The 64,244-nt window shown below is 37.5% G+C and overlaps 1 protein-coding gene, 1 long non-coding RNA gene and 2 pseudogenes across 7 annotated transcripts in view; 3 read left to right on the top strand and 1 right to left on the bottom strand.

Annotated features, from left to right (window-relative positions):
- The window catches only part of LOC141374115 (uncharacterized), a 98,884-nt gene extending 98,282 nt beyond the window's left edge, over positions 1-602 (bottom strand). For all 3 annotated transcript variants that reach the window (XR_012380714.1, XR_012380715.1, XR_012380717.1), the window contains exon 1: positions 210-602. This is a non-coding gene — a long non-coding RNA (uncharacterized lncRNA). The remainder of the gene's footprint in view (positions 1-209) is intronic.
- Positions 603-6,039: 5,437 nt separating this feature from the next.
- Positions 6,040-6,448, top strand: LOC112832186 (mitochondrial import inner membrane translocase subunit TIM14 pseudogene; annotated as a pseudogene).
- A 10,890-nt stretch (positions 6,449-17,338) lies between these two features.
- On the top strand, positions 17,339-18,282 carry LOC112832185 (microtubule-associated protein RP/EB family member 1 pseudogene; annotated as a pseudogene).
- Positions 18,283-21,389: 3,107 nt separating this feature from the next.
- On the top strand, positions 21,390-56,216 carry CPSF6 (cleavage and polyadenylation specific factor 6). 4 transcript variants are annotated; one of them, XM_025882716.2, is made up of 11 exons: positions 21,390-21,514; positions 29,044-29,253; positions 30,826-30,929; positions 34,681-34,826; positions 35,724-35,897; positions 36,028-36,138; positions 36,588-37,092; positions 39,836-39,951; positions 40,433-40,586; positions 44,440-44,632; positions 51,378-56,216. In XM_025882716.2, the coding sequence occupies exons 1-10, from the start codon at positions 21,455-21,457 to the stop codon at positions 44,624-44,626; spliced, it is 1,767 nt and encodes a 588-aa protein (XP_025738501.1). In that variant the 5' UTR covers positions 21,390-21,454; the 3' UTR covers positions 44,627-44,632; positions 51,378-56,216. The 4 variants fall into 4 exon arrangements, with proteins under 4 accessions (XP_025738501.1, XP_025738498.1, XP_025738503.1 ...); XM_025882713.2 differs by having other exon boundaries at positions 44,437-44,632; XM_025882718.2 differs by lacking the exon at positions 36,028-36,138.
- The last annotated feature ends 8,028 nt before the right edge of the window (positions 56,217-64,244 follow it).

Genomic DNA, 64,244 nt, shown 5'->3' with positions numbered 1-64,244 from the left:
GGGCGCCTGGGTGGCTCAGTCCATTAAGCGGCTGCCTTCGGCTCAGGTCATGATCCTGGGGTCTTGGGATCGAGCCCCACATTCAGCTCCCCGCTCAGCGGAGAGCCTGTTTCTCCCTCTCCATCTGCCTGCCACTCTGCCTACTTGTGCTCTCTCTCTTTCTGTCAAATAAATAAATAAAATCTTAAAAAAAAAAAATGAATACCCACCTTCAGGTTCCTGGCCAGGAACTTCAACGCACTACCATCTCAAAAACTCCTTCCGGTTTTGGAGAAATGGTTGGCCACATTTGCCCCTCAGACCCCGATCGCCACTTGTACACTAACCGATTCATTTCTCCCCTGTGACACCAACACTTGTAACTCCGGTTTGCGACTCGGCTGCTGGTTCCACTTCTTTAATCAGGTCATCTATCTTTGTTTGTACCAGTTGGGTAAACTTTTACACCCGTCTCTCAGGACACACCAAGGTCCTCCAGCTCCGCAAATTCTCGGCTTCTCCTGCCAAGGATGGCAATAAATCTGATCTGCCTTGTCAGCCTTAAACTTAACTTCACTTTTTGACCCCTCATTATTTCTGACAGCACTACCTGAACGCCTTCATTTTGGTCTCTGTCCTTTCTTGCCAGTAGGGGGCTCTGTACTCTTGTGTCCGGCAGTCTTCCTACCACTTGGGATATTTTGCGGTCATTTTCTAAGAGAGCTGCCCCTCCCTATCCCAACGTTGGCAAATGCGGCTGCTAATTCCATTACCCTAGAATCTAGATTCTAAAGAATATGCTTGATTTATAATGCAAATATTTATAAATATTTTATAATTAAATAATAAATCCCTTCTGCCTTCATGAAACTCCCAGTTCCGGGTACTTTACAATGAAAATAGGCCTATTTTTCTACAGGCCCTTCTCTATGGAGTTTGAACAAACTGTAGTACTCTGAGCTAAATTTAAATAGGTTAAAAATTGCTTTTTTGAAATATTCATATGCTGTCTTCCATTTATCTAATAAGAGATATGTGACCCCAGCTAATTTCCCAGGCAAATTGTCAAAAAGTGTGTGTGGAGTGCCTGGGTGGTTCAGTCAGTTAAGTGTCTGCCTTCGGCTCAGGTCATGATCCGGGAGTCCTGGGATCAAGTCCTGCATTGGGCTCCCTGCTCAGTGGGGAGTCTGCTCCCCTTGCTTGTACTCTCTCTCTGTCAAATCAATCAATTAATTAATTAATTAAAAAGTGTGAGTGCTCTTCCTGGCAGAGTCTTCATGGCTGCCATTTTTTTTCTCAGTGGAATGGAGGAAATCAGATTCCCCCTTCCACATATAAAAAAATCGTTTAGGGGTGACTTTAGTAATTGTCCACATCGTTGGCCACTGAGCACTCTTTGCTTAATGATTACTTGAAGAGTCAGCTGCAGAATGAAGCCATATTTAGGTGATGATAGCCCCATGACTTCAACACAAAACCTGAAGGTTGAAGTCATCCCTCATCAATATGGTACATTTCATCCTGCTCTAGGCCTCCATTAATACCATCTACCCTCCCTCCCTCTAAAATCTTGTCAAAGAAATATCTACCTGTAAGTCATTCACACCAGTTTGGCCACTGTTTTGAAGGATACGGTTTGAAAAGACATTATTTTACATCCTCCTGTCAATGTGGTTGTGTGTATTAAGTCTTAGAGCCAGACCTCCATGCTGTGCTTCTTCAGAGAGTAACTAGGTCTATCTCAGAACCAGAGAGTTTTTTTATCCACAACTCATTGCATTTCTCTACCTAGAACACATTCCTTCACAGCAGCTGGTTCCACATTTGCTATTTACCCATTCCTTTAAGCACCACCATTACCACCACCCCACCTCAACACCACCGCTCCCCCCACTGTCCCCCACCCTGTGGCCAGTACCTGTAGAAGCTGTAAGAGAAGCTTGCAGGAAATCTACCTATCTGCCAAAACCAACACTTTACTGCTAGTGAATATATATTAAGGGGAAGGTATATATTAAGGGGAGAACAGCATCTAGCTACTTTTCTTACACAAGTATATCACCTGCTCAGCTAAAACTGAGATGACCAGCACTAGGGTTCCTCCAGGTCTTGAAAACCACTGACCACATGGCTTACTCTTATCAGTCAGAATGCTTTGTATTGCAAGTGATGGAAAATGATTTAAATGATTTAAAATGATTTAAATAACAAAAGCAAATTAGCTCATAACTCATGCAACTCCGAGGTCCAGAGTGAGGCTGGCTTGAAGAGGCTTGAAACTACAATGCAAACCATGTCACTAAGGACTGGGTTTCTCTCCATGTCTCCACTCAGTGTTCACTTCATTCTCTGTCTCTACATCAGGGCCCTAGGGTAGTTCTAGAATCCTCTTGTGATAGATAACGAAATGACTGCAGCAGTTCTAGCACATTCCATCACACTACACAGTCTGGGCAGATGCAAGTAGTTCCTAAAGAATTGAGAGGATTTCCTAGAAGTCCTAGCTGTGACTAAAATACGTGACCAACCATGAACAAATAACGTATTGAGAAAATGAGATTAGAGCTGAGGAAAGAAAATAAGACAAGTACTGGATTTCAGGGTAATGGAAACAATGTCCATAAAAGCTTCCTACACATATGCATGTACCCTGTCTTCCATAACTCCCCATACTACTTGACACCGGTGAGAGAAAACTTTGCTCATCTTAAACTGATGTAATTTTTCAGTTTTCAACTCAGGTAACCACTCTCCCTAGGTTATCTCATCTACTGCCAAGGCCTTAAATATCTTCCACTAAAGCAATACATTCAGGCCAGGAACTTTCTCCTGAATGTTAAAGAGATTATGTCCAATCAACCAGATATCTACATTTGTTTTGCTCAAGAACATTTCAAACTCTTATTTTTTAAAAAACAATCCTTATCTCTTAGAGATACATACTGAAATAGTTACAGAAGAAATGATAGGATTTTGGGATTTGCTTCCAAGTCCTCCAGTGGAGACAGGTTGAGCTGAAATAAAATGAAAATGGTAGTTGTTGAAGCCAAAGGTGGGTATGCATGAAATTTTTATACTATTCTTTCTGCTTTTGTGTATGTTTGACTGTTTTCATAAGAAACTTTCTAGAGGTACCTCAAACTCAACCTGTTTGTGAAAGTTAAGATATAGATTCAGCCACACAAATAGAGATTGAAAATAATACTGGCTCTACAGGAGAAAGGATATTTCTCTTTCATGTAAAAGTCTGGTATATCACTCCATAGTGTCTGGGGCCCAAGTTCCTTCCATCCTATTGCTCCACTATCTATCTGCATGGTGTTCTTTTGGTGTCCATGGTCCCAGGTGGCTCAATGTCATCACATTTTGAGAAGCAAAAAGGAAAAGAGGAAGAAAGTATAGCAATCCTTTAAGAGTGCAACCCAGATGGGGCACCTGGGTGGCTCAGTCAGTTAAGCCTCCGACTCTTGATTTTGGCTCAGATCATGATCTCAGGGTCATGAGATGGAGCCCCGCCTCAGGCCGTGTCAGTCTCCATGCTCAGCGGGGAGTCTACCGCTCTCCCTCTCCCTCTGCCCCTCCCCATGCTCTCTCTCTGTTTGCTCTCTCTCTCCCATAAATAACTAAATAAATCTTAAAAAAAAAAAAAGAGTGCAACCCAGAAGTCACAAACATTACTCCCACTCAGATCCCATTGCTCAGGACTTAATCATATGAATAATTGAGCTGCAAGCAAGGCTGGGAAATATATTGTCTTTCGGAGTAGCCATGTGCCAAGCTAAAGACTTCTTTTTTTTTTTTAAGATTTATTTATTATTTATTTTGAGAGAGTGAGAATGAGAGAGAGAGAGAGTACATGAGAGGGGGGAGGGTCAGAGGGAGAAGCAGACTCCCTGCTGAGCAGGGAACCCGATGTGGGACTCGATCCCAGGACTCCAGGATCATGACCTGAGCCAAAGGCAGTCGCTTAACCAACTGAGCCACCCAGGCGTCCCAAGCTAAAGACTTCTAATACTAAGAAAGAAGAGAAAAGATATTGAGGGGCAACTAAGTCTCTGGCCCGCTTTTCCCACTCAGTCATCCAAATATTCATGTGCACCCTTCTTCCCAAGCATTTATTTTCTGGGGAGAGAAACCACCGAAGTCCCATCCAGCTTCTGCATCCAGTTCAAAGTTCACAGTCTCTAGGTAATTCTCAGTCCTATTATAACGTCCATATATAAATCATCATGGTCTGGTAGCCTATAAACTAAAAGACAAGAGATCTGCCCTCCAACCTTCCTGTTATAAATTGTAGAGCAGGAATGGGGTAGCCAATATGCACATATAATTTAAATCTATTTGAAGAAAGGAAGAATGGGAAGAAAACAACAGCCTCTGGTTCATAGCAATCATCAAATCCCTCAGAGCAGTAATTAAAAGACTTCCTGTCCTGCTGGTGGAGTTAAGTTCCTAGGTTATCCCATCTGGCAGTTGGTATTCTTGTTGCCTGGGGGAGTCGGGGGGGGGGCAGTGGAGACCTCTCTCCTGAATCCTTGTCCCTTCCTCTCCATGACCCCAGTTTTTGTCCTATGGGAGGTTCTTCTTGTCCATTTGTCTCCACGGCCACACCTGAAGTAGGCTTTGCAGAATGTGTCCTACTTAAGGCCGCTTAGTTTTCAAAAGGGACTTCTGTGTACAGGCGTGGGGGCCTTTGTGCAGTAATCAAAGAGCCCATGGTTTCCTCTAGACATTTGTTTAAGTCTGAAGACTGATTTTTTTATGGAAAAGGCATGGAAATAGACTCTTCCCTAAAGCCTCCAGAAAGGAACCTTGCCCTGCCAACACCCTGATTTTAGGCCAGGCAGACCCATTTCAGACTTCTGAGTTCCAGAACTGTAAGATAATAAATCTGGGTTGTTTTAAGCCACTAGGTTTGTGGTCTTTTGTTACAGCAGCCATAGGAATAACACATGAACTTTCTACTTGTTAACACAGGGAAGCTAAAGAAGGATGTGAGCTAGAGGGGCAAGGAGGGGCATGTTGGTGACACCTCTGCTCCCGACTCTTTGAACACACCCTCGTGGGCCACATGGAGGTACGTGCCATAAAGCCAGCAGTAACAGCTTCCCAGCAGGTATATTAGACAAGCCCAGACTGCAGACTCTTCATCAGATCGGTCTTTTTTCTCCACTCTTCTGTCTCTGGCTTTTCAATTCCTGGCATAATTCTCTGATTTCTAATATCTGTCTCTGACCCTCACCCTCAGTCTGGAGATCCAGAATACTCTTCTGCAGCTCACTCAGCTCAGCAATCCATATGCCTCTGTGTTTGGCATGCTCCCTTGATTCCTGTGACATTCACAATTTCAGGCAATAGACCTCCCCCACCACCAGCCTGGCTGGTCCTTATGACTTAGGCAAGCAGGGATTCAGGGAAGAACAATGTTGTGTTCATACAAATGGGGTATTATGTTATGAAAGACTTTGCATCAAATAAATCACAAATTTGACCCATTAAATATAAAAATATATATATAAACAACTAGAAAAGCCTGTAACACCTAGGAATTGTAATAAGCTGCTCAAGTCTTATAAAAGAGAAATGAATGTCCTATCTGCATAGATTTCCTAAGAAGACCAACTACACTATGAAGAATATAATCAGCATATTAAATTCAACATTATTAAATCATACATTTCACTTACCCGGGGCAAATATGTTAATTACATACATATTAATAACTAATTAGACATTCAATTAATGCCTTGCTGATGCCTTCCTTGTATATTATAATAACTTTGACGGAAAAATTTTTTTTTTTAAGATTTTACTTATTTATTTGACAGAGAGAGTGAGAGAGCACAAGCAGGGGGAAAGGTAGAGGGAGAGGGAGAAGCAGGCTCCCCGCCAAGCAGGGAGCCCGACGCAGGGCTCGATCCCAGGACCCTGAGATCATGACCCTAGCCGAAGGCAGACGCCCAACCATCTGAGCCACCCAGGTGCCCCTGACGGAAAAATCTAAGGGATCCCAGTGCCATTAAAAATGATTCTGGAGAGGCATGGAATTGGCGGCTGTGGGCTGGGATGAACGGTGCCCTCAGTGGAGACTGGGGAGCCGAGCTGGACCCGTGACCAGTACAATGGGAGCAGTTGGACTGGCCATTGCTGCTGCAGGATTTGCAGGCCCTTATATTTTGCAAGCCATGAAACACATGGAGCCTCAAGTAAAACAAGTTTTTCAAAGTCTACCAAAATCTGTCTTCAGCGGTGGCTATTAGAAAGGTGGGTTTGAACCCAAAATGATGAAACAGAAGCAGTGTTAATAGTAGGCATAAACCATAAACCTTATTGCCAATGAAGAGGAAATAAGAGATGCTCACCAACTAATTATGCTTTTAAATCCAACCCAGACAGGGTTGGATCTCCTTATTGAGCAGCCAAAATCAATGAAGCTAAAGATTTACTAGACGGTCAAGCTAAAAAATGAAGTAATTGTGTGGTGAATTTTAAGTTCTGGTTTGTTTCTGTATATAAGTGTCAGCTTTTATAATAAAATTGCCTCAAAGCTACATGCTTTAAAAAAAATATTCTGGGGTGCCTGGGTGGCTCAGTTGGTTGGGCGACTGCCTTCGGCTCAGGTCATGATCCTGGAATCCCTGGATCTAGTCCCGCATCGGGGTCCCTTTCTCGGCAGGGAGTCTGCTTCTCCCTCTGACCCTAACCCCTCTCATGTGCTCTTTCTCTCATTCTCTCTCTCAAATAAATAAATAAAATCTTTAAAAAAATATTCTGAAATATGATTACTGTCACAGCATCTCTAAGTGAGACAACTTAATATCACGAACAACTTAAATATTCAACAAGAGAACAATAGCTAAGTTAGTTATGCACAGCCATAAAATATCATTTGATCATTCAAATTTATCTTTAGAAAAAATCTTAGTAATATGAGAAATTGCTTATTTTATAGTAAATGAATAACGAAAGATGGGGAATGATACACGGTATCATTTCAACTTTGTAAAAATAGGCAGTGAGAAATAGGGTAAAGTCACACAAAGATAATATATACCCATTAAAGTGATACAAAGGATATTTATTGATATAAAAAGACATTTACATTATATCCTTGGGTGAAAAGGAGGCACACATCATGACACCATTTTTTAAAACAAATGTATATTTCTTCATCACAATAGAGGAAAGATATACATGAAATGGTAATAGGATTATCTCTAGTTATAATGCTAATTTTTACTTTCCCCTTTTTACTTTTCAGCGTTGTCTACATTTTTCTATAATTATCATATATCAGTTTCCTATGGCATATAAAAAAAATACGCAGTTACTTCCAGTCAGGGAAAGAAGCAAAGGAAAATACTCAAATACTCAAAAAATACTCAAAGAAAATACCCAATATGTTAGTAGTAATTGCCTCTACACAGTGATTTTCCTTTTACCTTTTTATTTTTTATGCATTCCAACATTACTTGAAAGAAGATACATCACTAGGTACAAATTTCCAGTTATAAGATAAGTAAGGACTGAAGATGTAATGTACACAATGACTGTGGTTAACACTGCTGCATGGTATATTTGAAGGTTGTTACGAGAGTAGATTCTAAGGGTTTTTAATCACAAGAAACGAATACTGCTTTTCTTTTTTAGTATCTATATGAGATGGTGGATGTTAACTAAATTTATTGTAGTTATTATTTCACAATATATATAAATCAAAGTATGATGCTGTACACCTTAAACTTATACACTGTCATATGTCAATTATATCTTAATAAAACTGGGAAAAATAAAAAAGAAGATACATTGCTGTCTTTATTTTTATTAATGGTTAAATTCTCTTAAATTTTCTTATCTGATATTAACATCACTATACCAGCTTTTTTTCAGCTACATTTGCTTGACACATCGTTTTGTATCCGTTTATTTTTATTTTTTATTTTTTTTAAAGATTTTTATTTATTTATTGAGAGAGAGAGAGAATGGTAGAGAGAGAGCATGAGAAGGAGGAAGGTCAGAGGGAGAAGGGAGCCTGATGCGGGACTCGATCCCAGGACTCCAGGATCATGACCTGAGCCGAAGGCAGTCGCTTAACCAACTGAACCACCCAGGCACCCATGTATCCGTTTATTTTTAAATTGTCTGTGCATCTTTGTTTAGGTGCGTCTCCTATGTGATGTCAAGATCATTTTGACTCTGATAATCTAGGTCTTTTAATTGATGAGTTTTTTTGATGTACAGTGTTTGTGTCCTGTTTTATTTGGACATAAACTACTATCTTATTTTGTTTTTTCTGTTTATACTTCTGTTTTTCTTTCTTTTCTCCTTCCCTGGCTCCTGTTCGATGAGCAAAAAATTTCCATCTCCCCACCACCTTTTTGCTCCCTGATGTGAAGGCTATATATTATGTTTCTCTGATTTGGGAGGCCACCTTTAATTTTTTTAATAACATTTAACACACATAACAATTCAATATATATTTTTTCTGACAATGTCAGATGTTATTCAATAGTTCTTTTTTTAAATTTAAAAAAAAATTTTACTTATTTATTTGTCAGAGAGAGAGAGCACAAGCAGGGGGAGTGGCAGACAGAGGGAGAAGCAGACCCCTGCTGAGCAAGGAGCCCACTGGGGGACTCGATCCCGGGACATCGGGACCACGACCTGACGTGAAGGCAGGTGATTAACCGACTGAAGCCACCTAGGCACCCCAATAGTTCTTTTTTTTTAATTTAAAGATTTTATTTATTTATTTGAGAGAGAGAGAGAGCACGTGGGAGAGAACATGAGCAGGGTGAGGGGCAAAGGGAGAAGCAGACTCCTTGCTGAGCAGGGCTCGATCCTGGGACTCCAGGATCATGACCTGAGCCAAAGGCAGATGCTTAACCAACTGAGCCACCCAGGCGCCCCTTCAATAGTTCTATCATACTCCAGAACAGAATCTTAGCACAGGCTATTTCCAGCTTTCCATCTTTACCATTCTGGCTTTTGCCCACATTTATTGTCTCATGGTTGCAATACAATTGCCCTAACTCCATTAGGTACCAAGTTTACATTCAAAACAGAAAAAAGACGGGAAGAAAGGTTATATCTATCCTATTTATTAAGAAAGCAAAACTTTTCCCATATTCTACTGTGGAAATTTCAACTAAGTTGTCTTGGCCAGAACCAAGTCACGATGCTATCCTAGCTGCAAAGAAGTTAGAAAAACTAAGGCAACAAAGTGTTTGCTAATAGATCAGGATTCTAGTCTCACTTTACGCAAAACTTGAATATGGCTCTTAAAGAGGGAAGAAAATGCATCCCTTCCACCATGTTCTGGAACAAATCACTTTCATCCGCTGTAAAATTAGCACATTGGATTAGATTATGTATATTGAATATTTGTAGTGATCAAAGTCTGCATCAGGGTAATAATAGCAGAGGGACACCTGGGTGGCTCAGATGGTTAAGCGTCTGCCTTCAGCTCAGGTCATGATCCCAGGGTCCTGAGATTGAGTCCCCCATGGAGCTCCTTGCTCAGCAAGGAGCCTGCTTCTCCCTCTTCCTGAACTGCTTGCTGCCCCCGCTGCTTGTGCTCTCTCTCTCTCTCTCTGACAAATAAATAAAGAAAATAAAAAAAAGGATAATAACAAAATAGAAGGTATTTGAGAAATATTGAAAGGAAGCAGAGCCTGGGTGACTCAGTCAGTTGGGCGTCTGGCTCTTGATTTAGGCTCAGGTAGTGATCTCAGGGTTATGAAATCAAGTCCCCTGTCAGCTTGTGCTCAGCTCGGAGTCTGCTTGTTTCTCTCTCTCCTTCTCCCTCTGCCGGCGCTTCTCAATAAATAAATAAATAAATAAATAAATAAATAAATAAATAAATAAAATCCTTTTTTTAAAAAGAAATATTTAAAGGAAAATTCAACAAGTCTGAGATTTAATGAACCTAGGCTTTTCAACAATTTGCATTTTTTCCCTTTCGCTTTTTTTCACCACCACCTAGTAACGCTTATATCTCAGTTCCAATTTCTTTCACTTGTTTACTCAAAGATTTGTGTGGTGGGACCAGCACTGTTTTACCACCAACCTGTTTAGGATTAGGTTTCCTCTTCTGCGAAAAAGAAAGAAAGAAAGAAAAAAAAACGTGGCGGGGGGGACTTGGATTCATAGGTCCTTCTTAGTTCTGAAATTTGTTGACTCTTTTTAACAATTCAATTCAGCCAACATTCATTAAATACCTTATTCAACTAAGGCATCCTTCCAGATGCTATGGGAATATAAAGATAAGAAAAATGTGTCCCTTGACCTCAAGGAATTCAGAGTATAAGAGGTGTGATATAAGGGTTTATCATCATTATTATCACTACTACCATCATCAGCACCTTATGTTCATTTTATTCAAGCCTGCTTTTTCCAAGGCCAATCTTAACATTGTTGGAGCCTAATGCAGAGACAATTTGTAACTTCACCCCAGGTATTTCTCTTCCTGGATCCATGTAATTGGGGTTGTTTCTTGATGAAGGGAGACAGCATACAGAAAAAGGAGTGAGTAGCAGAATTAGCTTCATTTTAGGGGGGTCTATGAAGATGAAATGGAGCTGGGGATACAATAGCTTGCTAGTCAGAACCGAAGCTCCATAATAGCTTACCTAGCTCGTGAGATGAAACATTTCTTCTTGACTCTGAGTGAGGAGGAGACATTTTTTAAAAACTAGTTATGCTCACTATTGAACAATTTAATCACTGAATTGGCCATGTGGAAAGCTTAACCAGAGTTGACTAATACATTTTAAATCTCATCACTTCTGAGCTTCGAATTTAGAACAAAACTGGTTCTGAAGTAAGCCTGGCCTAGAAAGATGCCTTCTCTGAAGTCGCTGCTCTCCACAAAGGTGGATGACAGCTTTTTGATCCCACAGGTGAACATACATGGGAGGCAACATTCGCTCATTTCTATACTTTCTGTGCTAGATATTTTCTTTGCTTCTCCAGACCTACTTCCCACCCTTTCCATCCTGCTCTCTGCTCCAGTGGGTGACCTTTATTGGCCATACCAATGGTACCTCCTCCCCTCCGACTTCCAATTGGGTTCAATCAGTGGGAGGCCCCACCAGGAGATCTAAGGTCAAGGAAGACGTAATGCCAGGATTAATTTTCCAGGATCTCTCCACTGTATGCCTGAAGGCTACAGCTGATTCAGGCAGCCTTCTCCAACAACTACAGATCTCTCTCTCTCTCTCTCTCTCTCTGAGTTTTAGTAATTGATTGCTCCCTTTATCCCTTCAGGCTTGCCCTGCAGTGCTTTGTCATCCTCTATTAGTTTCTCTTAACCCTGTCTGGACCCCCATAAATGGTTACTCCATTACATTCTTCTCCATTTCCCCATTGAGTGTACCAACTCTCTCCTGCCAGGTTCTGACTGACACATATTCCCAGAGATTCCAATGTAATATCTGTTCCTCTAAGGATTACGAGCTCCCCCATCTCTCACACTTTATATATACTTTCTAATTTGAGTTGTTGCTTATAAAGCAAGTATCTCAGGGGCTGGTGCATAATACTATGTGCTCAATAATTGTTGGTTTCTTTCTATTCCTCTATTTGAGGTAGATATTATGATCTTTATTTTTTTCAACAGGTCCCATTGAAGTTCAGTAACTCTTGCCCAAAGCACAGTTGAGTCTCAAATGACAGAGTTGGGTCTCAAACCAAGATCTGTTACATTACACGTTACCATGCCGCTTCTCACTACAGGATAATGAAATCTTACCTTTGTATTATTCATTCCTACCTACTACAGTGGCCCCCATGCAGTAGTTGCATTAAAAACATTTGTTGGATAGTAGAATGAATAAATTCTGTCATCATTTATACATTTATTTAGTTGCTGTATAAGTTGTATGAAAAAAAAGGTAAGATTACTAGTTTTGAGTCCCATTAACTCCATAAAAAGCAATTTTTGAGGTGCCCATTGGCTAAGAATCTGACTCTTGATCTCAGCTCAGGTCTTGATCTCAGGGTCCTGAGTTCCAGCCCGAGGTGGGGCTTCACACTGGGCATGAGCCTACTTAAAAAAAAAAAAGCAGTTTTTGATAGAAAAATATTTTCACTCATACTAATGTTATTGTATTTTGCTGAAGTCCACCTCTTCACATGGATTTTATCTTCATCTTCAGTAATTTCCAGAAATAAATCATTCAAAACACAAAGATGAATGCATTTTACATAGCACAAAAAAAGACCACTTGTATCAAACAATACATTTTAAAACCATGGTGAGAAATGTCTGTTTTTTATTTTTTTATTTTATTTTTTTAAAGATTTTATTTATTTATTTGAGAGAGAGAGAATGAGAGATAGAGAGCACGAGAGGGAAGAGGGTCAGAGGGAGAAGCAGACTCCCTGCTGAGCAGGGAGTCCGATGTGGGACTCGATCCCAGGACTCCAGGATCATGACCTGAGCCGAAGGCAGTCGCTTAACCAACTGAGCCACCCAGGCGCCCGAGAAATGTCTGTTTTTTAAACACAATTCACACAAGTGCTGAAAAATAGTTTATGGCAAAGCTACAGTGTAGCCTTCATATGCTTTTATTTTTCAATCAGGTATGTGACTCATTATTATTACAGGTTTCTAAATGTCACGCTCCATCCTGAGTCCAAGATAATGGCTATACTGCATTAAAAAATCTTAAATTTATGCTTTCTATTTTTTAAACATTTTACTTTTAATTTTTATTATTTTATTTTATTTTTTTTAGTGGGCTCCATGGGGCCTGAACTCACGACCTGAGATCAAGACCTGAGCGGAGATCAAGAGTTGGCCACTCAGCCAACTGAGCCACCCAAATGCCCCTATTTTTTTTTTAAAGTAAGCTCTATGCCCAACGTGGGACTTGAACTCACAACCCTCAGATCAAGAGTTGCACGCTCTACTGCCTGAGCCAGCCAGGTGCCTCTATGCTTTTCTATTTTTAAAAATAAGGTTGAGGGTGCCTGGGTGGCTCAGTTGGTTGGGCGACTGCCTTCGGCTCAAGTCATGATCCTGGAGTCCCGGGATCAGGTCCCACATCGGGCTCCCTGCTCAGCGGGGAGTCTTCTTCTCCCTCTGACCCTCTTCCCTCTCGTGCTCTCTCTCATTCTCTCTCAAATAAATAAATAAAATCTTAAAAAAAAAAATAAGGTTGAAATTGTGTCTTGATTATAAAGTTAATAAATACACACTGTAGCAATATTAAAAACACAGAAATGTATAAATAAGAAACTAAAAATACTCATAATCCCACTGTTCGAAAATGATGCTAACATTTGAACATGTTTCTATGCAGTATTTTGTCTGTATGTAATTGAGATGAACTTTTTTTTGGCCAGTAGCTGATCACCCTGGCAGTGTGTGCATGATTTTGTGCTATAAGTTTTTTTTTTAAGATTTTATTTATTCATTTGACAGAGAGACATAGTGAGAGAGGGAACACAAGCAGAGGGAATGGGAGAGGGAGAAGCAGGCTTCCCACTGAGCAGGGAGCCCAATGCAGGACCTGACCCCAGGATGCTGGGATCATGACCTGAGCCCAAGGCAGATGCTTAACGACTGAGCCACCAAAGCGCCCCGACTTTTGGGTTTTTTTACTTTCAGCCAAATGCATTCCAATGATATATCTGGGTGAATACCACATATACAATGCCAACGATATGGCAATGTTAGACCATTTATGACCTATAAAACCTGCACTTTTATATGGTACAGTCTAACAGAATTTGGTAACAGGAAGTGCTGTGTTGAAATGTGGAACCGGGGGCACCTGGCTGGCTCAGTAACAGAACATGCGACTCTTGATCTTGGGGTCATGAGTTCAAGCCCCATGTTGGGCATGGAGCTTACTTAACAAACAAAAAAATGTGGAACTGACTGATTCAAGGAGGGGCAGTGAAGGATGTTATGCCCCACTTCTCTGGTGTTGCAATAAGTCTTTCTTATTTAGCCATAGCAATTGGTTTAACTAATTATTTCTGGAGAATGCACATATATTCATTGGGATATGGAAAGATAATAGAGCATATATTTTTATTTTTTTATTTAAAAAACTGAAAAGTTAAGATTAACTAACATTTAATATAGGATTAGTGTCCTTGCTCAATTCATATGTCAAATGGTTTCATGTTACTAAGGTATGTGGCAGGGATAAATCTAGGTTTCCTGGGGGTTGATATATCCACATTTTGGGAGCTTTCTTAAAGAAAAGAGAGAGCCCAGTTACATAGACTTACATAGAGATTTTATTTTCTCACTTTAACTAAGTTAACCATCACAAAATGCCCAAGTGTTTTAAAAAAAATCCTAAGAAACCATGGTTCATTGCTAATACTAATAATGAAAGTACAAGTGAAAGACAAGAAAGTGTCAGAGCCAACACCTACTTCTAGTATGAATTCTTGTCAGTCCCATCATGAGATGAAAACAAAGATGATGTAATCAGATTTGACAAGAGCAGGACCCAAAATTTCAAGACTATTTGAAATATGAGTTTATATCCACTAATGATAATATAAGGCCCTTATAATAGTCATGCATTTAAAAAATCTTATTTATTGGAGTGCCTGGGTGGCTCAGTCAGTTAAGCAACTGACTCTTGATTTCTGCTCAGGTCATGACTTCAGGGTTGTGAGATCGAGCTTCACATCAGGCTCCATGCTCAACACGGAGTCTGCTTGAGATTCTCTCTCCTTTTCCCTCTGCCCCTCCCCCTGTTTGTGCTATCTCTCTGTAAAATAAATAAATAAAATCTTTTTAAAAACATTGTTTATTTTTTTAAAGATTTTATTTATTTAGTTTGAGAGTGAGAAAGAGAGAGAGAGAGCATGAGGGGGGGAGGGTCAGAGGGAGAAGCAGACTCCCCGCTGAGCAGGGAGCCTGATGTGGGACTCGATCCTGGGACTCCAGGATCATGACCTGAGCTGAAGGTAGTCACTTAACCAACTGAGCCACCCAGGTGCCCAAAACTTGTTTATTTCATCCTTCAAAATTATATATTTGCTCCAAGAAATAAGAAAAAAAAAAAGAAATAAAGCAAAATTATACATTTGTATGGGTGTTCGTGATATAAAAATGTTAATATAAAATGCCTTATAAAATAACACTTACATTTATATATATTATGGCTGCATGTTTAAAATGTTAGGGGTATTTTTTAAAGTTTGGGGAGCAGGGGCACCTGTGTGGTGCAGTTGGTTGGGTGTCCAACTCTTGGTTTCAGCTCAGGTGGTAATCTCAGGGTCATGGGATCAAGCCCCACATCAGGCTCTGTGCTCAGCTCAGAGTCTGCTTGAGATTCTCTCTCCTTCTCCCTCTGCCTCTCCCATTTGTGCTCTCTCAAATAAATAAATCTTTTAAAAAATTTTTAAAAATAAAAGTTTGGGGAGCATAGACCTAAACTATAACCTACAGTATGTTAGAACCAAAACCAAATTCCTACGGAGATTACGGCATGGACTGACTTGAAGTAAGTCAGAATGATAATAGGTGTTAAATATTTATGGATTTGGATTTGCCTTCTCCAACCATCAGGGCTTTGTCTATGTGTTGTCCTCTAAGAAGGGGGTTATGTTAGAGAAGCTTTGGGGTGTCTGCTTGGCTCAGAGCAACTGTCTTCCACTGACAATTTTCTACCCTTTCCTAACTCACAGGGTAGATTTTGTAAGCTGTGTTTTTACTCTGTGACTCCTTCTCCTTAAACTTGATTGGACTAAAAGTAGGCTCCTGTAAAAATTGAGCTATCAGTTGCTTTCTCTTTAGATTTTGTAATTGAAACTAAGACAAGATCGCCATTTTCCTGAATGGCGCTTGTTTGAACGCAGGAGCTGAGGTTGCTATTGTTGCATAGACATGTGCATGGAAAAGGAGAGAAAGTTCTATACAGAGAAGAAGGACATGTATAGAGACCCTTAGAACATTATTTACCTCTTTCTAACCTCTTTGTTACTCTTCTTGAATATTTTGATTTTATATTGTTTATATTGTTGGAGTGACGTGATTGTGAGAAGGAGGGGGTCGCAGACAAGGAATGTGGGCAGCCTTTAGGAGACGGAAAAGGCAAACAAATGTATTCACCTCTAGAGCTTCCAGAAGGAACGCCACCACCTTGATTTTGGCCCAGTGAGATCCATTCTGGACTTCTGATCTCTGGAACTATAAGATAATGAATTGGTGGTGTTTCAAGCCACCACATTTCTGGTAATACCATTGTCAAATTGCTCTCAAGGCTCTCTGGACTTTGAATTCTGTGTAGATTTGAATAACAGGATTTCAAAACTGAGAGGGACCTTCATGGAGGACTAGAGGTAAAGGACTCATCTAAGGCTACCTAGCTGGTCAGTTGTCAAGTCAGGATAAAAATCCGAATCTCCAATCTTTCATCTATGTACATTCATAACCGTAAGATGTCTAGCAAAGACGGTGGTATATAGAAGTACTGAATAAGTATAGAGTTTTCGCTTGTTGTTTTTATTATTATGCATTTTCTTTTGTAATCTACAATATTTCATTTCTTGAACACTGCCAAGTAAGCAGATAGCCTGTAACAACATTTTATTTTTTATTATTATTTTTTTTAGAGGGGGAGGGGGAAAGAGGGAGAGAGGGAGAGAACCAGCACAGGGGTGAGAGGGGCAGAGGGTGAGAAAGAATCTTAAGCAGGCTCCCCGCGCAGCCCAACACAGGGCTCAATCTCATGACTCTGAGATCAAGACCTGAGCTAAGATCAAGAGTCAGATGCTTAACCAACTGGGCCACCGAGGTGCCGCTGTAACATGTTAAAATCCTCAAAAAGCCAGCCAGGGAGTGAGGAATTACCTGGCCAAGATGTAGAAAGTCTAGGCCTATACATTCAGAGTGCTTTTGCATTTCAGATTCAAAAGAGTTGGCTGAGAGGTCACCTGGATGAGGGTGATCCTGTTTATTAGTGTCCGGAGATGCCCTGCAGAAAATAATGAAAATCCTCCTATGGAAAAAAAAATTATCCTAGGACTCACATTATTTCTTCAAGTATTTCTTTTTTTTTAAGATTTTATTTATTTATTTGAGAGAGAGAGAATGAGAGAGAGCACAAGAGGGAAGAGGGTCAGAAGGAGAAGCCAACTCCCTGCTGAGCAGGGAGCCCAATGCAGGACTCGATCCCAGGACTCCAGGATCATGACCTGAGCTGAAGGCAGTCACTTAACCAACTGAGCCACCCAGGTGCCCTATTTCTTCAAGTATTTCAATTATGATGTCCAGCACCCAAAGATAGGTAATAAGACAACATGAGTGAGGGGGCAGTTTGAACGAGACGAAGACAGAACCGAAGCCGGGCACAGGCAGTGGATGCGGTCCCGCCAAGAGCCGATGGCAGTGAACATATATTCAACATCAGTCACCAGTGATTACCTAAGTCGACATGACATGCTGGCCTGGATCAATGAGTCTCTTTGCAGCTGAATCTGATGAAGATCAAACAGTTGTGCTCAGGGACTGCCTACTGTCAGTTTATGGACATGTTGTTCCCTGGCTCCATTGCCTTGAAGAAAGTGAAAATCCAGGCTAAGCTAGAACATGAGTACATCCAGAACTTCAAAATACTACAAGCAGGTTTTAAGAGAATGGGTGTTGACAAAATAATTCCTGTAGACAAATTAGTAAAAGGAAAGATTCAGGACAATTTTGAATTTGTTCAGTGGTTCAAGAAGTTTTTTGATGCAAACTATGATGGAAAAGACTATGACCCCATAGCTGCCAGACAAGGTCAAGAAACTGCAGTGGCTCCCTCCCTTGTTGCTCCAGCTCTGAACAAACCCAAGAAACCTCTCAGCTCTAGCAGTGCAGCTCCACAGAGGCCCATTGCAACACGCAGAACTACTGCAACCCCTAAGGCTGGCCCAGGTGTGGTGCGAAAGAATCCTGGTGTGGGCAACGGGGATGACGAAGCAGCTGAATTGATACAGTAGGTCAACGCGTTGAAACTTACCGTCGAAGACTTGGAGAAAGAAAGAGATTTCTACTTTGGGAAGCTAAAGAACATTGAATTGATTTGCCAGGAGAATGAGGGGGAAAACAACCCGGTATTGCAGAGGATCGTGGACATTCTGTATGCTACAGATGAAGGCTTTGTGATACCTGATAGAAGGGGGCCCACAGGAGGAACAAGAAGAGTATTAACGGCCTGGACCAGCAGAGCAACATCCGAATTCTTCACTCCAAATCATGTGCTTAACTGTAAAATACCCCCTTTTATTATTCTTAGAGGACTCACTGGTTTCTTTTCATGAGCAAACAATACCTCTTCTTAAAGTGCACTTTGCAGACATTTCACCCCTTTTCCAAAGAGTTTGAGTTAGGAGCTTTTACCCTGTAGCAGAGCAGTATTAACATCCAGTTCGGTCACGTAGGGAACAAAGAGGCTGACCATGGGGCTGACCGTGTGGATGCTGGTAACACTGATTGCTGGAGAAGGTGTTTTTATGTGATACACTGAGGTGCAAACCTCAGTAGAGAAATGTAAAGACTGATTTGAATTTTAAGCTAATGTGAAATCTTGGCAGAGAATGTTTTAATAAATAAATGCCTTAAGAGTAAAAAAAAAAAAGACAACATGAGTGAGAAACATCATAAGGAACACAACGAATAGGCGTGCCTCCGTGGCTCAGTTGGTTAATCGTCCAACTGTTGATTTCAGCTCAGGGCCTGATCTCTGGGTTGTGAGATATAGCCGTGTTGGGCTGGGCGTAGAGTCTGCTTAAGATTCTCTCTCCCGGGGCGCCTGGGTGGCTCAGTTGGTTAAGCGACTGCCTTCGGCTCAGGTCATGATCCTGGAGTCCAGGGATCGAGTCCCACATCGGGTTCCCTGCTCGGCGGGGAGTCTGCTTCTCCCTCTGCCCCTCTTCCCTCTCATGCTTTCTATCTCTCATTCTCTCTCTCTCAAATAAATAAATAAAATCTTTAAAAAAAAAAAAAGATTCTCTCTCCCTCCCCCTGCCCACGCCTGCCTCTCTCTTTAAAAAAAAAAAAAAAAACCCATAACAAATAACTAAAACAAAGAACCAACAATACATTCAATGGGACTCCAGATATTGGAGTTAGCAGAGACCCAGATTGTATACCAATGATGACTACTACACTCAAAGAGATGAAAGCCAAGACTCACTGTTTGGGCAAAGAATAGAATGCTATAAAAATGAACATAACAGATTTTAAAAAGAATGAAATAGAAATTTTAAGACTTAGAATTACCAAAAACAAACCACCCCAAAACCAAAATTAATAGCTAAATAGATAAGTTTGACATCATGGGAGAATTAGTAATCTATTTTTTTGTTTCTATTTTTTTTTAACATAAGCTCTATACCCCATGTGGGGCTTAAACTCCTGACCCCAAGATCAAGAGTTGCATCCTCTATCAACTGAGCCAGCCAGGCACCCCCATTATTTTTTATTTATTTATTTTTATTTCTATTTGAGAATTAGTCATTTAGAAAATATATCAGAAAAAAAGCTACTCAAAATGAAGCTGGTAGAGATAAAAAAAAAAAGAGAAGGTAAGAGAAATGTGGATAATAAAGATTTAACATACATTTATTGGAGTTATAGAGGGAAAGAAGAAAGAGTGGGGCAGAAGCAATATTTGAAGAGGTAAAGGTTGAGAATTTTCCAGAACTCATGAAAGGCATCAATGTATTCAAGAAGCTCAGTGAATCCCAAGCATCATAAATAAAAAGAAATACACTTCCCCCCAAACATACATAGTAAAAGAGCAGAAAACCAAAAAATCTTAAAAGCGGCCGGGGGGGGGGGGAACCCCAATGACCTTCAAAGAAACAGTCACACTGACGGCTGATTTTTCGTAGGTAATGGTAGAAGTCAGAGCCCTGGAATGATTTTTAAGTGTACTGGAAGAACACACACTGCTCCTATCATCAAATCTCCCTTCTCCTGCCTCCTCTTTCACTTATAAGGACACTTGTGATTACTTTGGACTTACCAAGAAATCAAGGATAAGTCAAGCTCCTTTTCCAAGGTTAATAAAGTCACAGGTTCTGGGGATTGGGATATGGACATCTATGATGGGCCTATGGTGCCTACCCAAATCTAAAAAAAGGTCTCGCCCCTTATCATGAATGGCTCTTGTCTTCTATAAAGCCCCATGGAAAAAAGAAAATCAGTATTTCCAAGAAGTAGTAGAGGATAGGGCATTTTGCATATTACCTCATTTAAACTACCATCAACCTTCAATCTTGGTGAGGTAAATATTATTACCTCAAGTCTGAAGATTCTGAAATTGAACACGAGAGAGAGCTTAGGTAACTCACTGAGGTCATCTTGCTGGTAAACTGACTAGTAATTGTTATCCACATCACCACATTGGTCTCTAAGACTCCAACTAAGCTTCTTCCAACATACCAAGTACAGGTGGATATTCTTTGGCTCATCATTGTACAAAAGATTTCTGTATCTTAGCAAACACACTCTAATTTGGTGGCTTTTTAAATGGGTGAAAAAGAAATAAAGAATGGAGTAAGGTTTCTAACTGGAGAGACATCTTTGAATAAAATCCTGGTGGCAAAAACGGTCTGTATTGATCACGTGATCCCGGTTAAATCACTTACTTCTATTTGGCCTCAGTTCCCTCATTTGAAAAATCGATGTTTGGACCTAATGACACCTTTTCCAGTTCCCTTCTCGCTCAGACATTCTATGGTTCTGAGAAGCCCTTTGCCCCAAGATGCCTCTACCTTGTTGGGTGGGCTCTAGGATGACTGCTTTCAAGTTAGAGGCGTTTGAACTATTCAGAGAAAAACCAACTGCGATCCAAGGGGGGAAAAAACGAAGGGCAACGAACGGGAAAAAACGAAGGGCAACGAACGGGAAAAGAGATGAAAGGAGACGGTGACAGGGGATAGAGATGCAAACATAAATAGCATGCAAATAACCTAAGTCGCTTGCAAATTACTCAAGATAACAATCCACGGGAATCCAGCGTTTACTAGGCAAATGAAACTGCGGGTCTCTGAGGATGCAGGGATAAGAACGTTGTTTTCGCTCTCAAGGCGCTCACAGAATGCTGGGTTACACTTCGTATTTAATCATGGATATAAAACTTCCACCTCTCTAGAAGCCTTGGCTTTGAGAATTGTAAGCAAAACTGAGAATGAAAATATTACAAAACGTTTGAGTGTGCCAGAGGCAACGTGAAAACGCAGTCTCTGTAAACTGCTGGGACGTCCCCCCAAGCCCCAGGCCTAACCTAGACACACAAAAGAAAACGCCTCTGCCAGCAGAGACGCAAGCTTTTTCTCCTCGCCCGCCGAGCTGCCGGGCTGCAGACGCGACCGCCGCCCCCGGCCGCCCCCGCCTCGTCCCTCGGGCCTCGGAAGTGACGCAGCGCGCCCCGCCCCCGCCGCTAGATCCGCTGCTGCTGCCGCGGCGGGCAGACCTGCAGGAGGCGGCGGCGGCCTCGGCCGAGAGAAGATGGCGGACGGTGTGGACCACATAGACATTTACGCGGATGTGGGCGAAGAGTTCAACCAGGTACGTGAGGGCCCGGGCCCACGCCGCCGAAACGGGCGGCGCTGCGGTCCGGACGCTGACCCAGGGCCCGCCGCGGGCTGCGAGCCGGCGCGGCTGCAGACCGTGCGCCCTTGCCGCCTGTGGGCCGCGCCGTCCGAGCCCGGCGCGGCGCCCCCCTCGCCCCTCGTTCTACCGCGTCGTTTCGCGGACCGCGGATGCTGCTGCCCGCCGCAGGGTCCGGAGCGCGGACGCGGGCCGCCGTGCAGACGCCGCCGGCCCCTCCCTCGCAGCCGCCACCTCCCCATTGTTGGCGGCGGCCGGCGGGCGCTTCCCGCCGCGCTAGGCCCGGGCGGTGGGGCCGCGTGTGCGCGGCGGGGAGAACGGGCCGCCGCCGCGCCCCCTCCCCCGCCGCCGGGTCGAGGAGGAAGCCTGGCGGGACGCGCGCGGGGCGCCGCCTCTTCCCCGACCCTGCAGCTCGGGCTCCGATTCCTCTCGTCGCTCCATTTTGTCTCCCCGGCCGCGCACGGTCGCCTCATGGAAGGCCGCATTCATGGCCCTTTGTATCCCGCGCGCCCAGTTTCCTGGGCTCCTGCTCGCGTTTGCGACAGGTTTCGGCGTGGCGCCTTCTTCCTCCTTTCCTCACACTTTGTGAAGGCGGCTTCGGTGTGAGCACGTTTGCAACAAGTCCTTGGACTTTTGCACCATCGATCGTGTTTCAGAGTCGGTGCGCGGGGCCGTGCCTCGGTGGTCGAGGTCTTGCAGTGCTTTTGAGGCCCAGTTGTTGTTGGCTTTTGTGAGGAAAATACCTGTGAAGATAGATGGCCTGAGCTAAAAGGAAGACTTGGAAGCGTGTTGGTTGGATGGGGGGAGGGGGGAGATGGTAGCTCACCGAGAGATAAGAGGAGTGATTAAAATAAAGAACGTCCACCCGAAATTCTTTTAGTATAGTTTAAAAGGTTGTAAATAAGACCCGATTTTCAGAAGCAAATGTAAAATGCCCTCCGAGGGATCTGTTAATTTACGTTTTGAAAGGTTGGAGAAAGTGAGAATGGAAGGTTTTTCCGGTATCTCTCAAGCCACAGTTGCCTGGAAGAACTAGCCGCGGAGCTGTGATGTCTGATGTTGGGCATCCTTGCAAAAGATCTCGTTTGTTACTAGAGTAGTGACGTGTAAGCTCTAAGCCTGCTGTTCACATCTTTACTGCCTTTATGTAGTAACACATTTTAAAAAATTAAATTGTGCCTAACTGTAGTGCACCTAAAAGCTGGATTTTTTTATATTCCAGGTCTGTAAGAGAAGCTTGATAGAATTTTAGTGGTTTATGTTTTTTCTTTTTATTTTTTTCCCCCACTACGTTAGGACTTTATTTCTGACTAGGGGTTCAAGATTTTTTTTAAATGAGGGAAAGCTAGAAATCCTTAACTGTTGTTGTTTTCAGGAAAGACTTTGTGTCTCTGGTTTAAGTATTAGAAAAGAAAAATATTTTTCAATTAGCTTTAAATGGTTGCTACTCCGTTAAAGACTGGATGTTGTAATCAAACGTTAAGTTTTAAAATCTTAATTCTTTTTATTGTGTTTATATTTTAGAACTGTGATGACTGAGTTGTGTCAGTGGCAAATTAGAATATTATCTCGGGCACTCCAATCAGATGTTAATGCTTTTAAGATCAGTAGACAAAGACCTCTAGGGAATTTCTATTTATCAAATGGATATAACATTCCATCCAAAAGAGGGCCATACCTGAAAGTAAAGGAGCAATTAAATATTCAAGACTGTCTTCATTAGCTTTTCTTACAATACAGTTGCTTTGCCTTTTCCCCTATGATGAAAGAAGAATTTGGGTACAGTTTTAGAATTTGAGCTTTCTTGAGGACCTCTTCATGAAAGATTTTTTTTAGGCTTTCCCATACTTAATTTGGGATGGCCATTTCTCTAATACATATAGCTGGAAGGAGTGATACTTGCTTATCCTTGTGCAGTAACTAGTGCTGACTGAGCAGGAGGTGGGAAGAGATTAAAATTTTGTGGCCCTGATGAGGAACTGTTTTACAGGGTTCTCTTAAAAATGTAGCTTTTTGTTGACTTGAACTTACAGCAATTTTATCTCTCACATAGTTGTATTTTTTACCAGTAAAATCTTTATACTTTTGAAAAGATTAATGGGATTAAACAGAGGCTTTGTTTTTGTTAATATTTTGCATATTGTTGGCCTTTGTAATCTGCTTGCTGTGGTAATTCCTTTGCAAAATATGGCCACACAAGGATAGTTGGTTGTTTTCAAGGTCCATCCTCTTTTTTATAAAAATGTTAACTGTAATTGAAATATTTTCCTGAAAATGCATCAGAATTAGAAGCAACTACAGAATTATAACTGATGTAATTTTCTCTTTATTGTGAGCTGGTGACCTTATTTCTACTGGTTGCTATAGTAAACTATGACTCTTAACTGTAGTTGAGTAAAGTGTTTTACTAAGTATAACCAGTCGACTTATTTTGGCTTCTAAACTGCTGTAAACCTTCAAAAAAAAAAAAAAAAGTCCTTGTTCTTTACTGTGAGCTGCAGATTTAATTGCATTTGTGTACTTCGAAATTCTCTGTAGTCTGTATGTTCCATTTTCTTCTATTTTAAATGGTACCTTATGAAGCTTTTTTTTTTTTTCAGGTGTGTATTTTGGTTAAGCACAGTATAAACCTATTTCAAAAAGTATGAGACAGTCAGCTGTCTTAGAAGAAACTTTAATTTGGGGATGGGGTGAGAATAAGTTTAGTGAAACTATAGAGTTCCTTTCATCACCAGATGAATTTAAGAATGGAGAATAAAGTTGGAGAAAGAGAGAAGGCACAGGGGACTTGGCTATTCCTCATGGGTGCTCTTTAGTTCTTAAATTAAAGGTCTTTGAATGTAACCAAATTGAGAACAGTTAGTTGCTCCAGTGGAAGGAGAATTTGAACTACTTCCAACCTCTACCTTACTTGAATTTGGAGTTGAGAAGAAAACGGTTCTGTTTCAGCCTCTATAGTATGTGTCAGTCCAATTTGAACTGGGATTTGTACTTTAATGTGGTAGTTAATAACCTAATATTTAATAATTATAGACTTTTTAATTTTGACCAAGACTAAATAAAAAACTTTCAAACTCAGTTGTTCAAAATACATTTCTTGAATATCTGTTATATGCCAACAAGGAGGGATACAAAATTCAGATAGTCCCTACTCTTACAATGCACTGTAGTGGGGGCGAGAGACATCTACATAATTATAACACTCTGACAGGTCATGTGTTATAAAACTCCTTTATGTGTATCTTTATCTGTAGAATTTTTATTGATGGGGAAAGTCAAAAATTCTAGGAACCTCAGGAAAGTTTATACTGTATACATTGAAGTGTGTATTTTGCTTGTTTGGAAATCAAAAGCTCTTAATACCAGATTTAGTTATTGATCTGTCTAGTGGTAGGTCACTGGTAATAGTGATGATTTAGTAATTTGGCCACTGAGTTTTAAAATGAAAATATATATAGGTTATGGCCGGGGAAAAAGTTTGTTTAGAAATCTAAGAACCTAGACATCCTCATAAGTCAACTTGCCTTTATTTCATGAGTCATTATACTTTGTATCTACTCTAGCCAGTTGTCTAGCCGATTTTGGAAAGTGAGTTTCCTGGGCAAATGTCAGTGAAACCTTATTTCTGATAAATTTATGTTTAATAGAAAATCCTCTGAGATAAAGCTGTAAGGTTGAGAATGAGGTAGGTAGAGATTGATTCAGAAACTTTGGCAGAAATATTTAGGGGAACTAGAACTCTTCCCACTCAGTTTTATAATTTATGAGTGTAGTTTATTCAGCTGCCTATGAATTGTCCACCATTTGTGGTTTATGTGGCAAAAAGAAGTTGGCTTCTTTACCATTAGTTGATCTTTTTACAGGGATTATAAAACTAATTTTCAAATGTATTAGAACATAAGTAGATAAAAATCAGAAATATTTTCTATAAAGATAAATATGAATTCGATTATCTTCTGGATTTTCCATGCTAGTATTTTTCTTCCTTGGTAAAGAATACATTTTGTAAATGCAAAATGTAAACCTCCCCCCTTTATATTTCTCCAAATGGACATGGATTTTAAGTTCCTTTCTCTTTTTTTTCTTTTTCTTTCTTCTCCTCCTTTTTTAAATAGAGGGGCTTTGAAACAGGTGGCCTTTGCTGTACCATTACTGGTACTCTCGTATAATGGAGGGATGCTATTACAATTTAGGATCACCAAAAGCCATGTTGGGCTTGTCAGGGAGAATGAAGAATGTAGTACAGTTATTCCGTGGTGAGCCCAGTGATGGTATACAGAATTTATATACAGGACATCTGTTACGCTAAAATTTTGGGAGGTCATTAAGGAAAATATGTCTAAAAATAAATCCTTGGAGGGAAGAAGAAACATTGCCTTTAAAAGGGAGCTAATAGGATTTTGGTTATTTTACTATCCGTGTTAATTTTAAACTGTTTTCTCTAATGTGGCAACAGCTACTTGTACATCATGTAGAACGTAATATCGAAGTGTAAAATCTTAAAAGGATGCCTTGCCGTTAGAATGATTAGTGATTTAGAATGTAGGGAATGAAAAATATTACTGGATTTTTTTTTAACAAATCCTGAGTACTGTTACTTTATTGGAAGTTAATGTAATGTGCAGCTCTATCAGTAGATTAGTTACTATGAAAAGTAGATAGACTGGGCAGTATTTGACATCTAAAATACTTAGAGGGGCATTGTTGATTTTTGTTTGTTTTTGAATGCCATTAAAATTTCCTAAAGATATAATTGAAAAGATTCTTTCCAGAGTAGAACTTGACACTGTTGACCATTTCTCTTTGACAAAGTAGAAGTTATTTTTTTGTTCAGTAGATGTTCAGAGCTCACCTTCTTTGTATATGACCTATGATACACATTTTGCATAATTTCAGAATGTGTGTTTCCCTCCTTTTTAAAATGGGAACAGAAAATAGATGTGTTCTATATCTTTTTTTTAATGTGGAGGATAGATGTGATATGCTGAAGCTGAAAAGGAAGAGTACTGATACTTCAAGATATGTGCTTTGAGTTTCATTTTTAGTAATGGCAGCAGTTGTATTCAGATTCATTAATATTTTTTCACCACATCCAAATGCATACCGTTGGGGCTAGAAGTACAGGCTGTGGCCTTGGAACAGAGTGAAGCTAACTAGTCCACATGGAAATCAAACCCCAGGACCCTGGTCTCAATTAGCATCATACTTCAACCAATTGGAAGCAGTCCAACTACCAGACAAAATGGCTGATCCTAAATATTGGTAGAATCATATCAATGTGGAAAATTGGTTGGTGTCAACATAGGAATTCGTGGACGGACAAAAATAGTAAGTGATTGTGATTCACCAGGTTAGTGTAGCTGCGATTATGCTTGTAAATTATTGTCTACTTAAGTAAACATTTTCCTAGATTTACAACTAATGAAAAATCAATGTGTTAACCTGTTTCATGAAAGTGTAAAATTTAAATAATCCTTGCATTCTTTTTTACTCTCCCTCAGACCATATATTGTGATTATAATCTCTGCTGAGGAGGATGGAAACACAACTCCCTTTGAATAATAATAATAATTCCACTTGATGTGCAGAACTGGATTGCAAGAGTTTAAAATGCCCACTACTGCTTGTGGGAATCTTTTTAGTATCTTAAGTGTATGGAACCACTGCTTCAGCCACGCTACCTGAAGCTTCAGCTACACTGAAACTTCATAACAAAACTCATCCTCCTTTTTTCTAATTTTTACTGTCACTGCAATTTGAGCATGTTACTTTGTTTAACAAAAACTTAGTTCTAAAAGATTATTTTGATATTGCTGTACAAACAAAATAAAATCAAGACATAATGTAGTGACTTGTGGTCTAGTTTCTGCCCATTGCTAAAGATGGCTTTGTTTTGTGACTTAACCTAGAGATCTTGGATTCCTTATGGATAAGTCGTACAGACATTCTACCTCATAGCAAAATGTTATGTAAAGATACTGTTATATAATTAGTAAATTGGTTGACTCAGTTATGCAGAAGATTACCTGAAGATGACTTTGTAAATTTCATATTCCTTTGGCTATTTGTATAATTAATATTTCCTCTTTTAGGTTTTTTTCTTTTTTAAAAAAATCTTAACTCTGCCGCTCTGCTGGATAACAAAGCAATAGCTATGTTCTCTTGGGGCCTATAATAACAAAATTCTGTTGATCTGTTTATAGTCCTATTACAAATGCTTTCTCTGGGTCATTTCTCTGTCCTCGTAATAGTCCTTAAAACTATTAGAACCTTTAGCTCCTCCTTATGTGCCATTTATGTAACGCCTCATCCTTAACAAATTATGAGAGGATATAACCCATTTCTGAGCTCTCAAGTTTGTTGTTTTATAATTGTAATTCTCTTCTTTTATTATCTCAAATATTCTACCTTGTAAGAAAAATAAAGTAGTTCACATTGATTTAGATACTTAGTGATGGAAATGAAGGAAGATAAAAGTAGTTTTTCTTCTGATTCTGGCTAGTCAAGCCTGTGGAAGGGCAATTTAAATGGTTTTGAGTGTTCTGCCAACATCTGCATTTCATTTTTCTTTTAATTATTTATGCTAGAACCCTCCTTTTTCATTTTTCTCCTGTGTACATTTGTTTCTTTCGTTTTCCTTTTTCCCTTTCTTACCATTAGGCACGTAAGTGGCATCCACTAGCATTGTTTTAACTCTGCTGGTGACAGTGGCAGAGCTTTTCTAGATCCTTGTTCGTATCACTTTTCTTTTGCTAATTGACTAGATACCTCTTGCTAAATTGACTAGAGATCTAAGAAGTCAGGTAAGCATTAACTCTTTGTTGACTGAGAATAATGAAACTGTTGCTGAGTACTAATTTGGATAGTTTTACAGAGTATTTTATTTATTGTTTCTCTTTTCCTTGTTCATTTGTTATGACATTTGGAATAATTTATGTGCCCACATTTCTTCATCCCTTCCCTTTGGCTTAGCTCACTGTGCTTTTTTTAAAAAACTAACACCTTTCACAGAGTTGGGAAACAAGATCCTGAATACCATAGAAAATAATAGTCGTATTTTTCTGCAGTTAAATATTAAAGATTTATAATGGCTCTGAGTTTTGTTTGTGATATTTTTGTGTCATTTTTTTTAAAGTCCACCTATTTGCATTCATGTATTGTTACTTTTACTCTTAAGAGTATTGTACTTCCAAGGAAAGTTTTATATTATTACTTTATTTTGTTTCCATATCATTCTTTTCCCCAAGGAACATTATTTCCTATGTTATATATAAGTGGAAAAATAGGATTTATTGTATAGAAATTTACTTTATAGTTACCATTCAAGAATACATCTATGGTGTGAAGTAAGAGATTTTTACTGAGATCTTTGGGGCTTTATCTTCTACCAGATTTTTAAAACAAAATAGTTTAATGAATTTGTATTCAAATCTATTTAGTGGTGGTCTGACTGTTTTATAATTTAGAGCATTATTTCTGTATCTCAGGAAGCTGAATATGGTGGGCATGATCAGATAGATTTGTATGATGATGTCATCTCTCCATCTGCAAATAATGGAGATGCCCCAGAAGACCGTGATTACATGGATACTCTCCCACCAACTGTTGGTGATGATGTGGGTAAAGGAGCAGCACCAAATGTTGTCTATACGTATACTGGAAAGAGAATTGCATTGTATATTGGAAATCTAACATGGGTAAGTAAATTTAACATAATGAATTAAATTATTGGTAGTTGGTTTTGAACTATTAAAGTAGTTAATTTCTTCCAGTTTTATAAAATAAAAATTTGAAGATTTGTTCTGTATGCTTGTTTATGCAATGAGGAGAGAAATTCAAGTACGTTTAAACATAAATTCCAAGTCTAGTTTTGGTGAATTTTGTGGTCATTCAGCTTGTTTTGGTAGAGATGCCGGTTAAATATAATTCAGTTATTTTAAGTTTAAATCAGGTATTCTTTTTACTTTACTACTTCTGCTATCCTAGTTTTACAAAGAAAAATACTCACATAGGTCTGAAACCAGGATTCAGAACTGTAGGAACAAACAGTTTGACCTGGGGTTTTAAAAAGTTTTCATTATTAGGGCTCACTCCTGGCTTGCTCAGTCGGAAGAGTGTGCGACTCTTGATCTTGGGGTTATGAGTTGGGAACCCCATGTTAGGTGTGGAGATTACTTAAAAAAAGTAAAATATTTTTTTAAAAAAGTTTTCATTATCTAATTTATATTACAAACTTGTTGAATTTCATTTCTGCTTTTAAATTTGGGAAATCTCATTTATGGAAACACTGCTATATGCACTGTATTTGAATTTGGGTTTTTAATGAGACTGAGATTATTAATTGGGAGTTTCATTAACTGTGTGTTCAGTGTATATTTATTATATATACATGAGTACATATAATATATATTATAACATGAGTAAAACATTTATGATTTTTAGCATTAAATCTTAAATATTCATCGAAATAGTCCTATAGAATCTTTACATCTCTACCTAGAAGCATTTAGAACACACATTTGAAAGTTTAAAAATTGTCTAGAAATCAAAATTTTTCGCCCTTCTTTCCTTGGTAGCATTTTAAGATGTTCACATTTTTAAAAAATTAACCTATCTCCAACCACTCAGTCTGAGCAGTTTTATAATATTGGAGACATTATCAGTGTAGTTGTGAGGAGTGTGATTGCTAAAGAAGACTTTGAATCGTAGCTTGTCCATCTATTACTTTTGTGATCTTGGACAAGCTTTTTAATTTCTCCATAGCACCATGTGAGAAATGGGAATAATAATAGGACTTAACAGGATCATTTTAAGAGTTAAATATTTGATATAAAGTACATGATAGGTCCTCAGTCCATGTTAGTGCTTTTTTTTTTAATCTTATACTCAAACATAAGGTGGAATTTATTTCCCGATATAATTTCCTTTAAGGAGAAAAGTGATAAGTGAGATTGGTTTTATTAAAAATTTAACATCATAGCAGTTTAAAATTGGGAGAGACCAGAAACTCTTTAAGAGTAAAAAAAAATGAATCTTATCTCCAAGGATAATATACCTTCTAATTTCTGAAACTCTTATCAAGGGATGAATTTATGTCCTCAGGTGCTTTTATACCATTTAAAAATTAAAGACTAACTGGCAGTAACTCTGCTTAGATTTCCACTGAGCATTAACTGTGTCTTGTTTGTTCTGAGTTTACTCTTAACAAGTTGAAACAATTAAAATCTTGGATATGTTTTGATGGTTAATGAGGGGGAAATGTCTTGCAGTGGACAACAGATGAAGACTTAACTGAAGCAGTTCATTCTTTGGGAGTAAATGATATTTTGGAGATAAAATTTTTTGAAAATCGGGCAAATGGCCAGTCAAAGGGGTAAGAATTTTAATTTTGTTTTTCCCCTAATATGTTAGTAGCTAGTGATTGTAATTTTGGGAGTAACTATTCTTAATGCTAACTATATGCAGGCTTTATTATTCACATTGGCAGAAAGTTCTTGGGCAGAGATTCCCTTCATTTCACTTACTTCGTCTACCCTGTGATCTTACTTACTAAAACTAGTGAAGCTGGAAGTGTGGGCAGATTAGGTCTATTTAATTTTCCTGAGTTTTCTCCATTTGTGGTTGAAATGATTATTGAAGACAGTTTGAAGAAGCATTATTATCCTGTGATTAAGGGATGGGGAAAGATGGGCAACTGGAGAATAATGTAAAATGAATGTTTTGTGTAACTATTAAATTATGTACATGAGATAGGATTATTAGAGCAACATTATAAAATACAGGTACCCAGAAATAGGAAAATAAAAAGCCACAAGCTCGCCATCCATACATGATTACTCTTAAGATTTTAGTGAATATACTTGCAGGTTTTTCCCTAGTGCTCATATAATATATTTAGTGCAAAAAAATTAAAAGAACAGGATTATAATTCACGTTTCATAACATGAGTAAAACATTTATCCGTAAATTCCCATTTTCTGTAATGTCTTAATTCTTCCCATCATACCTTATGTGCTACAGTAATTTATTTTACTTTTTTTTTTTTTTAAAGATTTTATTTATTTATTTGACAGAGACACAACGAGAGAGGGAACACAAGCAGGGGGAGTGGGAGAGGGGGAAGCAGGCTTCCCGCTGAGCAGGGAGCCCGATGCGGGACTCGATCCCAGGACCCTGGGATCATGACCCGAGCTGAAGGCAGACGCTTAACGACTGAACCACCCAGGTGCCCCAGTAATTTATTTTACTATTCTTATTTTTGGTTATTTGAGTTTCAGTCCCTATTATAAATAATGTTACAGCAGGCTTCATTTTATATAAACTTTTGGCTGCAGATTTTGGATTTTTTTAAGATAAATTACTAGATGTCGAATGATAAGGAATATGCCTCAGTATGCTTGTTTCATGTTCAGTGTATTGTTTACATGAAGAATATTTTCTAAATATATGTGGAATCCGACCACTTCTTATGAACTTCACTTCTGTTACCTGGTCCCGAGCTACTATTATTTCTTACTTGAACTTTTGTAATAGCCTCCTACCTGGTGTTCTTGCTTTCACCCTAAATCCCCTACAGCTTATGTTACTGCGCAGTGTAAACGTTGGAAAAAAGTGACATCAGTATTTGTCTGCCCAGATCTTCTTCTAATGGTCCCCTATCACTTAAGAGTAAAAGCCAGAATCTTACTGTGGCCTAGAAGGCACTATGTGATCTATTCCCCACTACCTGTCTGACCTTAAATCGTACTATTCTTTGCCTTCCTTATGCTGTTTCAGCCACATTATCTCTGCTGTTCTTCAAACACATTTCTACGTAGGACTTTTACACTAGTAGTTTCTTATTCTTGGTTTTTTCCCCCAAATATCCACATGGATCTCTCTTTCACTTCATTCAGGACTCTGTTGAAAGAGTTCTCTTTCCTCATCATCCTATGCAAAATATTACCTTCTGCTCCTTTCACTGTTTCTTTATTTTTTCTTTATTATAGTACATTTTACTTACAGGTCTTGTCTCCATTAGATTGTAAGCTCCACGAGAGGAACGATTTTGTTTTGTTCACTCCTGTGTCCCTAGCCCTGGATTGTGTCTGGCATGTAGGTGATAATGTTCAATACATACTTGTTAAATTAATGAATTCATTAAATTGTTTCTAAGTGTTGTGACCCAAGATAATCTTGAGTCACACAGCAGAATTGTTTGTTGACTAGAATAAGGGATCTAGTTAAAGAGCCATTTTGAACATTAGGAAGAAAAGGGTTCTAAGCTCCTAAGAGCCCTTCTGAGAATAATCTAGAATATCCTATAACTATATGAAATTGGAGCCATTCTTTTTTTCTCTCATTTTTTTCTTCTTTCTTTCTCTTTCTCTTTTTCTTTTTTTTCTATTTCAAATTTATTTTTCTTAATTGAGATATAATTCTCATCCATAAAATTTACCTTTTAAAAATGTTCAGTCTGGGGGCGCCTGGGTGGTTCAGTTGGTTAAGCGACTGCCTTCGGCTCAGGTCATGATCCTGGAGTCCCGGAATCGAGTCCCGCATCGGGCTCCCTGCTCAGCAGGGAGTCTGCTTCTCCCTCTGACCCTCTTCCCTCTCATGCTCTCTATCTCTCATTATCTCTCTCTCTCAAATAAAATCTTAAAAAAAAAAATGTTCAGTCTCGGACACCTGGGTGGCTCAGTTGGTTAAGTGTCTGCCTTCGGCTCAGGTCATGATCCCAGGGTCCTAGGATCCAGTCCTGCATTGGGCTCCTTGCTCAGTGGAGAGCCTGCTTCTCCCTCTGCCTGCTCTCCCCCTGCTTGTGCGCACGCATGCTCTCCCTCCCCACAAATAAATAAATAAAAATAATTTTAAAGAAAAATAAATAAAAAATAAAAATGTTCAGTCTGTTGGTTATTAGTATATTTGTTATCACTTTTTAATTCCAGAACATTTCATCACCCCCAGAAGAAATCCCATACCCTTTAACAGTTTATTTTTATGGATTTGCTTATTCTGAACATTTCATGTAAGTAGAATCATACAGTATGTGGTCCTTTGTGATTGACTTCTTTCACTTAGCATAATGTTTCCAGATTCAGCCATGTTGTAGCATGTATCAGCATTTAATTCTTTTTATGGCTGAATACCATATGGATATACTACATCTTTATTCCATCCATCATTTGATGGACATTAGGGTTGTTTCCACTTTTGCTATTGTGAATAATGCCCCTGTGAATATTCTTGTGCCAGTTTTGTATGAGCACATATTCAGTATTGTTAGGGGTGTGTGTGTGTGTGTACACACATACATACACTCAATATTGGAATTACTGGATTATTATGTTAACTCTGTATTTAACTTTTGAAGGAATTGCCAGATGTTTTGTCAAAGTAACCACAGCATTTTACATTCCTGTCAGCAGTGTATGAAATTTTTAATTTCTCCACATCCTCATCAACACTTTTTATCTTTTTGATTATAGCCATCCTAGTGGATATGAAACGGCATCTCATTGTGGTTTTGATTTACATTGCCCTGATAGTGACATTGGGCATCTTTTCACAGGGCATTATTCATAATAACCAAGAAATGGAAACAACCCAAATGCCTACCAACTGATGGATACTTTTTTAAATGTGCTATATCCATATGAAATACTATTCAGCCATAAGAAGACATTAAGTAATGATACATGCTACAGCATGCATAAACCCTGAAAACATGCTAAGTGAAAGAAGCTAATCACAAAGGATCACATGTCATATAATTTCATATATATAAAATGTCCAGAATAGGCAAATTCATAGAGACAGAAAGTGAATTAGTGGTTTCCTACGGTTGGGGGATGGGAGGAAATGGAGTGACAGCTAACGAGTATGGAGTTTCATTTTGAGATGATGAAAATGCTCTAAAATTGTGGTGACGGTTGTAAAACACTGGATTGTACACCTTAATGAGCAAAGTGTATGCTGTGTTATTTTGAAAAAGTTAAAGATGAAAGTATGAACTTGTATTGTTTTAATTTAAGAAATATTTTTATTTTTCTTAGATAAAAGTAAATTCACACCATTTCCTTTTTAATAATAGTAGCTTTGTTAATCTCTCCTCACCTACCCTCACTCCTTTAAACATCTTTTAGGTTTGCCCTTGTTGGTGTTGGATCTGAAGCATCCTCAAAAAAGTTAATGGATCTGTTGCCTAAAAGAGAACTTCATGGTCAGAATCCTGTTGTAACTCCATGCAATAAACAGTTCCTGAGTCAATTTGAAATGCAGTCCAGGAAAAGTAAGCAATCCCTCAGAGGCCTTTATTAAAAGATGTGCATTTTAACCAGTGTTGCTAGTGTTTGTTAGATAATTACACTAGAGAAGTCATCTTAATATTTGGTTCATTGGAGAATCCATTTTAGAAAGTCCATCCTTTGAATTAAATCTGGTTTGTGACTATGGTCCAGTGTACTGAAAACCCATTCCCATTTTTCTCCACATGTCTCAGACCCAGGATTACATAACTGTGCACGTTCTGTAGCCCTGCCATTCTTGTCCTGTCATTCCCATCCTAGAGAAAGGAAGAAACTACATTCTAGTCCTTAGATTGAAGGAAGGTTATGTGGATGTGTGTTGTGGTAGGGGAGAAACAACTGGTAACAGAAAATACTCGTTGATTTTCTGCTTGTCACCAAGACCTTCCACCATTTGGTAAAGTGAATACAGAAAAGATTTGCCATTACACGCTTAATGAATGCTATCACTTAAAGAGATAAGGTGGATGATAATGCAATTAACAAATTCAAGTGGTTGTTTTTCATTTAATGTTTTAGCACTTAAGACTTAACTGAAGAATATGATACAAAATTTAAGTAGTCTGTGCTCATTGAAATTCAGATTTCTGTTGGGAGAATTTTAGTCTTGGTTGCTGTAGAGTACTGGTGTTTTGAAAGTAACTCATTTACCCGCTGGAAATATAATTTAAGTCTGGATATTTTGAGACCTCAAAAGAACTTAACTAGATGTGAAAGTTTTCTAACCAGTACTTCCTCATGTAGTGTGGATAGGCCCAAGGCATCTGCACGTTAGCCTATAGCATACAGAACTTTGAAATAGAGTTGTTTCTAATAGCAGTGGTTACATTTCAGAGGACTATTTTAATAAATGCTATTTATGAGTATTTGGATATTTGCAGCTACACAATCAGGACAAATGTCTGGGGAAGGTAAAGCTGGTCCTCCAGGAGGCAGTTCACGTGCAGCATTTCCACAAGGTGGTAGAGGACGGGGCCGTTTTCCAGGGGCTGTTCCCGGTGGGGACAGATTTCCTGGACCAGCAGGACCAGGAGGGCCACCCCCACCTTTTCCAGGTAAAATTTTTCTTAAATTACCATGGATAAAATGTGTCTACCTTAATACCTCTTTTCCTTTTCTCTCTTTTTCAAGTAATGCATTATTAATGTGACTTACTCTCCTTGTTATGCTATTTTTGGAATCCAGGAAATTTGATCAAGCATCTTGTTAAAGGAACTCGGCCTTTGTTCCTGGAAACTAGGATTCCATGGCATATGGGGCACAGCATAGAGGAAATACCCATTTTTGGCCTAAAAGGTCTTTATTTTTCTCCAAACTTGCTTGACTTATATATAGAATATTTACATCCGTCTTATTTTCTTACCTCTTAAAAAATCCTTTCAAGACCATTTTTCCTTGTTTCACTTTCTAGCTTGGCATCAGAGTAGAATATAAGGTGGGTGATTTCACTGTAAGAAATGTGTGTACGCTGAAAGGTGGAAACTATCTCTAAGCATTATAATCTTCTTTAGTAATGTTTTTTGTTTCAATAATTTTTCTTAAGCATAAATTGAACTAGTTAAATTTGTAAAGATATACTTCACTTTTGTAGTTGTTAGTGTAGCATTTACCATATGGGTTTCATTTAAAGAGAATCTTGGTCTATGAGTTGTGCTTTAAAAGTATAATCTTGGCATAAAGGTTACAGTACCTTATTGAAGTGTTTTTTTTCTCTCTCTCTCTCTCCTCTCTCCTTTATTCTATAGCTGGACAGACTCCACCACGTCCACCCTTAGGTCCTCCAGGCCCACCTGGTCCACCGGGTCCTCCACCTCCTGGTCAGGTTCTGCCTCCTCCTTTAGCTGGGCCTCCTAATCGAGGAGATCGCCCTCCACCACCAGTTCTTTTTCCTGGACAACCTTTTGGGCAGCCTCCATTGGGTCCACTTCCTCCTGGCCCTCCACCTCCAGTTCCAGGCTACGGCCCCCCTCCTGGTCCGCCACCTCCACAACAGGGACCACCTCCACCTCCAGGCCCCTTTCCACCTCGCCCACCTGGCCCTCTTGGGCCACCCCTTACACTTGCTCCTCCTCCGCATCTTCCTGGACCACCTCCAGGTGCCCCACCACCAGCTCCACATGTGAACCCGGCTTTCTTTCCTCCACCGACTAACAGCGGCATGCCTACTTCAGATAGCCGGGGTCCACCACCAACAGATCCATACGGCCGACCCCCACCGTATGATAGGGGTGACTATGGGCCTCCTGGAAGGTAAGTTAGTATGTATCTATGACGGTAGACTTGGTGTATTTGATTGGTAAAAGGTACTCCACACTGTCATCACTAAGGTTTTTGTTTTTTTAAATTATGACCTTTCCCCCAGATATTTAATTTTCTATATTGTTTCTCGTTAGAAGAGGCAGTATCATGGTGAAAGACATACAGAACTGTTGGGAATAATCCACCTCTGCCACTTAATTAGGCTACATGATTTAGAGCAAATCACTAAATTCTGGGGATTCATTTTCATTATTTTTTAAGTTAAAAGAGGTTAATAAAGATAATTTAAGTGAGCAAATGGGATCCTTAAGCTACTTTTAAGATTTTAAAAATGAATCTCCTTTACCATTGGTGATAATACACAGAGCATTAAAGTTTCTTCATTTTAGGAATTAGATTAGTTTGTTATATAGGTACTGTTGATTATCTCATGCTGATCAGGAGTCCCGAGTAGCAAATTACCAACTTTTAATTAAAACGGGAGCATTCAATAATTTACAAATACATTTGGGTAGAAGAAGGCTTGTAAAACACAGTTGTTGTGGAAATTAAAATAATTAATGGTGATCCTTGGAGAAGAGCTGGGTGGAAATCACTACTGAAGTAAGTGATCTCTTAGCCCCTTTCAAAAGTCCTTTAAAAACTATCCGTACTCAAAACATAATTTAGAGAGCTAGGTTTATAATCTTCTGCCCGCTTTAATTTCTTCTGAGTTTATATTTTTAAACTATCACTGTTGAATTACTTTGTATTTCATTTTGTCTGATAATGTCATAAAGGAATGGATTTGAGAATCTGCCTAATTCCATGCAATTGCACAGGCTCATGGCAATAAATTTGATGTTGTAAGCAAAGCCCATTGACCATTATCCATTTGTAGAGGTTGCATCTATATGGCTGTCAAAAATGCTGTTTGGAGCACCTGGGTGGCTCATTTGGTTGAGGTCATGATCTCAGGATTCTGGGTTCAAGCCCGAGGTTGAGCTCCCTGGTCAGCGGGGAGTCTGCTTCTCCCTCTCCATCTGCCCCACCCCCTACCCCACTCATGCTCTCTCTCTCAAATAAATAAGTAAAATCTTTTTTTTTTTTAAATGCTGTTTTCTTTAGAAAACTGTTAGAACTGCTAAACTAGTATAACTTCTGTTCACTTTAATTCCAGTGAGTGACTTCATATTAAGTGTTCACCTTTAGTATATTAAGAGTGGGTTACATGACTTGGTTTGACTATTTAAAATTTTGAGTTTCCTATCCTTTTCCTTACATAATAGAATTTTTGCAGTATTAGGTTTTCATGATGGGGGGATGGTTATTAATGACTACTTTTTATTGAAAATTAGAGAAAACTATCTTAGGTGGGATTTTTTTTTTTTTAAGAGGGATAAGATGGGCACAAGTCATAGCATTTAGTTGAAATTATACCTGTATTTTGAACAACTTGTAATTTGCTCAGGATGTTTATAAAGTTCGGGGAATAACAGTAGTACCTTAAAAGCATGCAAAAGAGGGCGCCTGGGTGGCTCAGTCGGTTAAGCGTCTGCCTTCGGCTCAGGTCATGATTCCAGGGTCCTGGGATCGAGTCCCTCATCGGGCTCCCTGCTCCGCGGGAAGCCTGCTTCTCCCTCTCCCACTCCCCCTGCTTGTGTTCCCTCTCTCGTTGTGTCTCTCTCTTTCAGATTAAAAAAAAAAAAAAGCATGCAAAAGGTTAGATTATCTTTTTTTCTCATTTCATTGGAATGAGCTGCTACTGTGTCCCTCAACTCAATGTCTTTTTTTTTTTTTTAAAGATTTTATTTATTTATTTGAGAGAGAGAGAATGAGAGATAGAGAGCATGAGAGGGAAGAGGGTCAGAGGGAGAAGCAGACTCCCCGCTGAGCGGGAAGCCCGATGCGGGACTTGATCCCGGGACTCCAGGATCATGACCTGAGCCGAAGGCAGTCGCTCAACCAACTGAGCCACCCAGGCGCCCCATCAACTCAATGTCTTAATCTAGTAACTAGTAACTCAGATGGCAAAAAACTTTACTTTTTCTATAATGTACAGTTTTTTCTTCTTTTATTGAAGTATAGTTGACACAGTGTCCATGTACAATTTTTAAAGTTGTCAATCAGCTTTAGAAAATTTTGGCACTTAAATTCATTTTTTTCAACAGTTGTTTACACTTACTATATTTGCCAGATACTCTTCTGGGGATTCAGTGGCAAACAAGATGGTCTAAGATCTTGTCCCTGCCTGAAGTTATATTAATTAATCAGACATTTGTTATCCTTCTGTTGTGAGTTGGGTCCTGTGCCTAGAGGATCCAGACATAAATGTAACGAGATTCCTTAATTGTGTAGGGCTGTACTTTTTGTTCCCAACATTTAAAAATATATATAAATAAAAGATACAAATATTATTTTATGTTATATAATATATATTCATCAGAACAATTTATTATATCTGTTTTTGTATGACTCTGAAAAATATTATATTGTAGATATCTAAATACATTATTTCTGGCCTCCAGAAAGGCAAGGTTTCTAAGTTGCTACTTTATTTCAGCTGAAAGATAGTGGTGTAAGAATTTTGCTTAGACTTGTTCTCTTTGTAGGATAAACAGTATGCTTCACTCTGGAAGAATAACTACTAGCTCTGAGGCACTTGTCAAAAGCAACTAATATGAATTGTTTTATACTATTACGACTAACTTAGAAGATTTGTTGAGTACAATTTAAGGTTAATTTTATTTTACAGGGAAATGGATACTGCAAGAACGCCATTGAGTGAAGCTGAGTTTGAAGAAATCATGAATAGAAATAGGGCAATCTCAAGCAGTGCTATTTCAAGAGCTGTGTCTGATGCCAGTGCTGGTTTGTATATATATTTCTTCCTGTATTAATATTTCTTATTTATGTTATTAGGAATGACCTAAAGCTATGTGCAATCTTGAAGATTGATCATTTGCATTTAGTACTTATATTCATATTCCCAAATTGTACCTTTGTTTGTTTAAAAGACATTGAAGGAAGCTATGTGTCACAGTAATGAAAAGATCCATAATTTTAAATATTTAGGTGTAGATTTAAATTTTAGTCCTTCCATTTAATGACTTAAATTTGATTCTCTCATATTTACAAATTAATAACCTGATTTACACAGCTATAATAATAACAAATTGTGCTAATTTCATGCACATTTTTCCAAATGGCGAAACACTAAAAAAATTAAGAAAATCTTCTGTAGTTATTTTAGTTTTCTTTTATAAAATGCTTTATTACTCTTACCCCAAGCAGTTTGGTGGTATTTTGGAAACAATTTATTTGATTTCACTCCCTCTCCTTTCCCTCATAGGTGATTATGGGAGTGCTATTGAGACATTGGTAACTGCAATTTCTTTAATTAAACAATCCAAAGTATCTGCTGATGATCGTTGCAAAGTTCTTATTAGCTCTTTGCAAGATTGCCTTCATGGAATTGAATCCAAGTCTTATGGTTCTGGATCAAGGTAAAACTTTCCTGTCTCATGTCTATTTAAAACTCTTACTTTACAAATAGAAAAAATACTGTGTTGGGGACTTTAAAATAGGACTTTGATTTTACTTATTACTGTTTATGCAACATCTAGAGTGATTTTTTTTTTCTTCTTTTTTTACATTGAATCAAATGTCAGGTGTTTGCTTGCTTTTAAAACCCTTCGAAGGTTTCCGGTTACTTTTAGAATAAGACTGTAAACATTGAGGCACTGTGTGATACCTGCCTGTCTTTTCAGCCTCATTGTGTACCTCACCCCTTGCCCAGTATTCTCTAGTCACGGTGGTCTCTCTTTTCTTCCTCTTGATACATCAGTACTTAATCATCTCATTGTTTTTATACTTGATATTCCTTCTGCTTGGAGCCCTTTTCCCTGGCTCTTCACATAGCTGGCTTCTTACTCTTCATGCTCAACTCAATCTAACTTTTAGGAGAGGTCTTCTCCCAGGTTATTCTGTCATGTTGTTCTTTTTATTTCTTTCATAGTACTTACCATATTCATAGTACTTACCATAATCTATTTTTTTTAATTTTATTTATTTGAGGGGGAGGGAGAGGAAGAGGGAAAGAATCCCAGCCAGACTCTGTGCTGAGCTCAGAGCCTGACATGGGGCTCGTTCTCATAACCCTGAGATCATCACCTGAGCTGAAACCAAAAGTTGGACCCTTAACCAACTGAGCCACCCAGGTGCTCCTATTCCTTATTATTATTGCACATTTCTTTTCACTAGAACACATGTTGGAAGATGGAAGGGGCCTTACCTGTCCTGTTCACTGCAGTATTTCTAATGACTAAACAGTGTTTGGTACAGAATAGGTGCTAAATAAATATTGAATAAGGGAGTTATTGAATGGTCTATTCTTAAGTTTTCTTACTAGGTAATTCCTTTTTTTAGCATTGCAGCTAACCTTGAAGTTTTCCATATTTTTGAAAGGTAGATCTTTAATCTGTACATGATATTCATAGATCTGTCTTCAGTGTACTTTATCTGGTGTTAAAGTCTTAAGACTTTGGTCTTGGTCATGGTCCCCAACTTCCTAATTAGTACCTTTCTGACCCAATGTAAGTAAGGATCTTTGTATCCAAACAAATTTATCATAGCTGAAGACCATACCTTACATAGTCTTTGTAATTTTTTAAGCCCTACTAATAAGAACTTCTACCTTGATCAAAGAGCTTAGCATCTAATAATGTTTGCTAAGTCTAGCTGTCTGGTGCAAAAATACAAAATAGATATTTCAGCTTACAGACAGCTGTTCTTTCCCTATTGTGAATTTGAGAATTTAGTAGAATTTCTTTCTTTCTTTTTTTAATGTTTTTCAATTTAAATTCAATTAATTAACATATAATGTATTATTGGTTTCAGAGGTACAGGCCTGTGATTCATCAGTCTTATGTAATATTCAGTGCTCATTACATCACATGCCCTTCTTAATGTCCATCACCCAGTTACCCTATTCCTACACCTCCCTCCCCTCCAGCAACCCTCAGTTTGTTTCCTATGATTAAAAGTCTCTTATGGTTTGTCTCCCTCTCTGGTTTCATCTTGTTTCATTTTTTCCTCTCTTCCCCTGTGATCCTCTGCCTTGTTTCACTTTTTGAGGAACCTCCATACTGTTTTCCAGAGTGGCTGCACCAGCTCGCATTCCCACCAATAGTGTAGGAGGGTTCCCCTTTCTCTACATCCTTGCCAACATCTGTCGTTTTCCTGATTTGTTAATTTTAGCCATTCTGACTGGTGTGAGGTGGTATCTCACTGTGGTTTTGGTTTGTATTTCCCTGATGCTGAGTGATGTTGAGCACTTTTTCATGTGTCTGTTGGCCATTTGGATGTCTTCTTTGGAGAAATGTCTGTTCATGTCTTCTGCCCATTTCTTGATTGGATTATTTGTTCTTTGGGTGTTGAGTTTGGTAAGTTCTTTATAGATTTTGTATACTAGCCCTTTATCTGATAAGACATTTGCAAATGTCTTCTCCCATTCTGTCGGTTGTCTTTTGTTTTTTGGTTTTTTTTTTTTTAAGATTTTTATTTATTTATCAGAGAGAGAGAGAGAGAGACAGAGGCAGGCAGAGGGAGAAGCAGGCTCCCTGCTCAGCAAGGAGCCCAATGTGGGACTCGATTCCAGGACCCTGGGTTCATGACCTGAGCTGAAGGCAGACGCTTAACTGACTGAGCCACCCAGGCGTCCCTGTCTTTTGGTTTTGTAGACTGTTTCCTTTGCTGTGCAAAAGCTTTTTATTTTGCAGTCCCGATAGTTCATTTTTCGCCCTTGCTTCCCTTGACTTTGGAGACATGTCTAGCAAGAAGTTGCTGCAGCTGGGGTCAAATAGGTTGCTGCCTGTGTCCTAGGATTTTGATGGATTCCTGTCTTACATTTAGGTCTTTCATCCATTTTGAGTCTATTTTTGTGTATGGTGTAAGGAAATGGTCCAGTTTCTCAGGGGCGCCTGGGTAGCTTGTCGGTGAAGCAGCTGCCCTTTGGCCCAGGTCATGATTTCAGGGTCCTGGGACCAAGTGCCGAATTGGGCTCCCTGCTCAGCAGGGTATCTGCTTCTCCTTCTGTCTCTGTCTGTCTCTCATGCTTGCACATGTATCACTGTCTCTCTCAAATAAATAAAATCTTAAAAAAAAAAAAAAGGAAATAGTCCAGTTTCATTCTTCAGCATGTGGCTGTCCAGTTTTTCCAACACCATTTGTTGAAGAGACTGTCGTTTTTTCCATTGGATATTCTTTCCTGTTTTGTCGAGGATTAGTTGATCATAGAGTTGAGGGTCCATTTCTTGGTTCTCTATTCCGTTCCATTGATCTATGTGTCTGTATTTGTGCCAGTACCATATATCTTGGTGATACAGCTTTGTAATAGAGCTTGAAGTCCAGAATTGTGAAGAATTTAGCAAAATTTCTAAAAGTATTTTAAGCAGTATACTTTGGTTAAATTACCTGTTTTTTTTGTTTGGTTTTGTTTTTAAAGATTTGTTTATTTGATAGAGAAAGAGAGCGTGCACACAAGCAGGGGGAGAGGCAGGCAGAGGGAAAGGGAGAAGCAGGCTCCCCACTGAGCAGGGAGCCCGATGCGGCACTTGATCCCAGGACCCTGGGATCATGACCTGAGCCAAAGGCAGACGCTTAACCGACTGAGCCACCCAGGCACCCTTGTTTTGTTTTTGAAGGCAGCTCATGAAACATTTCTTTTTATTGAATAACAATGTGAGTTGTATCCCAATATTTTCAGTGGTCATAAGTACTAAATTTTGAACTCTGCTTCCCACCATGCCTTCCAGCTCCCCACCACACACCCCTGCAGCAAACATATATAAGAAAGTTTCTCAGTGGAGTAGGACTCATGATGAATCATATTTGGGATAGTTACCATATTTGGGATAATTATAAATGTAAAATTGATACTTACATATAGGTTTAGATCACTTGTTAATGGGTGGTAATTTTTATGTATTTAAGTCTCATGAATTTTATGTCTAAAATAACTACCTTCTGTACATTCTTTAGTTTGAAACAACATGTCCTTTGAAATTTTTTCTCCTTTACCTCTCTGTTGATCTTTCAGTTACTACATGTCTGTTTTAGGCTATTAGATGTTATAGATGATAAGATGTATTGCCCCTGGTGTGTCTGGTTCCTAGTTTGGGGGTGAATATTTTTTAAAATGGAATTTCTAGTTCATGCTTGTTGGTGAGTTGGTAAATCATTGGAAGTTCAGGACATCCTAAGTCTAAACTAGATTTGTAAAGAATTTTTTGTCTCGGGTACTTTTAAACACTGCTATCCACTTATGGGGAGCATTAATCCAGTAATTTCTTTTAGAAGACGTGAACGATCAAGAGAGAGGGACCATAGTAGATCACGAGAAAAGAGTCGGCGTCATAAATCCCGTAGTAGAGATCGTCATGATGATTATTATAGAGAGAGAAGCAGAGAACGAGAGAGACACCGGGACCGGGACCGAGATCGGGACCGAGAACGGGACCGAGAGCGCGAGTATCGTCATCGTTAGAAGAAGGTGGGTATTCCTTGTTCCTGTTATATTTAGCATATGTGTTATTAACAGTAATTATAACTCCAAGGCTATTGTTTATACAGTATATACCTACATTTTAAATGGTCCAACTACTTGTTCTGAATTTAATCTTCTGGAAACATCTGAGACAAATGACAGGTGAGTAATGACAGGTAAAAAAAAAAATTTAACCTTTTATCCTTGAATATTGTATTGCTGAGTTAAAACTTTGAGATTGTTAATGGTCTTAAGAAAACAATCAAGAGGACTCATGTCTACTTCTAAAATCTAAAAATTGGAATTGTCTTAATTGCGTAGTTTGCATGTAATTTGAAACAAAATAGAAGTTAATCCATACATATATATAATATATGTGCATATATATATCTATATATATAGATATATATATATAGTGCTTGGACTTTTAAAAGTAAATCGAAAGTTTCCCTTCTTGAACTAACTCCCTAAAACTTTTAAAGAAAATCTAACATATAATAGCTTATAATACAGGAGGATGGTTTCTCAGCATTGAAAGACCTTTTGTACTTAAAAAAATATTCTTTAGAAGAGACACTTTTCCTGGCATCTGGTTTTTGTTTTAAAATAAAAGAAACCATATCCTTTAATTTTCAAAGAAGATACAAAACTTAATTAAAATGGATTCAGGGTACTCCATATCTAAGAATTTTAAATTGTATCAAATCATGCATCCTAGGTAGAATAACCTTGAAATAATTTTATTTGATGTTTCATTCATAAACCATAATCATTGTGTCTTTTTTTCTGTATTTTAAAACTATTGTGTACATTTTTCATAAAGCGGGAAGTTGTCTGTTTATACTTCATTTTCACGTGTAATTTTATTTTTATATTTGTGAACAGCATTTATTCATGTGAAAAGTAGGGGGAGGGCACTGTGAGGCTTGTGCATGTGACACAAAGGTTATTCTGTGAACAAATAATTTTTCTTTATATGTTGGTGGCATATCCAGATTAAATTAGGCTAAAACAAACCCTTTGTCAGTAACTACTCTTTACACAATTATTTTCCATAATCATGGGAAACACTGAAAACTTAGTCATGGTAATTGTTAGTATTTAAATTGTTATGGGCAAAAATCAAAGACTATCAAGTGTTTGTAATTCTGTGACAGAATAGCAGTTTCTTTAACTATAATAGATAATATTTTAGCAAATGAGATCCTTTTTGAATAATACTATTTATAAAATAAGCATGTAAATCTTATTTTTATGGTACATTAGCTGTTACATTATTTACAGTTTTATGGGCTATTTTAAGTGAAAGGCCAGTTTTAATACTTTCCTAGCATTTTGAACATGCATCTTAAATATTTATCAAAATTTTAATTTTAAAATAGTTTTCCATGTATTGTATTATAGAACTTAATATAAGTCTCAAAACATTTAGTATTAAGCAGAACATCTCTCACTCTAAAACTGAGCTTATTGAAATTAATACTGCTTTTGGATATAAGGATTAAATGTTGTGTCATGTAAATCTAGACACTAAATTTTAAAGATGTAGTTTTTTCCCCCCTTGGGTTGAATAGATCTTAATCCCATCTTAAGAAAAAAATTCTCAGTGTCCATCAGTTGCTTAAGGTGAATTGTGGCCAACTTATTACTTGAAATGCATAACTATATTAGCCATTCCATTTATAGTAAGGTACAGGTTCTACAAGTTATTTTTATTTAGACTGCCATTTATCAACAAGCTTCTGATTACTGAAGGCATGATAACAAAACTTCCGTACATTTTTAATCATCTCCAAGATTGGATATGCCCATCAAGGGGTTTCTGAACCAGATTATACCCAAAGTTAATTAATGAGTTTTTTTCCTGGTTTTAGTTAAAGTAGCACAGTCAGCCAAGTAAACTCCTTGAAAAGTCCATTGTTAATTTTAAATACTTGGAATTAACTAACATTACATTCCAGTAATGGGTACACCTAACTGTATCATGGCTTGGGTTTCATTACATTCAGACATTAACTATAAATTCCTAACTTGCAAACTATTGTTGACATTTTTTCTTAATCACTGATGTGTACCATATCAAAATTCCCATGTTTTGTTTGTACATTAATCAGAATTGAGTTGTAATATTGTTATGGGCCTTCATCCAAGCATAATTTTACATAAGCATTTCTAGGGCAAAAAATTCTGTTATCCTGGAATATTGTACCTTTGCTACTATACTAAACAGTATTTATTGCGGACGTAGATGTGAATTTACAGGGTTGGGGGCTAAGATTAAATATATTCAAGTGAAAAACTTTTAAACAAAATAACTGCACATTTAATTATTATCATAATAGGGTCTGTTGACCTTTATAGAAGTTTTTAAATGAGTCCTTTTGAGCTTTCATGTAAATCTTAAATGGACTAAATGGAATACAAGTAACTTGGAAGCTAACATGAATGTCAGCGTGTATATAAATAAAACAATAATGTAATTTATTATTAAAGTGATGAATGGCTAAAAGGGCAAGTTCTTAATTTAACTGGAAACTTAATGATGTTGGCAAGCTGTTAATGTCTGTCCCATCTTAATTTTTTTTGTGTTTGAGCTGTTGGTAATGTTAATTGCATTCTCTCATTTAAAATATGTATTAATTTTTCTAAAAGCATTCAGTATCTAAGTTCAAGTAGGTAATATTTTAATGGGAATATCAGTATTGTAAATTTTCAGTATGTAAATACATTGTATTTCATATTCTGTAATTTCTGCCTCCATTCTCAGACCACTCTGAGCAAAACAAAAGTAGTTCAGTGTTTAAAGATTGTACACTTCTTACAGAAATAATTTTACTTTCACAGTTATTTTCTTTTAGATTGCATTCCTCTTATTACTTGTTTGGAACAATGCCACACAGCAAATTTCTGTTAATGATTCAGTTTTTCTTTCTGTACAAAGAGTAATGAATCCATATTATTTTTTAATATACTCTTTATTCATGCTTTTTCTCTCCCTGAAATACGAGATTTTACATATTTTCAAGTCACTGTCCATTTCTTTGATAAAAATTTTAAGCATCTTGTATTGAATATGGATTAAATAACTACATTTTGTTGTAAGACTTACCATAGGTATCATAATCTTAGATTGTGTTGTTATTGCACAAGATTTAGGGGTGGTTTGCATTCTTTATTTAGTTTATAGTTTTTCATTAATTTGGGAAAAACAAAAAAAGACAAAAGAATAAAAAGTTCTTTTTTTATATGCTAAGATGTTTCATCTCCTTAAGATTTAGTGTTACTTTGAGGCCAATGTGAAAATTAAGTTCTCTTAATTTCCAATGAATGATACTGGTGGTAATGATATTTAAAAATTATTTCTGCAACTCTTAGGTCATCTGAGATCTGCCTAATATTATCCAGCCTTGTGTTTGTGTTTTCCCATATATCCTAACTGCTATGCTTCATCTGGATATTCTAGTTCTCACTTCTTTTGCTCCAGGTTTCCTTGCTTTTAATATTTGTAAAACCTGACTACACAGCTATCATAATTGAAGTGACAGGAGGGTAGGAAGTAATCCCTTGAATGGATGTATAGCGTGTTTTTTGCTCACTGTGGTTTAAGAATGGGTTTTGTTTACAAATGATTAATGTTCCCTGTTAAAAGAAAATTCAGTGCTAATGTGAGTCACCTTGCTCTCACCTTCATCTCAGTGTGAAATTTACTACCGTTGTTTAGTTTGTAAATTAGATCACTTTGAATAAGTAATGTTTTGGATGAATATTTAGTTAGCATTGTTTTAAAGAAAACCTAATAACCAAAAAGGGGTAAGTGTGCCATATATGCTATCCAAATTTACTAATTTGTCTTCTGTGGTAGGGTGTTTTAATCCTCACAGGAAATTCTAAAGCACATAAACAGCTTATTTTGAAATGTCCATTTTGTGAAATTTGGGGGACAAAGATGAGTTTTCCTTGACTGTGGTGAAGTTTTATTTCTATAGTGAACTTCCTCTCTTGTATATGTTTTATAGTGTAATGAAAGACTAGTTAAAATGAGGTAAGTACTGTGTCCACAGGTAGAAAGAAGGAAATAACCAAATGTTGTAGTAAGGGAATTTTTGCAAATATCTATAATAAACAGAGTTTTAATGTACTGTGTTTTAGTCAACACAAGAAGGAAATTTGATTTACAAGAGTTGACTTATATTCAGAATCTTCTATTTCTTTTGCCCACTCCATCCCTGTTTGTCTCATTAAGGAGAAATTTTCAGAAAAGAGAAAAGTGAATTTTATTTCACTGAGTTAATAGAAGCACATCTCTAAAAATGCATTAGAATTCTTTCAATTCAATATTCACTTAATTCTTCTGATTCAGGATTAATGTGAAAACCTGTGAAAAAGCCATATCAAATATATATTTGAATCTTATTAGAAAGGTGAATTGGCCATGAGCTTAGAAATAGATGCTAACAAATTTACTTAGATAACTTTCTAATAGAAATGCTCATAATTTGAGTTGTTAGTATTGGCTTGATCTTACATTATCTCAAAATACAGTGCTTCTCTGTATTGAAATTTTACTTAGTGCTTCATTAAAGAGCTGTAGATTCCGTTTGTCTTAGTTTTTAAACAAGTGTTTGCATAGATCTTTTATAACTGATAGCTAAAAAAAAGTAATTGTGTGACTTTGACATTAACATATTTGACTTAAATGGTATTCTGAAAACATGAGCATTGAATGTATTTGTCACTTTTAAGCTTTTTTGATATCTTTGTTTATGTAGATGTCTACCTAGAAATTTGAGAGTATAATATGGGATTGGGTTATTGGAAATGGGTTGTATTGCCTTCAAATTTGCTTCCGTTTGAGATTGTAAAATTTGTATTTCCAAATGGATAAATGTAAAGTGTTTAGAAAGAGAAATAAAAACTGTTAGACTACCCCCCAGATTTTATGTCTGTATGGTGAAAATGAGAGACTTCTTAATAGTAAAGATCTATGAAGTATAATCAAGCAAAAGATAAGTGCATTTGTCCTGCAAAAAGATGTGTGTTACAATTTCACAAACAGGATTCTCTACAGAAAAAGTAGTAAAATTCTCCTTTGGAGTTATGAATAAGTTACAGTGTATGCCATATGTTTTTTTGGGAAGGATTGGGTATTTTTTGTTCACTGTGACTTGAAATAATTTTTCCCTCTTTAATTAAGACCAGATCTCTCGCATCACAACAAAAAGGTTAGGGAGATAACATACTTTTGCAGTAAGATTTATGAATTTCCCAGTAGTGCATCTTTTCTGGTTAGAACACATTCCTTATCTTTCTTTAATACTTTAATACCAGTTTTTAAAAATACATTGCAAGGAATAAAAATAAAACCCGTGAAAGCTGCCTTTCTAGATCTTTTTCCATGAAATAATTCCACCTAAAGCTTCAGCAACATAAGATAAAGGTACAATAAAAGGTAACATTAGAAATGGCTTAAGTATCTCATTGAAAAATATGGGCAAATAGAAACTATTTAAAAGAGAAGGTCCAGGATTAAAACATCTGGGGTTTTTTTTTTTGTTTGTTTGTTTGGTTTTTTGGTTTTTTTGTTGTTGTTGGGTTTCGTTTTTTTTTGTTTTTGTTTTTTGAGTTGTAAAATTCAGGTTTTTACTCCTAGGCGTTGTGAATGCATATGTGTATTGATGCTCTTAAGATGCTTACAGCCTAGGGAGGAAAGGACATAAAAAATAACATTTATAGTTGTGACAGAATATTAATTACTCTTAATTATAAAGCAGAGAGTGTTTTCCAATTACTTTATGGCAAGAATATCACTAAATATTGTGCCCTTTTCCTCTTACTACATCATCTTATTAAAATGCTCTCTTGGAATTTATATTTTAAATACCTGGTGTTTCAGTGATCACTTAAATGCAAGTTAATTGAATGTTTCTTTTGTGAACCTCTACCTGAAGTTTGCATATTTTTGTATTTTTGAAATTTTAGTTTATCAAATTTACTGGTTTTTTTTTCTTTGTGTGAGTTTTCAATGAAATTTATCATTGTAGATTCTTATTTAGCTTGTTTTTGGTTAGCTTATATACTACATTAGTTATTTCAATATAGGTGGAATAGAGTGAAAGTAAAGTAAATGTTTTAAATTTGTATTATGTCTAAAGATTTGTATGTGGATGTCATATTTATTTAAATGTGCATACTGAGCTATATATAAATTTTATTTATAAATTTTGTAACATGAAAGTTTGATTTATAACATTTGCAGAAGTTCCTGTATGCTGTCAAATAAATACAACTAATTTGTAAAATAATTTATTGCATTTTATATTCAGTTCACATTTAATTGTTAATGAGTTCTTTAGAATTGATATGTGGGTGAATGAAAAATACTTACATTAAAATCATTCAAGCATTTTTCCATTTATTTTTGTAGTTTGCATACTTTAGAAAATGACTTATAAATGTTTCCATCATCACAGAAACAGCAGCTGCTATATTTTCATTTCTGTTCCAGTCATTAAATTAATAAGGCAGTAATAACTAAGAAGAATAAAATCAGAATGTTTCAGTTTTAATCATCACATAAATTGGGAACATTTTTCCACCATAAGGGCAGCTACTGTTTCAGTTAATGCTTATTGTGTTAGAATACGTAACAGTGAAGTAGATGCACGACTTGTGTATGTATAGTTAAGCCAGCGTTTTTCTGTGTATTGTGGGGAATAGCAAAATCTACATCACAAATTTTGACACATTACAGCTGAAGGAAGAGGAACACCTTCCAAGACAAAACAGTCTTCATGGGGGAAAAATGACGCTTGTCCAGCAGTTTGCTTCTTGTGATTGAACTGAACCTGTAAGGATTCATGGATAAAATGAACAGGAATAGATCTGAATAAAGCAAATCTGCATAAATGGTAACCAGTAGCTCTACTTTTATTTTTTATGTTGCTTAACTGTTTTATTTGAAGGAAACCTGTGTGATTTAAAAAGTTATAGCTTTTGCAACTTTATTACTGGTTATATACATTTGGCCATTATAATGTGCAAGCAATTGGAAAAAAACGTCAAGTAAATGCTTGTTTTTATAGTAGTTTGTTCTTGTTAAAAATGTTCATATGATAATGTCTGTAAACAGCACCACTTTGATTACAATAGATGTAGTGTTGTAATAAACTGTTTAATGGGGCTGATGTGTAAAGCTGTTCAAGTTATTTGATGTTTACACCTCAGGGAAAGTCTTGTGTTCAGCAATATCTAAAGATAATGTTACTATGACATTTATACTGTCCTTTAAAAAAGCATTGCAATAGCGTTTTTGGATATGCACCAATCTAATCTTGCGTTCAGTGAATTAAACATACTAATTAAGTGTCTCTTGCCCTTGATTTTGATATTAGAATAGGTGATTACATGGATATTTAATATTTCTATATTCTGCTTTTCTAGCTGTTTTTACCTAGTTAGCTTGTGATTTTGCTGAATGGTATGTAAACTTGTAAAATTTCACAGACATAGCAATCCAGTCAATGTGTTAGGGGTCAAAAAAAATTTTGTGGTTTTAACATTTTAGTAAAAACCCAGACGTTATTTGCTACAGTAATGCAGCTTAATTACAACACAGATGTACTGAAACGCTTAATTGTAAACTGCTAGCATTGAAGAAATATTTTGACAATTCTGATTTGATGCGGCAGTTATTTGCTGTTTTATATTAATAGTGCTTATGGTTTATTTTTGAAGCCATAGGCAGTGTAAATACAGCCGTGCAGCAGACAAATGTGAGTAAGGAGAGCATTAGTTTTTATTTTCTGGTTACTGTAGATTTTGGAAGGGCGTGATGCTTACTAATACTGAGTTGTATTCTCCTGTATGTGTAATGGGTGATTATAGGTGTACCCTGTCACCACAGTTTAAGGAATCTTGTGTGTATTCATGCAACCTTTTGATTCATGCTAGAGTTACTTAATCAAAGATTTTTTCAAGTCTGCCTTGCATATAGGCCCACATTAAAAGCACTTGGCTAGCATGTGTTCTTAATTGCAAAATTAGCATAGGCAGAGTGTCAACTTGATTAGATACTTTTATAGGAAGATCATTCGGAATCACTATTTCAGAAATATGAGTTGAATTCCTAAACAAATTAATTTGTTTTTAAGATCTGATTGTTTTTGAGCAATCTGGTAATACACATTGGTTTTTTAAAAATATACCCAAATTTTAGGGCAATGCTTAAAAGTATTTAAGTACCCTGGATATTATGTCATGTGCAACTTGTAGAAGCCCTCCAGAGATTTGCACTGCAGTTCTTTCATTTTGTCCGCTATCACACTAGTTCTTACAAAATTAGCTGTTTCAAGTTATTCATGTTATTGCTAGTTTTATTTTAAAACATTTTGTGATTTAGAGTATTTGTGCATGGGATCATTGGTGTTTTTAAGAACTGTTTGCTCTCAGAAATTTTTCAAGTGTTCTCTTGTTGAAAATGCAGTTGCCTTTTTAACATTCTTTGAGAGTTGTATCAAAATCAGTTTTCTTGTTTTGTGTATAGGTGTTTTGTCATTCCGTAGCTTTTTTATATTTTAATTACAATGCCCTAATGTGAAGAAGTATGGACATAAATATATTTCAAGGGAAATTAGTTAATAGTAAGCTTAAAAGGTAAGTAAATGTCCATGAGAATAAGATACTCTCTGACCGTTTTAAAATGGAATTCTAAAAATCTAACCACTTGAACTTGAGATGAAACTGGAAATTTTGTACTAATTAAATCATTTATCTTTTCCTTTTTTATCAGTGGAACCCTTTAATTGCTCATTCTATATCACTCTTCTCCCTACATGGCTGATTTCATTACGTAACTTTTGTTGCAGACAATGTGAGTGTACTAGAATTGTTTGCTGCTAGTCTGTTATTTTTAAGTGTTGTCAGAAGGAAATAACTTTTTGGTTTGACATTAATTCTTACAGTCTTCTACCTGATAACACACGAATGTATAGCAGTAAAGGTGAAAATTGCAAGCCTTGTTTTATTCTTCATATCCCTTTGTTGTTTATGAGCTAATGTTATTTGAAAAACTTTTTTTAACATGTAAAAACAATCCAAAGAGATAAATCATTACATAGACACCAAAAAAAAAAAACAAAAACCCACAGAGAAAGAGAGTTTCAGAGACCTTTTCATTTCTTTTTACTAATAATTGTAGTGGACATGAAAACAAATTTGAGTTTGACTTGAAACCATAGTCATTTATTAGTGCTATGCGGTCACATTCCTTTCAGCCAGTAGTTATGAATGAGTGATGCAGCACCTCAGTGGTAATGCTTCTGAAGCAACACTTTGAATCAGTTGTGCTGCTTTTAGTTAAAGGACATAACGTTTTGGAAAGGATATTCCAATGTAAATTTGGAAGTGTTTATTTTGTCAGTTTTCATAAGCAAGATTTGGAGTAAGTTGCAGTGGCTGTTGATCATAGTTTATAGCCCATTTAATGGCCCCTTTACCTAGAATATTCTTAAGCAGTTAACTACAATTTGGAGTTCACAGATAACTTATGGATTGTAGCTTAAGGTATTATTTTTCATTTAATTCTCCTGTGGAGAATATTGCTTTGTTTTTTACTAGTTTAAGGTCAGTTCTTAAAATAAACATGGGATTTTAATGAATGTTGTATAACATTTTATAGTGAAAGGGGAAAATTGTTGGAAGGGTAAAGACTTTCTCTTTCCCTTATGTATTTAAATGTGCCAATAACCTAAATACATACTGTTTTATACAATGAAATGCTACTATGAGACTTTCTGTTGGAGTGCTCTCAACATTTTGGTTCATACCTGAATGATCATTGCATTTTCTGTATTTTATAAGATGGCTCCAATTTTGTGTTTTAAGCTTCAGCCTGTTATTTTAAGAGGAAGTTTATGTTCTGATTCTTTACTGAGAATACAGTATTGAGAGTCTTACTGTTTTACAGATAACTGCCTTTTAAATTTTATTCATTAAGTTCATTTGCATCCCATAGCCGTCTGTAAATGTTTCCTGCAGTTGTATGTACTTGAATGCACGCTTATCCATTGTACATATTAGACATTTTTGTGCTAAAATATATTAAGTGGGATTTTTGTAGCAAAGCATTCTATTTTTCTGTTCTTACTCTGTGTGTGTGTTATTTTTTTACATTAACCTTCAGTTTAAACACTGGAGTATTTATTTCATTTTTTTAGCAACTTGACTCTTAGAAGCCTTAGACTAATTTTTTAATATTCAACCAAAAATTATAAATTTCTTAAGATGTGGCCTTACATATAGCATTTCTTGTGTTTGTAATGTGAGATTTTCGATTAGAGAAATCAAAAGATTCTGGATTAAAGTTTCATTGTAAGTTGAAAAAGAAAATGTGTTAAAATGTCTAGGCTTCTGGGAGGAAGTTCTTATACTCTTCTTTCTTGGCATTAGAAAGAAGCAATACAAATTTTTCAAATATTCAGGCAATTGTGTCCAGTTTAGATTGATTTAGGTTTGTTTTAACCAATGTTTCTTTAAAATTTCAGGTTGTTGGCATTCATTCTGAGTATGCAGCTACTGTGGTTTTTGTATGGGACGTACAAACACTTGGTTAGGTATAGACAGATTTTAATGTTTTAAAGACTTCCTGATATATTAACATATTGTAGTAGGAGTCTTAAAATGTTAGGTAGAATTTAATTGAAGTCACACAAACCCTAAAATGGTATCAGCGGATAGTAAATACTACAGAAAGTTTTTCATGTGCGAGCATCCTAAACTTCTGCCATGGGTGTAAATGTTTTGCATTAATTTCATAATTGGACAGACCCTGCATTTAGTAAAAACATTTCTTTTTGAAGATGTGTTCTTTTTGTCACACTGTTACTGCATAACACTTATCAGCATTCTGTAAGTTAAATTATTTTAAAATACAATGGTGAATTCATGTTTATTTTTTTACTTTGAAAATTGTAGTACTCAGGTGGTATTTAATGGGAAAGGATCCTTGGGGTAAATCATAATGTATTCTAAGGAATGCATCTATAACATTGATGACTTTAGCCTTAAAAAAAGGTCTATTCTTACTCTTCCTCTTCATCCCATGGTATATTAGCAAAGTAGTTTACAGCCTTGTACAGCCTTACAAAGTTGTTTTACAATTTTTAATGGAAAGCCCTTAACAAAAAAATTGTATCATATTACCAGTATCCATGAATTAACTAAATCACGGTTTGTAAATAATTTGTCTAATACCAGAAGGCCAAAGAAAGTCTTAAAATTTTAGCTATTGACTCTGGTGACTTCACAGTAAGATTTCTGTGCAGAAGGTAAGGTGATATTTGATCAAAAAGACATCTTTTTGGTGTCCATGAGAACTAGACTTCCATATTAGCTTCTATTGAAAAGCTCATTCCATTTTATTAAAATGTTTGTAATTGCAATTTTGTGTTTAATGTTTACTTTGTCTTTTCTTTCTTTAGCATTTAGGTGACTGTTCAGCAGTTTGCTATATGGCCATTGTTGGCCCTAAACTGCACTAGTAACAAGCATGGTATTTATCTTGTATTGAAAATAAAACACAGTTTTGATAATACTTTACAGTTTGTCTTTTTATTTGGTTCATAATTTAACCATTGTGTATGGTATGAATAAATCATATCTATTGGCAATATACAGTATAACAAATTGGACTGTTGTCTGTATCTGCCTTTAAGCTAGCCTCCTAGCCGGAGGCTATTTGTTCTTTCTCCTTTTTTTTTAAGATTTTTATTTATTTATTTGACAGAGACAGTGAGAGAGGGAACACAAGCAGGGGGAGTGGCAGAGGGAGAAGCAGGCTTCCCGCGGAGCAGGGAGCCCGATGTAGGGCTCGATCCCAGGACCCTGGGATCATGGCCTGAGCCGAAGGCAGACGCTTAACGGCTGAGCCACCCAGGCGCCCCGCCAGTGGTTATTTTTTCTGCATTGAATGTTGATGGTCTTTAAAGCAGATGATACCGAGCTTAAAATTAGGCTTTAGAAACCTAAAACAGTTCTAGGCTGTTTTATTCTCAAACCTAAGGTTCAGAAAACATTTGTTTAGTTTTAGGGGATTATTAACCTTAGTAGACTTGAATCAAGTAAAAATATTTCTAGATCACAGCAAAAATATTTCACCTGCTAGCTTAGAAACAACAGAGTACTTTTAAAATGGTAACAAATTGTGATTTCAGTAAGGATTTGTATGCCAGCTATTATAATCAGGCCCAAGATTTCTCACCTGTAGGCTTCAAAGTATGGTAAAGGTAACAAGTCTATAAACAGTAATAACCATATGAGATAAGTTATTCCTAGGATCCCTTTCCATGACCCATTAAAATTGTGGTTCAGGTTTTGTTAGTTTCCCTGTTACTCTGTTACATGTTTACATTTTGAAGAAGATTGCATTCATTGATCCACCTTTCATTGAGTTAATTGAGACTCTTGCAGAGAGTATTTGAAAGAAAGAAAATCTTTTAAGAAAGATTAAACTTTTTTTTAACCAGATGCCACGCACGACTCCATAGCAGTCAGTCAAGGCCTGATTTAGTGAAAGATGGACCTTTTTTAATAAAGGACTGGTAGACAGAATCTACCCAGTAACCATTACCATGAAACAGGAAATATTATTGTAAATGGTTTCCAGTGCTTCTTGTTTCCATCTTGTCTCCTATTTATATTTCACTAACAGCTGTTGGATTTTTATGTTAAATCAGTTCCTGTCAGCTGCTGTTGTCCGTGCCCAATAAAGGATAAATATACATGATCTTAACTTTAAAAATCTGTATTCAGCTTTATAGGAAAACTTTAGGAAATAGAGTTTACTTCCTTAATGATAACACTGAGACCTGAAGAACAAATAGACTTGGTGAAGAGGGAAAGGAGGTACCTGCTAGTGAGAGACCTTTGCATAAAAGGGCTTTTGTGTCAGGAGGGAGTGTACTGATAGGAATTGAGAGAATGCCAGTTCGGCTGAAGTGGGAAGTGAGAAATATTGGCCTGTATGGGTTTCAAGAAAAAGGCAAAAGCCAAGACTACAGGGCTTGTAAATCACTTTAAAGATTGCCCCAAAAATGATGTGGAATCATCGAAGTGTGTAAAGTGTCGATTGCTAGCATTTCAAGAATCTTTTTGGCTGTAAGTTTAAGTCAGGAAAAGAATAGGGTAAACCAGTGAAACTTAAAGGAATCTTTGACTATAGGGAAATAGGATAATAGACGTGGAGAAAAGTTCGTTTAGTGAAAGACTTGGGAAGCTAAATTGGAAACACTGGATGTTTGGATATGAGGTGAGAAAGGCTGGCTTTTAGAGCTTATGTAATGATGTATCATTGCCCGAGTCAAGAAATTTTAGGAAAAAAAACATGGAGATAGTATGAATTTTGTGCCTTTGAGATCCAAGAAATAGCAAGTAGTAATTAGTTAAATGGTCTTAGAGTTTTGAAGATGTGGGTTAAAGTCATAACTTTGTAGTAACAGTTAAAATAGAGAAGAAACCATCAAAACATGGGGAGGTGGGGGAGGTGAGGAGTCTGGTGCAACTTCCAGGTTTTTTGTTTGGGAAACAATGCTCGTATATCAGTAGTATGAGAAGAAAGAGCTTTGGAGACTTGGTTTTTTGTTTTGTTTTAAAGTCCGCTCTGTGCCCAACATGGGGCTTGCACTCATGACCTGGTCATCAGGAGTTGCATGCTCTACTGAATGAGCCAGCCAGGTGTCCAGAGAGGAAGTAGCTTTGGATTAGAAGAGAAACACTCCTTCCTCAGAAGGGAAAATGTAGATAGACAAAAATACATGGAGGTTTGTGGGCTGAAGGTAGGTGGTAGTTTTAAGTTTTAAGTCATATCTAGTGACTTTGAAACAGTTGAGGGCATTGTGGTTTAAGTTTGGGAGAATGAACTGATGTTGATAGGTTTGTTGGAACTTGGTTAGTCTAGCTGAGAGTAGGGTCCATTTTTGTGATGGCAGTCCACTTTAATAAGTGGTGACACATTTAGTCACCCAGAAGGTAGGTAGTTAGATCAAGCTCCCGGATGGGGAAGGCATTAATAATTGTTAACATTTTTCTGTTTAAAACCCACCTACAGAATATAGTCACCCATGCCCTCTAGATGGCTGGTGGTTTTGATGGTGTGGGAGGGGTGCCATCAGCATTTTTTTAAATTGTTGTACCTATTTTCTCTGTTTCTTAAATCACCCAAAAGAAAGTATTCCCCTTTATCAAGTGAGCCAACAGGCTCTGAAGAGTTAGAGGACTACTAGCAGAATGGTGAGTCCAAGTTAAAATGTGTTTAAGATTCCAGATCTGCTTTTTTCAGTTACTTGCTGAATGTCATCAAACTAAGACCCTCCCACCCCACCCCACACCCGTTGTAAGTGCTGACTACGCTCTATTGATACCTGAACTGTAAGCATTTAGGAATATATTACTCTAAAATGTTACACTTCCACAAACACTGAGCATGCCTACTCTGTGCAAGATACTGTGCTGGATACTTCTGTTAGTCCTTAGCAACTTAGTGGTATTCTTTTTTTTTAATATGTGAATATCTGGGGATGCCTGGGTGGCTTAGTCGTTGAGCATCTACCTTTGGCTCAGGTCATGATCCCAGGGTCCTGGGATCGAGCCCCGCATCGGGCTCCCTGCTCCCACTCCCCCTGCTTGTGTTCCCTCTCTCGCTGTGTCTCTCTCTATCAAATAAATAAAATCTTTTTAAAAAATGTGAATACTTGCATGGGTTCTACCTCCATAATTATTATAGCTATCCTATTAGATATGAGAGATGAGTATAACATTTATGGAAATGTTAACATTGTGGGAAATTTGGACATTGACTAAGAAGTTGGGCTTTACCCCAGTACAGTATAGAAACTAGGATACATACCACTGTATCACTTTAGTTTTTTTAATCCCCCAAAGTGCCTAAATCATTTTACATTATTGCCTCTAGATTTCCCCAGGTAGGGGGTGGGTTGGATGGGGAATCACCTTAAATGAAAATACAAGCAAAAATTTTTCCTAAGCATCTAACCTATCCCAAGAACATGCTCAATATATTAGAAAATGATTTGCAGAAATGTTAAGCCTAGAGCTAATTGTTACTGAATTTAGTGATGGCTGGATTTTCAGTTAATAGTATATCCATTGTAAACACTTGCCTGTTCAAGTTATTTTTATACAACTCGGAAGTTACTCCAGGATTGCTGGCAGCCATTTCACCCCAAATATGTAAATTTATGGGGCTCCTGGGTAACTCGGTTGGTTAAGCACCTGACTTCTCAGGTCATGGTCTCAGGGTCTTGAGTCTGCTTCTCCCTCTCCCTCTGCTCCTCCCCCCACTTGTGCATGTGTGCGTGCGCTTTCGCTTTCAAATAAAATCTTAAAAAAGATAAAAACAGGTAAATATAGCCGTAATAAAATTTAAAAAGTGTAAACTTAAGCTTTCATATTCCACATTGCTTGTGAACATGCTGTGTGTATCTGTGCACACTGGGAGACTGCCTATCTAAAGCTTATAGCAATCTGTTTTATGTTGTCCCTGACTTTCTAAATGATCTGAATATATGAAGGGACATAAACAGAGGATGGAGACAAATGGCACAACTTCTCTCATCTCAAGGATACCCGGGCAGTAATCTACCTAAAGTTACCTTCTACCAGTTGTTATCCTGTTTACTGAGAATGGAACATGCCCTCTTACCAGCTAATGTAAGTAGGCAGATAAAGTACGAAGTTATAAATGAAGATTTTTATTTACATTTTATTATTCCCTACATCCTTCTTAGTCTCCTTTGCTCTTTTTCTTCCCTAGATTTTTAATTTTGGGGTATTACGAGGAGCCTTAGCCTCCCTGAATGAATGCCTTGGTGCTCTTCCTGTCTCTTGGCTTTAGGTATTAATATGCTGTCAGTTTCTAAGTTTATATTTCCAGTTCAGACCTTTTCCCCAAACTAATTATTAGACACCTTAAATATCTAATAGGCACATCAAACAACATGCTGAACTCTTTTCATCCTCTCACGCTTCCCCACTGTCTGCTAAGCCCACAGTCTTTCTCAATAGCTAACACCCAATACCATCATTTCAATTGCTTAGATCCAAACTTTGAAATCACCCTTGACCCTTCAGTACCTCACATCCAATACATCAGAATATCTTTTTTTTTTTTTTTTGGTCTATCATCAGAAAATACCTAGAATCTGACCACTTAACTACTTCCACAGCTTTCATCATTTGCCTGTTAAATTACTGCAACAGGGGAGCCTGGGTGGCACAGTTTGTTGAGCATCTGCCTTTGGCTCAGGTCATGGTCCTGGGATTGAGCCCCGTTTGGGCTCCTTGATCAGCAGGGAGCCTGCTTCTCCCACTCCCTCTGCCCCTCCTCCCTGCTCTCAAAAATTTTTTTAAAAAAAATAAATTACTGCAATAATTTCTATAGGTCTCCCTATTTTCTGCTCTTGCCTCCCTACAATCTTCCCAGCACAACTGTCAGTTTTTTTATTTTATCTCGTCAAAATCCTGCAGTGGCTCCCCATTTCTATCAGGAAAGCTCAAGTCTTTAAAAGGTTTCTCCATGATCTGGCCTCTAAATGTTACCTCTCTCACCACATCTGCCAATACCACTTTGCCCTCCCCGCTGATTATATTCCAGCCACCCTGGCCTTGTTTTTTTCGAACAGGCCAGGCATACTTATGCCTCTCAGGCTTGCAGGGGCCATTTCCCCTGCCTGGAATGCTTTGGATATCTGCATGACAGTGTCATCTTAATAAGGTTTATTTTCACTTTTCTATTGAAGAATGGAACCTGCTAAATCCCTTACTCTGCTTTATTTTCCCAAGTGCTTATTAACGCAATATATGTTACCTAACACAATGTATGGTATGTTTGTTGTCTACTAGAATATACAGGCCCATTAAAAGCAAGGATCCTGTTTATTTTCTAAGTCATAAGTTCCTACATCAGTGTATGCTACATAGATGTTCAATAAATGAATGATGTCTTTTAAATTAGTAGCTCTACCACATTATCTTGATAGCTTAAGCTTACACAGGTATCCCATAGTTTTCAAAAGTTTGCATTTATGCCACTTTTATGAAAGACATTAGTGCCTTGTTTTTGCTAACCAAAGGAAATCTGAAGAGGGTTTTTGCTTTTATGGAAAAAGGCAAAAAGTAAAAATAGTGTTAAGCCATTTTTTTACAGCCAGCTGTTACAGAGGCTGTGTACCCTGAGCAGTTGAGTGGCACCACCAAGCTCCTTCCCTGGAAACCACTCAGCATCAAACCACCATGGCTTTGAACTGTGAGCATCTGTGCTTTGTCTTGATTTCTTTTGTATATCCCTTAGTAAAATGTGTCCTAGCATATTAGAAAAGCCTGAGGTTATTGTTTGGGCCTGGGAGTGCTCAAAAAGTTTTCTATATTCCTTCACTTTATGCCATTTTAGCTCTACTTTTGGTTAGCAGGGAAACCTGTAATACTAGTTGTAAGAGCTAATTCAGCATCTTTTAGATGGTAAAACATTTAAAATGTCATTTTAACCATTTTTAAATGTATATTTCAGTGACAGTAAATACATTCACAGTGTGCAGCCATCACCACTATCCCTTTCCAGAACTGTTGAATCATCCCAAGTGAACACTGTACCCATTAAACAATAACTCCCCATTCTTACTTCACCCCCAGTCCCTGACAACCTCTACTGTACTTTCTGTCTATGAATTTGCCTATTCTAGGTACCTCATATAAGTGAAGTCATATACTATGTGGTCCTGTGTTACTGGTATATTTCACTTAGCATATTTTCAAGGTTCATCCATGGTGTAACATGTATCAGAATTTCCTTTTAATGGGTGACTCATCCATTGTATGTATATACCATCTTTCATCCATTCATCTGTTGATGGGCATTAGGGTTTTTCCACCTTTTGGCTATGGTCAATAATGCTGCTGTGAACATTGGTGTACAAGTATGTGTCCCTGCTTGCAATTCTTTTGGGTATATACATAGCAGTGGAATTGCTGGATCTTATGTGGTGATTCTGTTTTAAGTTTTTGAGGAACCCCAAAACTTTTCCACAGCAGGTGCCTCATTTTATATGCCCACTAGCAGTGCATAAGAATTTCAGTTTCTCAACATCCTGACCAACATTATTCTTCATTTTTCTGATGGTAGCCATCTTAATGGGTATGAAGTGGTGTGTCATTGTCAACTGATTTTTAAAGTGACTCTTTATTGAGTCTCCGAAATATTAAGCTTGGTTTTCGTTGAGCCAATTCTATTTACACTCATTTCATTGGTTTATATAATTAGTCATGGGGGCGCCTGGGTGGTTCAGTTGTTAAGCATCTGCCTTTGGCTCACATCATGGTCCCAGGATCCGGGGATTGAGCCCCATATCGGGCTCCCTGCGCTTCTCTCTCTCCCACTCCCCCTGCTTGTGCTCTCTCTTGCTGTGTCTCTCTGTCAAATAAATAAAATCTTTATATAATACTCATGAAATCACAGGAAAAAAGCACTATTGACATTGTTTAAGAGCAAACACAACTGAATAGTAAACATAATTAGTAAGAGCAGAAGTTCTTGGGTGCCTGACTGGCTTGCTCAGAAGAACATGTGACTCTTAATCTTGGGGTCACAAGTTTGAGCACTATGTTGGGTGTAGAGATTATTTAAAAAAATAAAGTTGATTTTGGACGTGTGTTATATGAATAAGTTATAGAGAAAATGTATAGGTAGGTTATATGGGGGCCATTTGAGTGCTAACAAAGTATCAACATTTTCTAATTAAATGGTCTAAAAGCTTACTACTAAAAACATGGTCTATAGCCTACCAATGTGAGCATGATGTGAGTGGGGAACTTGTTAACAAATGCTGAATCAGGGGCTCCATCCCAGACTTAGGGAATCAGAATTTGCTTTTGGACAAGACGCCCAAGTGACTTATGTACAGTAATTATCAACATATTGGGGTTTTAAACTTTTAATGGCTAACTGGTATTTCAACTTACAGTTTTAATCAGTTCTTGTCATTGGGTATTCAGGTTATTTTACTCGATTTTTGACTAGCATGAAGGATACGGCAGTGAATATCCTTGTAAATAAATGTAAATATATGTCTGTTTTCCAAAAAGTAGTTTCTTAGAGTGTTTGATTCAATGAATATGAACCTTTGAGGTTTTTTGACACATGATGTTGCCCTCTGCTTTACCTTCTCCCCAGCTGTATGTGAAAAAACATTTCTCCACAAACTTTTCAATAATGGTTGCTTTTAAAATACGTATATCCATTTTGGAGGTAAAAACTGGCATCTTATTTTTAAATATCTTGTGATTTTTACAGTGACTTAAATAGTTTAAATATTTTAAGTGTTTAAAATATTTTAAACCCTTAAAAAATTTAAGCTAGTATGCTGCCATCTAGTGATGGCTTTATGTAAGAAAAGGGTAAGTCATGATTTAGTAATTCCATTTTATAATTGAGTTCAGTGTATGCATTCAGGCCCAAACTAATACAACCAATAAAAGGCAGACACAAGAACTGAAAGATATTGAAGCCAAGTTCCAATATCCAAGAAAGATCTGAAAGAGTCTTTTATAATCC

Source organism: Callorhinus ursinus, unplaced genomic scaffold (genome assembly GCF_003265705.2).
Source record: "Callorhinus ursinus isolate GAN/ISIS: 27379988/994484 unplaced genomic scaffold, GSC_fseal_2.0 scaffold14, whole genome shotgun sequence".
Lineage (NCBI taxonomy): Eukaryota > Metazoa > Chordata > Mammalia > Carnivora > Otariidae > Callorhinus > Callorhinus ursinus.
The sequence above is the reverse complement of the archived record's forward strand: the minus strand, read 5'-3'. Positions and strand labels throughout refer to the sequence as shown.

Bases quoted from the DNA above. Each gene is read 5' to 3' on its own strand.
- CPSF6 (XM_025882713.2), top strand. From the start codon at position 21,455: ATGGCGGACGGTGTGGACCACATAGACATTTACGCGGATGTGGGCGAA. The intron at 29,254-30,825 runs GTAAGTAAATTT...AATGTCTTGCAG, and splicing joins ATATTGGAAATCTAACATGG to TGGACAACAGATGAAGACTT. The intron at 30,930-34,680 runs GTAAGAATTTTA...AACATCTTTTAG, and splicing joins GCAAATGGCCAGTCAAAGGG to GTTTGCCCTTGTTGGTGTTG.